Source organism: Alligator mississippiensis, chromosome 9 (assembly GCF_030867095.1).
Source record: "Alligator mississippiensis isolate rAllMis1 chromosome 9, rAllMis1, whole genome shotgun sequence".
Taxonomy (NCBI): Eukaryota; Metazoa; Chordata; order Crocodylia; family Alligatoridae; genus Alligator; species Alligator mississippiensis.
In genome coordinates this window covers 59,006,405-59,059,950 of record NC_081832.1, presented here as the reverse complement: position 1 = coordinate 59,059,950, position 53,546 = coordinate 59,006,405, and the positions used below count along the sequence as shown (strand labels likewise).

The following is a 53,546-nucleotide window of genomic DNA, read 5'->3' as shown; positions in this document are numbered from 1 at the left end:
ATTAATTACAGATCTCATCATAAGCCAGGCGATGTAACTGAACAGCTTTGCAAAAGTTCCTTCTCTCACACGTATTTTGCCTACACATGCACACACCCAATTTTGAACTGAATATAAAGATGACAGGCTAGGATTTTTCTTGGCAACATTCTCTTTCATTGTTTAAAAAGTTTCTTTCCCCCCTTGTTTTTTGTTTTAATTTGAAATGTATTCACAAGAAACTAGCAAACACAGTAGCTAGATGGAGGACAAGGAAACAGAAATAGTAATAGGACCCTGTCACACCTTACATGTAGGATGTGTTAACTGCTCTTAAAATGTAAGCGCTCAAGTGTTCAGACACTAAAACACCTGTTAAATGAGATCATATCATAACAAACTTAAGACTTTTCCTGGGAGGAATATCTCTAGATCATATTAAGTAGTACATTTTATGCCATTGTTTGACCACTCCATGGAGATAATACGAGCAACTTGTGGTCCCCAGACTGGGATCCATAATCAGCTTGTAGCAGAAAGCCCCCTTTTCCTCTTGCCTGCAGTTGCTCTCCCCTCCTTGGATATGTTTTTCCTCTTCTACCTTTTCTTCCTTCCTCTTTCTTTCACTTTAAGATAAGGAATTGTGTTTTAAAATTTGTATGTGTTCATTTTGTATCTCCCCTTGTATTTTGGTATTTTTATCTATTTGTGTGCCATGGCATTACATTTGTAGCCTATATTTTATACTCCTCACCTTTCAACTGTAAATGTGTTTAGTAACAATGTTAACAAGGGCAGGAGTCAAACTGCCGCTTCCCTGTATCAGGCGGCCCCTGAAAGAGCGAGTGAATCAGTGTTTGAATGCATAACACAGTAGCAGACAGCAATTAACACCTAGGGAAACTGCAGATCAACCAATGGAAGAAATCAATAGAAGACAATGTAACAACCAGGAAATCTCTAAACATCACTGTTCAAGGGCTAGAAGCCCTGGTCTGAGTTAATCAACGCCGGGGACCAACTTTTGGAATGAATATCTCCAGATGGACCGCTCCCAGAGCCCTATTCAAAATTCATCAACGGACTCCCAAACCTGCACGTACATGTGGACGACCCCTGGGGCTGACACATGCCATCCAGTAGCCACCGAGGGGGAAGTCCCATGAGGGTCAACAACCCCTGGATTGGGCAAACCTGAAAACTGGGGAGTCACCAAAATCTGCCAAGGACAGATAAAAAGCAGTGAAAAGTGACCCTCAGCGGCGCCCTCTTGATCTCCAACTTGACCAGCACCTGACCTGTCCAGCCAGAAGGACCAGCTGGTGACCCCCTTCTGAAGAATAACACCACGCTGAAAGAAGCCTCGATTGGCCATCGACGGCAAACTCCAGCGCTTGTAGGATAGGTGTACCCAATTCTTGTAGCTTGCTACTGTGTGTGTGCATGTGTGTGTGTGGGGACCAGCCCCAAGGTTTATGATTTAACTTCATTACAGTGTTTCAATCCACCTAATAAACCACAATTTTAAGGATCCTGAGTCGGACATTTGTAGCCAACAAGCTGATTGTATACCCAAGTCCCAGGACTTCATCAGGGCTGGTTCAAGACACTGCCCAGCTTGCAGCTCCATGTTTGAGCCACACTGGAGCTAGTTCAAGACCGGTGCATGGTGTGGGGCTGGAAATAACAATCAGTTGATTGTTGGTCCCGGCCCAGGGACTGTACCAGAATCAGTTCAAAATCCTCATGTCCCATGTGCAGCTCCTAAAAACCATGTTTATGCTGCATGGGAACTGGTTTATGACTAGTGCATGCAGGGGGTTGGGACTAATAATCAACAGTGAGCCAGAGATCCCATTCGAGATTGTAGTAAACATTACTGTGGAACTGCTCAGAACATGTTCTTTTAATTTGGGACGGTAATGCTTACTACGATTTAAATAAAACATGTTAGAAGAGTTCTGGGTGAACAAGGCCTATAGAAGGGCCTTTAGAAGTATAGCAACCTGACAGCTCTTAAAATGCACTGCTTAGGCAAGGATATTATTCATGAATGTTTTTCAACAAACAACCTTATGTACAGTCACAGACTTAGGCAGCAAAAAGAGATTAACTGGACTGCAAGCATCTGCTAATCAAGGGTACCTGGAATGACTTTGACTTTTTCCACGTGGAATTAAAACGGATTGTATGAAAATAAAAACTGATGTTTGAATAGATTTTTTTTTTGCTTAAATTACAATGTGTTAGAAATTGCTTCTCAGTATATGGAGTTGTGATGAGCTAGCTGGCAGTGACCTAGCCCAGGAGTTTTGAAAGGGCAAAAGATGATTGGAGGAGTTGGGATTCCCTTTCCTTACCAATCAGGCCCAGAGATTCACCCCTCATGTCCCCTGATTGGCCCCTTGGGTCACCTGGAGGGGGATAAAAGGGGCAGCATGGCTGACTCAGGAGGAGACCAGTGAGGGACTATGAGGAAGGAGCTTTGAAGAGCTGAGCCAGTGGGGTGGAAGCAGTTGCCCTAGAAGAGCCTGAAGGAGCAGGACCTGCAGGCAGCAGTGGGACCCTCAGCAGCATGGTGTGTGGCCAGCAAAAGAGGCATCCTGCTGGACTCCAGGACCCCCTACAAGAGGCTGTGGCCAGCAGGAGGATCTGAGCAGCGACCTGAGGGGTCCCAGCTTGGCTTCCAGCTCCTCCAATCAGAAACCAGGCAGCTTGACGTGAGGTTGGGGCTCCAGGAAGGTCAAGACTCCTAGCAGCTGGGAGCAGTACTGGCTGTGTAGCAGTGTTCTTGCCTACCACATGGGAGATCTGAGTTCAAGGCTCAGCTTTGGTGACTTGGGATGAGTGAGCTAACAAGGAGAAATTCCTCTTGCAGTAGACAGGAGCCATTGTGTTTTCTCCCCTTTCTCCCCCTCCAGTGACCCAGGCCCTATATTTCTTTGTCCTTTGACATTTTGTACTTTGTGCCTTTTTATATTTCCCCAACCAGTATTGTTTGCTCTGTTGTTTGTGTTTTGTGTTTTATATTTTGTTAACCCTGTCTTTTGCCAATGATTGTAAGTGTCTAACCCTTGTTGAATCCTGCCCCTTGGGGCATTGTGGTGTCCACTATACCCCCCTGATTATGCCTGTTATGTTCCCTCGTTAAAAGGTATATGGTTAAGTCCCCAGTGGTGGTCTGGCTCTGCTCTATAGGGGGAATAGAATCCCCACACCTCCCACAGCGCTTGTGTGCCTGCTCTGATCCCTTCAGTTGGAGAGGGGGTACCTTTTGGAGTACCGCCGGGTTACAGAGTATATTGCAGTGTGGTGCTACACTAGCTAGCATTCTACTCAGCATTGGTTAGGCTGCAGCTGGAGTACTGTGTCCGGTTCTGGGTGCCGCACTCCAAGAGAGATGTAGAGAAGCTGGAAAGAGTGCAAAGGAGGGTCACACGAATAATTAGAGGTCTGGAGAATAGACCATATGAGGAGAGGCTGAAGGACATAGGACTGTTTAGCCTGGACAAGAGAAGACTCGGGGGGACTTGGTGGTAGCCTGTAAGTATACAAGGGTCAAACATCAGGGGCTAGGAGAACATCTATTCGCCCAGTGCCAGTCCCAACTGGCAGCAGCAGCATCCTATGATCCAGCAGGCAGCTTGGGGGCCCGCATCCCTGGGAGGAGTCCAGCAAAGCCCTGCAGCCCTCCCGGGCAGGCCCCCAATCTGCCTGCCAGATGACAGGGGGATGCTGCTGCCAGCTGGGACTGGCGCTGGGTGCAGCCTGTGCCAAGGACTGAGAAGATTGGTGCTGCCGCTGGTCCTACCTGGCAGTGACAGCATGCTGTCACCCGCTACGCAGATCCAGGGGCCTGCATCCCTAAGAGGGCTGGGGGCTGGGCCAGAATCCTCCCAGGAGGCGTGGCCCCTGGATCTGCGCTGGATGACAGGAGGCTGCTGCTGCCGGCTAGGACTGGTGCTGAAGCCAAGAAAGCCCAGCTTTGAAACTCATAATGTTTCAAAACTTTTGAAATGTTTCAAGTTCCCTTGTTTCGTTTTGAAGCTGTTTCAAAGGCATTTGTTTCATTTTGATGTGACGGACTGACTGGTAGTGACTTAGCCCAGGGGTTTTGAAGGGGTAAAAGATGATTGGAGGACTTGGGATTCCCTTTCCTCGCCAATCAGGCCCCAGAGACTCGCCCTCCATGTCCCCTGATTGGCCCTGTGGGTCACCAGGAGGGGGATAAAAAGGGGTAGTGTGGCTGACTCAGGGAGGAGACCAGTGAGGGACCACAAGGAAGGAGCTTCAGGGAGCTGGCAAGAGCTGAGCCAGTGGGGTGGGAGCTGTTGCCCCAAAAGAGCCTGAAGGAGTGGGACCTGCAGGTAGCACTGGGGTCCTCAGCAGTGCAGCATGCAACTGGCAGGAGAGGTTCCCCACTGGGCTCCAGGATCCCCTATGAGAGGCTGTGGCCAGCAGGAGAGGCTCCCCAGCTCCAGCGGGATCTGAGCAGTGACCTGAGAGGTTCCCAGCTCTGCTTCCAGCTCCTCCAATCAGAGGCCAGACAGCTCAATGTGCGGCCGGGGCTCTGGGAAGGTCAAGACCCCTAGCAGCTTGGAGCACTACTACCAGTGGTGGCTGTGTGGCAGTGTTTCTGTCTACCACGTAGGACATTTGGGTTCAAGTCCCAGCTTTGATGACTTGGGGTGAGTGAACTAACAAGGAAAAATTCCTCTTGCAGTGGAAAGGGACCATTGTGTTTTTCCCCTTTCTCCCCCTCCGGGTACCTAGGCCCTATATTCCTTGTAATTTGACATTTTGTATTTTGTGCCTTTTGTATTTCCAGTAATACTAACCAGTATTGTTTGTTCTGCTGTTTGTGTTTTACATTTTGGTGAACCCTGTCTTTTTTGTCAACTGGATGAATATGTCTATGATAGTAAGTGTCTAACCTTTGTTAAATCCTGCCCCTTCGGGGCATTGTAGTGTCCCCTATACCCCCCTGGTTTATACTGGTTATGTTCCCAGTATTGTTCCCTCATTAAAAAGTATATGGTTAAGTCCCCAGTGGTGGTCTGGCTCTGCTCTATAGGGGGAGGAGAGTCCCTACACCTCCCACAGTGCTTGTGCACCTGCTTTGATCCCTTCAATTGGAGAGGGGGTACCTCTTGGAGTACTGCCCGGTTTACATCTATTTTGCTGTTTTGAGGTCAAAATGCATCGAAACAGCTTCAAAACAAAACACCCAATGAAATTTTGCACAGTCCTATGGTCTATCACAGTGCGACTGCTGCTGGGGTCTCCTGGAAACCGGCCCCAGGCACGCTGGCAGGGGCTGCTGGGAAATGGAGTCCAGTTGCTGACCAGACCCACCATTTTGCCCACCCCTGAACTATAACTTCTTTTGTTTAAGTCACCTATTACAAAAAAGCCCAATATAAGCAACCTCCAAATAAAACAAGCCCCAAAAATTGCAACCCGTGACTAAAAAAACGTAAGCAACTTTTTAAAACAAGCCCAATTCCACTTCTTATAAGTGGATGTGGCAACCTTGGCTCAAGTGTGCTACATTTCTGTAGTTGTATGAGTTACCCTGAGGTCTTCAGTACAGATCAGCAAGTTAGGAGTACTTTATTGGAATTGCTACTGATTTTCTAACAGCTCTTTCATACCAGTTCTGTGATTTTCTTAAATTTTACCTCTGACTGCTTTTGGAAAAGTCAGGGATTCAGAATGGTCTGAGGCTCCAGAGAGATTCGGTCACTATAAAGATCCAGCTGCCTTTATTTACATTAGGAAAATAAAATAATAATAGTAATAATGATATTTTACACTCATCGCACTTTGCTAGTCCTAAGTAAGCCCCACAGTACTCAGGGGAAATAAATGACTATTTTATTTATGAAGCACACACAAGTTCATTTGTTTTGCTAAAGGTCATACAAAGAAAAGTAAAAATATAAATGAATAAAAGTGAAAATATAAATCCTGGCTCCTTGTTCTCTGGCTACAAGAAAATATTTCCTCCCCATTTTAATAACAAAATAAAACCTTATAAAAAACCTCTCAAAACATTTTGTTGTTAAAAAAGGATCTGTTTGGACCTAGATTGCTTATATTTATTGGAGGGCTTTGCATGGTGGATTCCCACTAAATGACAAGTCCAGGTATCATCCAACCTTCTGAACAGGTGTTATATCACATCTTGGACTGACACTGTTGCAACGTTTTGCTACTTAGCTCTGCTTTTCTTGCATCAAAAATACTTTTGTAACATCACTACTTCAAGGATCCAAAAAAACCATGCATGTCAAGTATTTGTATCACTGGGATTTATACACGTGGCTTAAGGATACCCTGTAACGGCTATAGAACTAGGAAGTCATTTTTGGAATGGAGAAAGGCAACCTGGGCAGTTGCGGCAACTCAAGTGAGAACTCTCTGAAGCCATCTTGTGTCGAGTCATATGTTTTCACCCATACTGATGAGCATGGTATAAAAGCCTACAGGAATACCACCTCATAAACAGTTTAGATCTGGGAACATGAACTGAGAAGGCAAGAGTTAAAGTGAAAGAAGACTATATGGTTCTGGGCAGAGAGGAGATTTCAATTTGTCTTCTAGACTCGAGTTTTTGTGCAAATGGATTCCAAAGTACTTATCTGATTCTGGCTTTGACCTAGAACTTCCTGTAGCTTGGGGTTCCTTCTCAGAAATATTTTGAGGAAAAAATCTGTCCATTTAGATTGCATTTGGATAGGAGATAGTAAACTCTTTGGCAATAGGGTTCATCATCTTGTTGTTGTTTGTCAAGTACTTAGCCCAGGGGGGTCCTACACTACAAGTGGTGCTAGTGGACACTAAAGCAGTGTTTTCCAACCTTTTCCAGCCCAAGGCAAGCTTACATTAATAAACATTTTCTGCAGCACGCCTGTTAAGGCATTCCCCATCCTCATACCGATTGCAGTTCATTGCCATGGTAAAATTCCACAGCCCACCTGTTCAATTCTGACGGCACACTGGTTGGGAAACACTGCACTAAGGCAATACAGACACATGCAACAACATGGGAAGACATTTCTGTCATTGAAATAATAGAGGCTTTTTCCTGGGGGGTCATTTTTAATTCATAAAACACAAAAAATGATGGACTTCTCGATTATTTTGAAAGATTTCATTCCCCTTGTACTTTACAAATATTGTCAATGCCAAGAGTGTCAAAACGTAGTAAACTATACGGCTACAACCCAGATACCTATTCCTTTCTAACACATTCTAAAAAGCAGAAAAAGTGAGCTCATACCAGATGTGAGCTAAACAATGAGACAGCAGACTGCATTTGGCTGTTCAGATGGGATAATTATTATAGCTAAAGCCTTTTACTTTGTTCCAAAGGATGGGGCAGAGCTTTCAAGGGAAGTAAAAAAGACATGTTGAAACCATACAAAAATATTTCAGGATCATTTAAAATATCCAACAGCTATTGAGGAAGAAGTAAAGCACAGAGCAGAGCTTTGAGTCCTTTCATTTAATTCAAGATGTTACTATCAGGAGCTGGTTATCTTGTGTTCAGATGTGCAGCACGTCAGATGCAGAGAGGATTTCTGACCTACTTAGATGACGTGCAAAGAGATGAAATGGTTCTTAGGAGCTGTGTCTTTCCCTAGCACTTGATGTCTGAATGGAAAATATGTTTATGGTTGAATGCTGAGCCTGTGATTACCTTCTTGTGGCCAATGGGATTTCAGGAAACTCTGCAGGAGAACATATTTGGCAATGCATTTGTATTAAACAAATACATTTGCCTTTCAAAATAGAACAGAAAGAATCCTGAACATTAGATTTGTGAATTTTTAGTTAGGAACTGTTTGTAAGTAACTAAGAGAGATCATGACCTGCCTACATTAAGGCCATTCCTTAAAAAAACAAAAAAACCCCAGTCCCACCAGCACCTGCTCAGTTGATGGGGCTTTGTAGCATTGTAATCAAGTTTAACTGATACACTGCTAAGGACTTCCTCAGCAGCTAACATCCCTCTACACTAGTGTTTCCAACACTGGAAAATTTCCAACACTGCTGGACAAGCAATGCTGGTAAATTTCCCTAGTGTATGCAGCACTCTCGAGTATAGCGGACTTTAATTCGCCTCTTTTTAGTGGGACTAAACCTTTTAATGAGTACACAGAATAATTATGCAACATGGACAAGGTACGTTATTTGGTCCCTAATGAAAAATGTTAACTTGAGTTACCCATGTGCATGTAGCTCAGTGTAAGGTCTATAAATGACTGCTTTGGAAGACAGGTATAAGAGAATGCTTATATCCATGCCCAGAGATACCAGGCCTAAATAGAACCTTAACTAGAGAGAATTTTCCCCTATTTATTCTCTATTTTACTATCTTGTTATAAATACTGACCTTGCAGCTGTTTTCCTACTGCTGAGTCATTTCACTGAGTCACAGATGGATTAGAACTAGTCCAAAATATAAGCATTTGGAACAGAATGGGAAACAGAAAGGGAAATGTGTACATCTGCAAAGATCAACAGTGGCATTTGGGGAGTTTATTTTTATTTTGCTGATATTAATAAGTTGGCAAAGATATTTTCTGCCTGACAGGTCTGCATGGTTAGTGTTAAATCATGATTCAAGTTGTTTTCATTGCATTACCCAAAAGAAGTTTAGAAGTCTCTGTCCAAAAGCCCCTATAAAGTACGTTAAATCTCTATTTCAATTTAAAGGATGCCCTTGAGATAACTAGCTCTGTTCTTAAAGAACTGCAACTTAAGCTATTAAGATAAAAATACATGAAATATATGTGGGGGTATGGGAAGAGGGACTATGGAAACCAAACATACAAATGGATGAACCACGGCAAACAGGAAATGCAGAAGACAATAAGCATTAGGTTTGTGGTGTTTTGTTATTTTTACAATGGGTCTTCTTTCCCCAAGTTACTTTATATATAGTCATCTTCTCTCACTCACCTACATAGGGCACATGTGAGCTGTGTAATAATATAGCAGAAGACCAAACAAGAACTTTAAAAGAAAGCCCTCATCCTCTAGCCACATTTCAATGAGGAGGTTGAAAAATTGCAAAAGGTTTACAAAAGAGCTACAAGAATGATTAAAGGTCTGAAAAACATGCCTTATCATGGCAGAGTAAAGAAACTAGATCTGTTTATCTTATCCAAGGAAATGTTAAAGTATGATTTGATGACTATCTGCAAGTACCTACATGGGAAAGAGGGCTGACAGGTTGCTTTCACTTAGAAAAAGATCTGATGAGATCATAGGGAGGGAGGCTGAATAGAGACAAATTCAGACGAGAAATAAGACTCAAGATTTCAAGAACAAGAATAGTTAGTTAAGGACAGTCCATAATCAGATTAAATACATTATGGACATAATGGATTCGCTATTGTTTGAACCTTTAAATCAAGACCACTACAGTCTTACCAATGCCGCATAAAGGGGACGTTATCACCTGCTTAGACTTGCTTGTGACGCACCTTCTAATGCATGAAAGAGTGCGGTTGGCTTTACTTATCACTTCATCACTTTGAAAACTCATGTTCATTTTGGAGTCAACTATGACTCCGAGATCCCTTTCTGCTGCTGTGATTTTAGAAAGTCACCTCCCAGTCTATAGGTGTGTTGGTGATTCTTTCTTCCTAGATGCAGCACTTTGCACTTATCTTTGTTAAACTGCATCCTGTTCTGTCCTGCCCACATTCCCAACCTGTCCAAGTCTGCCTGAATCCGCTCCCTGCCCTCCAATGTGTTTACTTTGCCCCATAATTTGGTATCATCTGCAAATTTGGACAGAGTGCTTTCCACACCCTCATCTAAGTCACTGAAGAAGATATTGAACAGCACCGGTCCAAGGACCCAACCTTGGGGAACTCCACTGCTCACATTTTTCCAGATTGAAAATAACCCTTCAAATGTGTTTTGGAGACTTCTGAGTCAAGTAGGAATAGTGTCTACTTGTTTCTTCCCTAGCATGAACAGGTGATAATATAAATCAAGTCAGCTGCATATCTCAATGGGGAAACTGGCCCCATAAGGGCCAGGCCATGGCTGAGTAACTATTTCTGCTCAAAGGCATGCACCACTGGAGGTGTGATATTAGAATCAATCTGGATGGTCATTGAAAGATAATCAGCTGCTGACATGGGAAAAGGGCAATTTTTCTTCTGCATTCAAGGCACTTTAAAAATCAGCAGCCACTAATATTAACAAGTTATACTCTCAAAAGAGTTTCCTAAAGCATATGCCTCACTGAGAAACAAAGCTGAAGTTAAAAAGGATAAACACTAGAGCATTTGAAGTGACTGGTAAAAACTTGATGTGTCCTAGAAAGATACAGAATTTTTTAGTACATTGAGACTTCAGTGGCATGGGTAGCATCTGCACACACTAGTAATGGTTGAGTTTTTCTGCTCTTATGGGAAAAGCAGAATCCTCAGAAAATATGAAAAAGCTGCTTAGGATAATAATAGCTACCATCAAATTCTGCCTCCAACCACTGGTCCCTCCTGCGGAACTTGGTATTGAGCTGGGTGAAATGTTTTCAGTGAACAATAAATTTACTAAAAAAATGGGGTTTAGGTTATACCTAAACTATTTGGTGAATAGCTCTGGTCGGGAATTTATTTAGAGGTGGCTATTGCTGTTTCTTCCTCCACCCTGATTCAGTAATTCAGAGCAGTAACCCCAAACATTACAGACAGTGCAGTTCCCTCCTATGTTTGACGGGAGCTTATATTGTCTACCTCCCTGGAAAACGTCTAAGCCTCCTAGCTTGGTGGTCAGGGGACTCACCTGGAAAGTGGAAGACCTAGTTCCAGTTAATATTTTTTAATTATATATAGGCAACTATTGGTCTTCTGGATAATGGTGTACATGTAAGAGGTCTAGTAAGATGCCTGATGAATCCATTTGTGGCTGATGAGCTCAGTTTAAGAGCAATACAGATTGTTAGAAGTTTCACAGATCCATATGTTGTCTGAGCTGGAGCCCAAGTTTACAGCATGCTTCTTTCTCTGGATCAAAACCACTTCATGTTGAGCACACAGTGCCAGATGTTACCTCTAGACCAGATGGGATTCTTCATGCTCTTCCCATCTTTCTATGTTGATGTTAAATGACTTCATATAATTTTTGCATCATAGTACCACCATAAGGGGCAACCCCACTTTCTAGAGATGTCTCATATCTTGCTAAACAAAATATTCCTGGGGACGTGGTCACCTCCCATGCTCTTGATGTGGCTGATTCACTGCAAGCTCCTCTTCTAATGTTTCTAATTACTTAGAGTGGGAAAGTGTCTGCAGGATAGATTGAGTGCATGCATCTCAACTCACCATGATCTGTAGTCTGATGGTTTACGTACCCTCTTGGCCTAGGGACAAACATTACATACAAACCCGTTTAAGCGATCAGAAACTGGTTTAAACCTGTAACAGATGTTCAGCGCACATAAACCAGTTTGAAAATGGCTGAAACCAGTTTGAGATAAACCTGGTTGAATGTAGTATCAGACTTAACTGATGTAGGTCAAACTGGTTTATGCAACTTCTGTCCCAGACCCCTTCCTGGTTTAAGTTAAACCAGACTCCCCCGGCATCCCAGTATGCTCTCTGGGCTGGGCAGGGCTCTCTGCTCTACAGAACTGGCCCCTCCCCTCTGCTCCCTGGCTGGAGCTCAGCAGAGACTGCAGGCACCTGCCTGGCCTCCCCCTGCTCCCCCTTCCGCACCCCGTCTCCTCTGCCTTACCGAGACACCTCTCAGCATTAGTTAGCAAACCACATGCTGGCTATGGTCCATGCTGTGGCAGACAGGACAAAGGCAGAATCAACAAGTAGCTGGTAATGACCCTTTTTGTTTTCATAATGGGGTGATAAACACTATATTATCAATTACCTGCTGGGCTGGTCAGGGTGGGGGAGGGGGCGGGGGGACCTACCTAATCAGAGTGTCCTGCTGGGGCCTTGCCATGTCCCTCCATCATCTCAGCATTATGGAAGGGAGGTCTGCTCTAGTGCCCCTCCCTTCCCCCCTAAAAGGTGCCTATACACATGCTTGCAGGTGGGTGGGTGTGCATGTGTGGGGGTTAATTGCAGCAGTTCTTGGAGAGCTGCTCTAATTAAAACACCACAGCATCGCGTGTCATTCAAAGAGCTTTAGTTAAAGCATCCTAGTGGCTGTTTTGAAACCTGCAGGGGCTTTTACACTTGATGTTGTGGCAACACTAAAGCATTCCAATTAGAATGCTTTGATTAGTTGCTCCAATGTGTTTTAATTAGAAAGCATTGGAGGATGTCTATAGGCACCCCAAAGGCCTGAAAACCTATAAGTGTTATGACCATTGGAGTGTATAAACACTAGGAAACTCCTCTTCCTCCTGCACTACTATGACAGCTGAGATCTGCTGATGGGCCTCTTGTTCACAAGACCTGGATTTGGATGTGCATTGACTGGGCATATTTAGCCAGAAGACTTAGATTATATCCTACCCTATCTGAAAGGCTCAGAGCAGCTATATGTTTAAGTGATGATAGGGTTATATCTTTGCTTTATGTTGTTTGAATTTATTGAAATGAACTAGTTTCATATATTTTTTTAAATGACACACATGTAATACTGACACAAACCAGCTTGAAAGCAACGCACTTTGGGTGCTGTGAGTGGTTATAGGATTGCAAGATTATGCTCATATCCAAAGACATGGTATGAATGAGAACGTGTGTGTTGGCTGTTTCTAAAAACTGCTCTGAGGTATTGGAATGTCCACCTAAGGCTTAGTGGTTGGATGGGTTTGGCTTTGTAAATCTGCCCACATAGCAGACTAAACTATATCATTTGACAGAGTGAGGTTGTTACAAGTCCACTGAGGTTTAAACCATAGTCATATTTTGCACAAGAAAACATCTGTGCCTAATATTCCCACAGGGGATTCTGGTTGGGTCATGTTAGGATTGTAAACAAATTAAGTTTATGTAAAATAAACAGATTTAGATTGGAACGCTATTGTCCCCGTTTCTTTATGCTATAGCTAGCAAAATTATTCCAAACAGACGTACTAATGGAACAAAAGGGAGATGCCTGCTTACAGCCCAGCCCCAAGTGTTCTGGCTCTTCTCTAACTTAATAATGTAAAAAATTGAAAGGAGTTGTACCAAGAGGGACACAGAGAACTGGAGTTACTGAATGAGACACAGCATGAGTATTGTTTGACTAGGCAAAGAACAGTCACGGTACAGGCTTTATGCACCTTAGTTTCTTTTTTCCCCTTATAGGGCTAACCCCATGTCATCATTAATTATAATATCTCTGCCTTTGCCAGGAGAGTTTAACCACTGGGATATTCAGAACTCGGTTTAACTCATTCAGCTTTAAAGGATTAGACATCACATGCAGAACACTATATGGCTTTACCTGGGGGTGTAAACTAAGATGTAAAGATCCAATTTCAAAGCATTACAGCTGGGAAACTGCCAGGTCGGGTACCTTGCAAAAGGCAAAGAAATACTATGTTGTATAGATTGTGCAGATTTCTTTATTAATCGTATTTGAGCGTTAATATTGTGCTTTATAATTACATGCATGTCTTTAAAAGAACTGCTTAGGTTCCTATCCTACAGGCTCTATGTCACGATACAGCCGCCTCTGGGGTGGCCGTGATGTCCCTAGGGTACTGTGACCATGCCGGCTCTGCCCTATGGGCACCTACTAATCTTGTCTGCCATGTCTTGCTGCTATAAATGATGGATTAGGAGGCTGCCCTCATGTTGCTGCTTGGTCACAATTCTGACAGGCTCTTCTAAACCCTGTGGGTAGCTAGACCCCTTTATTGGGCCCCATACTCAGGAGATGCCTTACGATATCCCCAAGCCTTATGGGCTAGATGCATGGCTCCAAAACCATCCCTATACCACGCACCAAACCTCACAGATGTTATCTTCATGTTGAGGCCTCAGCTTAATTCAGTCTCAACAACTACACCCTCTGGCACTGGGGTCTGCTCAACCCATCACTGTGCCCTGTCTGGCAGTGGGGTCCCCACTGTAAAGGGGCCCCCAATGAGGCCACCTCTTCCTTCCCCAATAGCCTCAGCCTGATCTACTGGTCTATAAACAACCAAAATATGAGCCTCTGGGCTACAACATAAGCAGCTCAGGGTGCCCTCTATCCCTATAAAAGAATCAACCCCACCCCCTAGCACTAAGTGCCCTGTAGGCCAGGATACCTGGTGAACTCCTAGAGTCCCTTTAACCCTACCAGAACAGGCAATCAAGCATTGCTAGTTAGCTTCCTTTATAAGACACCCTTCCCTCTTGGCTGCTGCCAGAGAACTAACACTCTAGTCCCAGCCCTGGGGTTTATGTGCCCAGGGCCCTGCCTCTTCTGGCCAGCTGACCAGCCGCAGGTGCAGGCTAATTCCCTCATTAGCCTGCTGCCACAGTAACCTGCACCTGTGCGGTGCCTGCCTGACTGCTAGGGCCCTCTCTCTAGGCAGTTTCTGTCCTTGAAGGAGCAGGCACTTTAGTGCCCTGCAACACACTGACCGACTAGAGGAAGCAAATCAGTACAAAGAAAAATGTGGGAACTGTTGCAAAGGGAGGTGGGAAATTAAGAGTTTTGCCTGCAGCCAAATTCTTTCCTGTCTGATGAATGCTTCTTACTCTAACAAAAACAAATCTTCAATGACTGCATCAAATAGATCACTGCAGATCCAGCTTTTTAGAATTTTAAGTTGATTAATTTGTCTTAACAAGCTATGGAGTATAGTCTCCTCTTGCTTCCATTTTAGTAAATTTACACAAGTAAAGAGCTTCTCAGCAGCCCTGGGAACTTCTGGTGCTTGCAAGAATCGGTATATTTCTACTTCATTTTTGTCCCAACCAACATTTAAAATTTGTTTCAAATTAATTTGAAAAAGGATTTTTTCTGCACTGGCAAGTCAGGTGAGAGGACTGACAGTTATATTGTGTGGTGAAGCCAAGAAAAGCAGACAAAGCAAATGTAATCCCCATGTTGGTATTTTGACTCCTATACTATAAATAGCATACCTTTCATTGTAGTTTTTATTTAATTTGTCACAATTGGTTTAGAGATAGATCTGTCTTGCATTTCTTGTGATCTCAGAGGATTGGATTCTGAGGAACAATCCAAACATAATTACTTTTTCCCCAAGGGTTGTTTATCTTTTCTTCCAAAGAGAAAGCAGGCCAATATATTTCTTAGGCAGTGAACACAGAGATACATTTGTATCTTCAGGTATTTAAAAGCGTCTCACTATGCAGATACAACTGCAGTTCAACAATATATTTATTTGCTAAAAAAATGTCCCTCTTCCCCCACTAACTGCAACTTGAAGTTTCATAGAATAGTGTATACTACGCTGGCAGGTCTTTGGGATGTTTTCCTTTCATAGAAAAAGGGGACCAAAGGAAACCTTCCCCTCGCACTTACAACATGAAGAAAATAGTTATCAACAGTCACAACCTTAATAAGCTGTATCTACAGCTCAGGCTTGATGGCCAAGATAACAGGTTAATTAGTTACTAGCCCTAAATTGATCTTTAGTATTTTGGTTTAAAGGGCAGAGCCAGGGTCTGCATGCATATTTACACTGTGCTCATCTGCATTCAACCTGAGACACTTCCACTAAGATCAGTGGAAGTTCCACATGGAGCTTTAATGTAGAACCACAATGGAGATAGCATAATTCTGCTCTGCAGAATATCTTGTACACTAGACTGTAGTCAGTTTGTGAGCATGTACTTTTTAGAAAACTACATACAAAGCATGCAAGAAATAAGTATGTTTGTATTACATAAGAACATACAGTATTCCATGTAAATATGATCCACAGCTCTTACATCAGACATAACTGGTTGCAGTTGGATGCTTTGCATTTTATCATCCCTGAAGAATTGATATAAAAGCACTTAAGTCACTAGTGAGAGCCAGGAAAAAAAAAGTTAAGACAATGGAAAAGAAGGTGATATTTCTATGCTGACGTGACAGAAGACTGACTTGTAAAATAAGAATGCTTAAGCTTATAGTTTCATTCCCCTCACATTGGTTGTGCGTTAATGATTCCACACTGTAACTGGGTTTCTGTCTTGCAAGTCAAAATGCTCTAGAATCTACAAGGTTAAAAACAAGACCTTAGCAGCAATTGATTTTTGTTCTGAATCTTAATTAGTGCAGTGGGAACAGGAAAATGCAACACAAAACAAACTGATGTGCTATCAACTAACTTCACAGGTGGAAAGTTGCAACATAAGTGATTTAATTGGTAAGCACTAGGGGTGTGTGAAATGCACTGTATTCGATTCAGATTTGGATTCGGCCCAAATCGGGGACAGTGATTCGATCCATTGATTTCAATCGCTGTCCCCGATTTGATTTGGCCGAATCCAAAGATTCAGTGCCGATTCAAAGAATCAGTGATTCAGACATAGATAGCTTTAAATATTTTTTCTACATACCTTGAGGTACCAGGTGCGGCTCGTGAACACTGTGATGCTGGGGGGTCCCCTTGCAGCCCCCGGCTCAGCAGTCAGCCTCAAGAGGACTCCAGCTGCCTCCCTAGACCCAGGAGGCACCAGTCACTGAGCTGGGGGCAGGGGCATGGGCCCACCCCCACACGCTCCCCGGTGGATCTGGAAGTGGACCAGAAGTGCTTCTGGTCCACTTCTGGGTCTGCTGCCGAGCGTGCTTGGGAGTCCCCCGTGCTCCTGTGGGACACTATCTGCCCTAGCATCTCAGCATTCATGAGCTGCCTGTTACCTTGAGGTATGTAGAGAAAACATTTAAAGCTGTGTCTATGTTCAAATCACCAAATCTTTCTGAATCTGTCCCAATTCGGAGGGTTCCAATTTGATTTGGAGAGATTGAAGGGTCTCCTGATTTGATCTGAATTCAAAGATTCGGCCACCTAATCAGGCTGGATCTCCGCCAAATCGAGTAAGGGACCGAAGCTTTGCACAGCCCTAGTAAGCACACCATAGCCAACTCCTCTGGTTCAATGGACATTAGCTCTCAAAGTTGTTATTTCCCCACTGTAATTAGGGCTTCTATTTATAAAACAGGAGGGCCATAAGAAACTTTATTAACATCTGTTTATATTTGCCAGTTGGGAACAGCTGTGTAACTCCAGATTGATAAAACTTTTTGCACTATAGCGCTATAACTGCAACTATATTTATATAAATTACATATTTAACAAACTATGGTTATAAGCTTCTCTCTGTGGTACTTAGCCCCTCCAGCTGTAGTACTTGCAGCACAGTCAATTCTTAATGTGAATCAGTTGAACCCAGTAGCTTTCTGGTAGAAGTTACACAACTTCTAAAAGCTATGTAGGAAGTGTCACCAGTGCCAAAATTCAATGCTTCTATCCCTGGATAGTTCTTAACCAAATCTTGCATCTCTCCCCTTAGAAACCTAGAAATCATGGTTCCAACAGTATAAATATCCTGTATTTAATCCAAGATGATCACAACTAGATATTGGCTCTTACACCTGACATTTAATATTGCAGATTAAGAGATGGAATTAATTTATGAAGTATACAAATATTTATCCTCAAAAATCAAACCGCCACAGTGACAAGTGTTGATGCCAGGACAATCTAAATGCTTGGAATGGAATTCATGTCTATTAAAATTAGAACGCAGTGCAAACAAAGATGGTCAAATTTTCACAATACATTGCATTTTCAGTGGAGACTGGCAAAGAAGGAATATGTATAAAAGACTATACTGATGATTAAAATAGAAATTTCAGGGTCTGTAGACTAAGCTTTTCTTAACCTTTTCAGTACACCCATTAATGGACAGCATTAAAACTTTATATTCAATTTAACCAGTCTGTACATCACAGCAGATCAGTTTTTACATTCTGCATTCACAAAATAGGTATGACAAATGACTAAGAATGATTCTATTTTCCACTTTGTGCCATTTGCAGGAAAAGACCCATCAGTGATGATAATCTAGGCACCACTTGTTATATATTCAGAAATTGGTGTTGAAACAGTGACACCTGCTGACCAGCTCAATTAGGTACAGTTAATTTTCCTGACCAGACAGTCTCTTCCTTCATGTTGTACTGGTATAAGGGACTTAAAGCAGCTGTCCACTACTTATGCTTCAGTAGCATCGAGTCTATACTAAATATACTTAAAAAAGAAAGAAAAGCACCCCACATTACATTAATAAGCTTGAAAGCACTTGCTTTAAATACCATTCACTGACTTCTTCCTTGTTAAAAAGTGCCATTTCTGCGACATTTCACAGAAATGTGGAAATAACCAAAATTCTAGATACTTGCTCCCCAAGTATCATGTATTGACAGCCAGTCCTGCATGTTGCAATACTTTTCACATGATTACTGTCCAAGAAAGGAAGCCATAGGATCATCTGGTCTTTGTCGTTTCATTCTATAAGCCTCCATTTCCTCCTCTGTTGGTTCGCGGGCTTCGTACATGCTGTTATATGGCCTCTTCCTCTCATCTAACTGCATGAGTTCTTTAACATGGAGGAGACGAGCCTCTTCTGCATTTAATGCCTGAAGTGAAAGCAAAAATAAGATGAGGAACACGTCAGATCCCACTCCTGTAAAAAGCCAACATCAGGCAGAAAGGTACATCACATACTCCAAAACCATACAACAAAGCTAGTGTTTATTCTTCTCTTACACATTTCAGGTTTATAACTTCTAATGCAAAAATAAGCTAGCATTTAAACCACATTTTAATTAGCTGTCAGTTTATTCACAGTGTATATACACAGTATAACCACAGGACAACAATTCTCAACCAGGGTGCCATGGCTGTGCCACACAATTTTAGCAATTTTAGACATGCAATCACAAGATAAACCCAGAGATTTCAAATGGAAAACCATAATGTTAATAACGTTTTGACCTGTTGTGGTCTTTCTGAGTTTGTTACAACAGAAATACTGCTGTATTAAATTTCCATGGTAAAAAAAAAAAAAAAAAACACATGTGAAAACTCAAAGCTCTAGCATTTTCCAAGAAGTGTTTCCAGTCTAGAAAGGTTGAAAACCACTGCTATAGGCTGTTAAAGTACAATCATTTTCAACTGGATGTGTGTGCAGGTTGGAACTTTAAAAGGCAGCTAAAGGATTTAGCAGCATAAGTTACTGTTTGAAGTCACTGAATGATATCTTCCCAAGTTACTTAAGCACTTTTTAAAACTGAGCCCAGAGCTAATTAAAAAAAAATGCCCCAGCAAGCTATTCCTTTCTTTGGTGCACTGCTGCTGTGTGCTATTAAATTATGGCTGTTGTTTAACCAAAAAGGCTGTAAACAGACAGAATACTGCACCATCCCCCCTGCAACAAACAGTGATTTACTTTAAGCTTGGCATGTCCCTGCACTGAGCACAGCACATACTCAGAAGAGGCACTGTGTGTCATTCTGACTCAGTTCACCCTACATTTGTATAGATTGGGCGGCTTCAGCAGGGCTTTTTGGTGCTTTTATCTAATAGCTGACTGAAACAGCTATTAGATAAAAGTGCCAAAAAGCCCCGCTGAAGTGCCCAATCTATACAGATGCTGCGGAACTGAGTCAAACTAATGTGCTTCCTCTTCCAGTAAAGTACTGTTTTTCCCCACCCCTATATCTGTCAGCACCCGAAGTGGCCGAAGCACAGCACGCAACTTTTAAAGCTCCAATCCACAGCTCAGTGGTGATGTGTTCAGTGATGTCATTGAGACTCTGTATAAATGCAGTAAATCCACCTGTGTATTATCACTTGCAGGATAGGGTCAAGATTTATCCTCTCGTAGAATATGTCAAGTAATTGATACAACTAGCAGAAAGACTGTGATGAGTTCTTATTGCTCACAGTCATTCAATGTCAAAGCACTGAAAACCACTTCAACTCAAAGTCAGCAGCAAAGGAAAATAATGCATAGTATTACAAGACCCATGATGAAAAGACATGAATATCAAATGGCAGATCTCAACTGAACCTAATTTTTCAGTTACAGAAACAAAGAGTAACTGTTCAAGAATAAAACTTACCTTTTTCAGTTTTTCTTGTTTCTTCCTCTCTTCACCTTCACTATCTGAATTTGAGCTCTTCTTATGCTTCTTCTTTTTCTTCTTCTTCTCTTCTTTCTGTTTTTCTTGATGCATCTGAAGTATAAAAATAGTAGAGGCTTAAGCCTGAAATTCTAGTGGTTACTGTCATATAGGTGCATCTCCAATATATGCTGCCTCAAGGGTCTATCAACTATCTTAGAGCTTAGCTCATGAGTACTGAATGCTAACAGTAATCCAGCACAAAACCTCCTAATCAGGCTCAGAAAAATGGCGCATATGCTCTTTTTTGTAGTACAGTTACTACATGTACTTCCCTCATTTTTTAAAGTGCTAGAAAGATGACAAAGAGCTCATTTTATTAGATATTTTCCCCCTTTCAAGGGATAGCAACTTACCTCCACCAGTGTTTTGGGTTTTGCCATGTATTCTTCCTCCATGAATTCTTCATCTGGCAAGTCTGCCTCAGCATTCTGCATGATAAAGATAAAAGGAAGAGTGTAATCTCACAATGTGTGTTCCAAATTACAAACATGACATTTTAGCCTCATGTTATTTTATTAACTCAGTTTGTTATAGAAGTATGCGACATTCTGCTGTTTACACGTGAAGCAATACTCACAGCAATCTCTTTCCCAGCTTCTCCTGTACAATAGGAATACTTGACAAATGAATGGCAGCATTTATAGCCCCACTTGCCTTCCTTCCAGTATGAACCCCAAATACACTGCAAGGAAAAAAACCAATACGAAAGCAATTACTGAGCTGTCAGAGTTATTACAATGTTACTGGTAGCATTTCTAGATAGCACTAATTTACCCAAAGAGCAGAAATGGGAAAGTTTTGAAAAACGCTTCTGATATATTACATTACAAGAATAGGAAACACAATGCCCAGTGCCCATTACGAGTCAAATTATGGAAGCACAACTGCCATTTGGATTTTTGAATCTTTCTGCCATAACCTTCCCTTGACTCATACATGTAACTTCCTTTAGAGCTATTCAAGCTGGAAAAGAGGGTGGGAGGTAAAAGTGATATAGTTATTGTTTTGGTTATTATACAACTGTCCTAGTGGCATCTAATCATATTTCCCCTAATTAAGCTGGAAATTAGCTTCGCTTACCGTATGGTTGTTGATCATTACATCCTCTTCATATTTAGAGCGAGCAATAGCTTTCTCTTGTCCTTTGATAACTGTTCCATGTCTAGAATACTCCACATAGTCTTCTGTCTGAGCTAACAGCAATTCAGCTGGTGGGGCATCCAGATGTTCTTGTCCTCCGTACTATGACAAAAACAATAGTTTTAAAAACTTGCTGCAAACATAAAACGATATTTGCAGATAAATTTGCATTTCAAACCCATCATCTCAACACATTTCCCTGTGGTGTTACAAAACATTTTGAACAAAGCAGATTGCTTCAATTTTTATGCTTTTTTCTAATTTGCTAAATAAAGATAATGTTTTCTGTTCAAAACATAATATCATAACGATATTCCTCATTATAATCAAAGACTTTCTATGCCAGTAGAAGTGCAATCCCAGTACAGAAAAATAAGGATATGTTAATTATTCTTGACAAGAATAAAGTTGGAATCTACTTGGATGATATGTTTTTATTGAGTTGTTTAATTAAATGTGATGGCCATAAAAGGTCACATTAACTGCTCAAAACCAAAAGCCTGAAAATTCAGATTTTGAGAAGTACTACTCCTCCTCTTGCATGAGCCAGAAAAAATATATTTGCAATATTTACACAAAACAATGCAGGTTTCAGTTTTCCAAAAATATCTATTTTTAATAGAGGTGCGCCAATATACTGGTCCATATCATCTTGGCACTGATAAAAGGAAAATTGACACTATCGGTAATTGGTTGCAGAATGCACATGGCCAGGAATGTACCCCGGCAGCTTGAAGAGCAGCATCCAGCCATTAAGTCCGGGGGGGGAAGGAAGGAAGAAAGGAGAGGGGCAGATTGAGGCCCCTGTGGTGAGCCAAACCAGGTAGTTTCTGACAGTTTAGGGATAAGTCCCTGATGACAAGGAGAGAAAGACTTACAAACTACGGCTGTTTGAAGCTTCAGTCACTGATCCAATTTGGAGGAGATTCGGCCCAATTAGGTGGTCAAATCTCCTAATCGAATCAGGAGACCCATTAAATCGCTCTGAATTGAATCAGAAGTCTCCAAATTGATTCGGAGAGAATCAACGATTTGGCCATAGACACAGCTTTATATGGTTTTTCTACATACCTCCAGTTACCAGGCATGGCTCGTGAACGCTGAGATGGTGGGGCAGATGGAGCATCCCACAGGAGCGTTTTGTGGGAGGGGGTCCCCTGTGCACTCAGCAACGGACCTGGAAGTGGACCAGAAGTACTTCCGGTCCATTTCCAGGTCTGTTGTGGAGTGCGTGGGGGACCTCCCGCCCCCCAGCTCAATGACTGGTGCCTCCTGGGTCGGAGGGGGGGGGGGGTGTCCCCCCGTGCACTCAGCAGCAGGCCCAGAAGTGGATTGGAAATGGACCCATGGGACGCTGTGTCCGCCCCACCATCTCAGAGTTCACGAACCGTGCCTGGTACCTTGAGGTATGTAGAAACACACATATAAAGCTGTGTCGATGGCCGAATTGCTGATTCTCCAAATCAGAATCAGATCTTCAGTTTCAGCCGGATCCAATCCGGACAGTGATCTGGATCAGCAAATCGAATCACTGTCCCCTCCGAATCGGGCCAAATCCGAATCGAATACTTCCTGCTTTACACGCCTCTATTACAAACCCTTGAACTATAGTTAGTGACTACAGAAAGTAACTTACCAGGATCCAGCAGGTAAAGACTACATAATTTTAGATTTTACTAGAAGATTGGATTTTTTGAACAGTAGTAAGAGAAAAAGGGAAACGCCCAAGCTTGTCCAAACGTCTACAGAATTCTTGTTCAACAGTGTTATTTATTTTACCTTCTCTAGAATGCCTTCTTTTTGCTGTGCCTTGAAATCTTCTTTTTTCACTTTGAAGGATTTGTATAGAAGTTCTAGCTTTGTAGGGTCTGCTTGAAGATGAACTTCAGAGCCTTTGTCATAAGCCTCCCAAGCAAACACTGTACACGTAAAAGATATCAATTAAATAATCATTTTAAATCTAATGGACACTCTTCAGACTGACACCTTTATTTGGGTTTTTAAAAAATCATTACGTGACCAAGTTTCCAATTTATCTACAGGAAATTCACTTCTTTGGAAAAGAAGAGTACTGTTAAAATGTTTAGAGAATGATTTTAATGACAAAATGAAACACTTACATTGAGTCTGTGCCATTGAAATGGTATCTCCGGTGTAACGAACAAAGTTGTCACCTGCATAACCAACCCTATATCAAAAGAATGCTTATGTAACTTTTTAAAAAACAAAACAAAACACACAACTGGTTTCATTCTTTTTCTTTACATATTTTAACCATGAAGCTCTCTTGCTTGATAGGACACACCGCCTCCACTGTTCACAGAATGCTACCTACCATATTTCAACATAGCTTTTCTTTTATGAGGATGTTTTGTGGCACTGTAAAGTCAGACAACTAATTACTGTATTTACTCAAATAAGATAACCTCCCACCCCCACAATTGAGTCCATATATGGAAAATTCATAAATTTGCTATAATTTTCCAGGTATGGAATTTAATTATCAGAAGGATGTCTTCTGATACACCCTCCCCTCACTGCTACAATAGGTAAAGTAGTGGCTAGGGGGGGTGCTAGGCACCCCACTTGGCCTCTGTCCCTTCCCCCAACTTCTCACTGAAGCCTTCCTGTACCCCCCCCACAACCAGTTACCCAATTGCTGCCAATCCCCCCCCCCGCAATCCCTTTGGTCTCTGCCTCTTCCCTCCTGCTTACTGTCAGATGTTGCTCAGGCTGTATTCCCCCCCCTGGAGCACAGCACCTGGAAGTGTAGCCCTTGCCGCCCTTACCAAGCCATGCAGTAGTAGCGGCACTACTGTAGGGGACAGAGTTTCCATGTGCTCCGTGCCTGAGAAGGAATCCAATCCAAGCTGGATTGGAACTGTGCCCAACAGGAAGAGGGATGAGAGGGCAGGGCAGGCGGGGAAGGGAGAGGAAGAAGCTGCAGGGGGCAAGTGGCTGCTGCAGCTCTAACTGGCACCAATCTGGGCTCAGGGCCAGTCAGAGCTGCAGCAGCCCCGCTCTCCACTTTGTTCATCTTAGAGTCGTGAAGGGCTTTCCTCCCTCCCCCCCTCCATGCTGATTGCAGGGGGAGGGGGGGGAGGAACATTGTCTTAGACTCATGTAAATATGGTATTTTGGTGTTTCTAACACATTTGTTCTCCAGTGTCCTAAATACCTGCTAGAAGGGCCAAGTTTCAGATTAGGATTTCTAGAAAAAAAATATCCCAATTTGATGAGTTTCTCTGCTGTGATAAATTTCAGGTCAAGAATGAAAAACAACTGCAAACAAGCTACTACTGAAATACGTTTACATAAAGATCACTTAAATCTACAGATATAATTTCTAGGACATCAGAGAACCCTTGTCAATTATAATTTGCTTTTCTGCCTACTTTACAGTTCTTACACACAAAATGCAAAGTCTGTTCTGGTGTCCCAAAGGACAAAGACCAAAATTTACCTAAATCAAGTACCAGCGGTAATGATTCTTATTAGTCTTTTGCTGTATCAACTTATATGTGAGGGGGGAAAATTAGCTGACAACTGAAAAAAAAAAAGTTGTATTAATAAGTTCTTCCCATCCATAATTGTCTAATGCCTCATTAGTAGCAAGATACATAAGTCTACGACGTGATACAAAGTTAATAAGGGCATTTTTAGTTTATCTTCTTTTGTTAGAAAGGGCCCAACTCCTGTTTCTGACTTACTCATCTGGATTTTTGCCGGTGTTAGCATATGGGTTCTCCCTCATCGCTCTCGTTTTAGGATCGTAGTAGGCAGAGTTTGGATCCAGATTCCTCAAGTACTTAAAAAAAACAAAACAACCCCCCAAACAATTAGAAAATGTGCAGAATTCCAACAGACTGCGAAGTATTAAAAGCATCTAGGGAGAAGATAAAGTAAAGCACTAGGTACTACGTGTCTACAGCTGCTAGTAACTCCAGTCTTTAAAAAAAGGGGATAACCAAGATCATAGCTTTCCCCTCTTACACCCCCAAATTAAGGAAGAGCCTGGCAGAGCTAGGATGGCATACACATTGTGACTGGCTTCTGTGCTGCAGAAGATGTGCCAAAATCTATTTTTTAAAAGCTGGATTGATTTGTAGCCTTTTCTGTTTGTTTATGGTATAAAAACATCCTGAAACAACGGCATTCCTTCTATTCTTTCCTCAGAAACGGAATTTTCTTGCTTCATGCTTGAGCTCTAACATCAACTCTAGTCATTTGCTCCTGCTTACTTTTGCAATATCTTCCCGGATACGTAAGTTTCGGACTGTAATACGCCTTTTGGAGTCAAAGTTCTGTCCGGGCATGTCAATATCATCTGCGTATTTATCTTCATCCTCATCTTCACTGTTATGATCTCGTTCCTGAAAAGTGAAAGCAGAAATCAACTGAGTAAAAGATGGGTATTAAATCTAGAAATTAGTATTAACAAAGGACTTGATGTTCTACAAATGATTTTATGAAAAAATATTCTCTCTAGTTAAAAATCAGCATTGTAATTTTTTTGGTTGTTTGTAATCCATTCTGAAGTTACTTTCCAAGATTCAGAAGTGATTATGTTAGAGGATTTCCATTTCCTGTTATAAGATCAAGAGTTAAACACAACTGTGATAATATTTAAAAGAAGTTGTGTTAGATGTGCTGGCTAAAATAGCATTAGGATTTTCTTTCACAAGTCAAGTTATTCTTGTGCCTGGCAACTTCAGTATTACAATAAGATTTTAAAAGGAGTACTCTGTGCATACAAGCTGCAAGGGAAGCAAGTCCTGCCCACTTAAATCTTTGGGTGGCATGGATCCAACCACTTTCTAGACCAGGGATAGGCAATGTTTTTTGGCTGGAGTGCCAAAAAACACCACAATGCCTACCTCAGAAGGTGCCAGAGGGCCGGCACGGCAGAAAAACAAAATGAAGGCAAGGGGTACATGGCAGGATGCCCTGCTTGTGTCCTTTGCCCTGCCCCCCTCAAAGCCCCTGCCCCCAGCCCTGCTGCCCCATGACCCCCACCCAAAGCCCCTGCCCCACAGCCCGGGCTCTGTGGCTGCCAGCAGCTACCCCGGCTCTGGGTAGCTGGAGCCTGGGCTGCTCCCAGCAGGGCTCACAGCATCCCAGCTGCCTGCTGGGAGCAGCCTGGGATCCCAGCTACAAACAGTTACACCGGGCTCAGCACCTCCATGCTAGGAGAGGGGGAGAGACCAGGGCTGCACTCCCTCAGGCCCCACCCCCACCGCTCGCTCCGAGGTGCGCCTGCGCGTGCCAGTGCAGAGCTGAAGCTGGAACCCAGCACAGCTGTTTAGAGCCTTCTGGCTGCAGCTGGCCCCGGCTCTGGGGAGCTGCTGCCAGCCGGGATCCTGGGCTGCTTCCAGCAGGCAGCTGGGACGCTGCAAGCCCTGCTGGGAGCAGCCTGGGCTCTGTTGATGGCAGCAGCTACCTGGAGCTGGGGCTGGCCACGGCATGCCAAGCAAAATGGCCTCGCGTGCCACGCTCGGCACGTGCGCCAAGGGTTGCCGACCCCTGTTCTAGACCCTCCTACTCCAGCTAATGGTCTGTTTCTCCCTGTGGTGCAATGCATTTAGTAAGTGTCTTACTGTCTGTGAATTTGGTTCCTCTTCTCCCCACTGGTGTCTTGGGGAATTCTGCAGCAAACAAAGAACACATCACCAGAGAATACACAATACTGGGGAGGGAGAAGAAGGCAGAGGGAATTGTTGGAAAAAGCAATCAAGGAAGGCTTTATGCATAAGAAAGACTTGTTGGAGGTAAAGTGCAATAACCATGGAACAAAATCCATTACAGACCACTATGACAACATCCTTTAAGTTTACAAGCCTTCCACAGCATAGAAAAAAATCTTGAAGTATTTAATTTTTTTCCCCAGTCAAATCTACAAAAATCTTGAACTGGTGGACAATTGCATGAAGGCTTTTAGGCCATGGAATACCACTATATTTTTAAAATAAACTCTATTACTTTCAATTTAGATTAACCTCTCACCAGAACTCCACTCATGTTATTTATTTATTTATTTTTATGTTCTGAAATTGATGACAACTTAACAGGAATTAGCAGCAGCTTAGTCTTTTTCATTCAAGCACCAGACCTTGTGCTTTAACTAGGAGAAAGCTGGCTGAAGTATTTTAAAGGAACCAATGGACTTCAAAGTTGAGAATTTCTGGAACAGTGAAGTGGGAAGATCCATGGCTACCGGAGGAATCAGGATTCCTAGAAGAGGCCTAACCTGTCTCACTCAAAATGTCCTCCCAGCATCATTAATATGCTTCCTTCTACCACTTCCCCTATACCAGAAATCAACATGGGATGACCTCGGGAGATCTTGCACTGGGATAAACAAGAGACCATGTTTACTCTGCCATTTAGCGACAAAAACCACGGTACCATTTCTAGAACAAGAGGATAAAATTGCTTCAATTCTGTGCGTTTGTTGTGGTGGAGAAGAAACATGCTATATCCTAAAATCTAAACCTCACTTAGTGATCTATTTTTTTTAACATGGGAAGTTACAGTTACCTTGCTTACAGTTTGAATATTAAATGCATTTAAAGACATATCAATGCCTTAATTCTAATGCAAGGGGCTAATGAAAAGTAAGAACAAGAAAAGCCAAAGCCAAGACCTGTAAGAAAAAGGACATCCTGATAAGATGAAATAAACATTGGCACTAACAACTGAACTAGATGCAAAAAGTGGGTTCCAAAGACAGAATATAGTTCATTCATGTGTATGCTAAGCATGGGCTAATCAATTCATGAGCAGATTTTACAGGAAAAAAGTAAAATACTTATTCATCCTCAAGATATTTTGTATTTCATTCTCTGAATAACGTTAACTAAACATAGAAATGTCTCCCTAATCCACAGCTATGTTCTGCTTGCCCTGACAAGAGTATAGGTTGTCAGGACTGAAGTAGGGTAATTTTGCCTGTGATATAAAGGTAAGGCCATTTTAAACTTGATATGAACTATTTTAAAATACTTCACAATACAAATACAAGTGCATTTTTCTTTTAGCATAGTTATATCACTCAAAGAGCTGAAATATAGGACAATGCAAGATGCCTACTGCAAAAATATGCACAATGTGGAAAAAAATTACTATCAGTAAGCAAGAATCTCTGTTCTGGCCCAGCAGTAGCACTTGGGAATGGGGTTATCAGCAGTGCATGCTGAAAAACTGCACAGCTGAGGTTTCAAGCCACATAAAAAAGAAATATTTGTTAAAACAATCTTCATTATTTGTTTGAGCTAACAGCATCTGATAGCCAAGATGGCTTGTTTCACTGAGAGGAGAAAGAAGCATCATTCTCTTCAAGGACAATACATTAGGCTTTTGTTTACTTACCACCTGTTCTAGTTTCCCTGATGCCAACTCTTCCTGCAGCTTCTGGGCTTTCAGTGTCCGTTTGGCCTAAATAAGATAGCATGGCAATACTTTGAGTACTTTTTAATGGATCATCTTTCGCAAAGCATTCAAAGCACGTCCGGGCATCTTTACAATTTTAAATGCATGACTTATTATGAAAATTTTCTTTTCTTGCTAACAACTAGCAATTGGCAGCAAATAACCTCCTGTTTTGATAGTTATTAAGCAATCAGTGCCCCAGTTTGGCTCCAGCCAGTTTATCCAAATCCTTACTGTTGGCTACCCCCTTCCCCCTCCCTCCCCCCATTTGCTTAGCCACTGAGGAAGGGAAATGGGATAATCCTCAACTGTTGGCTCCTAGATAACAAGTCTCCTTGGACAACCTGCATACATTTTAGGAACAAATGTAGCTACAATGAAAACCCACAAAAGGTATAAGTTCAAATATCAGTTGTGAGCAATTGCTTTCTGAGGTGAAAAGAGGACCAAAACAATGTGCCTACTGATGTGATGACATTCAAGTCTAGATCAGGGGTTCTCAATCTTTATAGATTCAAGGCACCCCTCAAAAATGTCAGCTCTTAGTTTTCATTTTAACTTTTACTACAGAAAAAAAAAAAGAGTCATTCTTTTGTTGCAAAGAACTCAAAGACTCAACAGGTCAGAGTGCTTTAAACTCTGCAGATTCCTATTTAAAATCTCTGAGTTTATCTTGCAAATCAGGTTTGCACACCTAAGAGAGCCAACACTGGCACTGGTAAAGATTTGACAGTGACTCACCTAGTGAGTGAATCAATGTTCCCTAATGTGCATAAAGCAAGCTTAAACCATTTTTGAAAGAAAGCAATATATATAGATTTTGAGAATGGTGAGTAAAGTGAAACAAAGGTGGCTGCGTCTAAAAAGAAGTATTCATAAGCAGCTGCTAATTGTGCCCAGAAAATTAATTCCAAAACGGAGCATGTCAACACAAGATGTTTTAACTGTAGAGCTGACTAATTAGCTCTGCAGTAAATGTCTTAGCATCTATAGGTACATCCCTATTATGCACTGGAAACTAAAACTCTGCAGCAGGGTTTACTGTATTAGTTTTTACAAGTACTACCCTGCTGTGAAGTTTTTTCATGAGCATCAGTGCATGTGTAGACACTGACTGGTACATAAGGATGCTTCAGTGTGGGGACTGCCTACCAGCTAGCCCCATGCTGAAGCACTCTTTCCCCACCAAGCCCTACCACAGCAAACTGAGCCTGGTCGGAGAAGCCAGGGCTACTCCAACTGGGCTCTATGAACTGTGCGTGAATAAACTCCAGAACTGACTGCCCTGGAGTTAAATGCTCTTGGGCATAAGTTTAAATGGTACACCTGGGAACAAAAAATGTGCACCACTTGCACGTACAGAACTGGATTTTTAATTGTGCAAGTAGCAGCGTGATTTAATGACATTACAGAATAGATGATTAACAAAATAATTAGGAAGTAGAGTGAACAGGACATGAGACTAAGATGGGTAGACTAAGTAGCTTCTCCACTAAAAGGCCTTTAAATGAGACTACCAAATCTACTTCATGCTTCTGTATGGCACATGCATATACACAGTTAAGAAAGGCCACCTCTTCAAAAACAGTAATTACAAGACTAAGTAGCTTCTCCACTAAAATCAAACTTCTGTCACCCACAGTCCATCTCCATTTTAACTACTTTCAAAATGATACTCAGAAGTACTTGTAAACAACTCTGATCTGAGGCTCATTTACAGAGTGAACTAGAACACAATTCCCTGTTTTGAGTTTTCACTTCAGCAGGAGAAATTTGTGGAACCACCAGATATACACATATTCTACATCATGCAGTAGTGCTACAGAGTTCAGAAGGTTTAGTCAAAAGGGCTGTTTGGGGCTTAAAAACAACCACCCCGTCCAAATAAAATTTCTGCATACCAAGTCAACTTTAGAATATTCTTCTACAATCTTCATATGCTCTTCTGGGTTATAACCATTCCAACGATCTCTCTTCCCATCATAATCAAACATCAGTTGAGGCTGTATATGTTCATCTGGAGCAATGTTCATGCTTGTGTATTTTGCTCCTACTTTCCTGGGTCTCTGAAGGGAAATAAGCAACACCTTTGCACGCTGATGGTTTTGTAAGATGAAAGTTTAGTAAATTAGATTGTGTCTAATTTCCTGTAATCCTTTCACTGCTACCTCACAGTATTATAGCATACTGACAATGGAGGGCTAAAGAAAGAGCAAAAAAAAACTCAAAAAAGGGAAATGGGATTGTAGTCTACAAAACTGGGAAGGAGACTCAGATGCAAGGTACTTTTTACTTAAAGCCCCCTGCCCCCCCCCAAAAAAAACCCCAAACAAACCCCAAAACAAAACAACACAACACAGATTCATAGTTGTAGGGTTGGAAGGGACCTAAGTAGAACTTCAAGTCCGACCCCATGCTGTGGGCAGGAGAGAATACTGGGCTCATATGACCCCAGCTAGGTAACAATCAAGCCTCCTCTTAAAGTCTTCGCATCTGCACATACTCCAACAAATAAGATTTCAAGCTGATGTCACATGAATGGATATTAATGAGTAGTTTTAAAATATTATTATTGATTTTAATAGAACCAGAGCTAAAAAAAAAGCAATACAGCAGAACATGAACTAAAATTAAAAAAGTTACCAAAAAGAACTAAACAAATGACATAGAGGTGGCAGATGAGAGTTGTTTGAGTAAAGTGATCATTTTCTTATCTGTATCTGTTTTCACACACAAGGCTTGAGCTACAAATGTCCTCAGATATACCACACATTGAAATGTCTGTTAGTCTTTTAATGGTCTTCAAACAGCATGTTGAAGAGCTGAATTTCACAAATTCGAGTGAAAGTAAAGCATCAGTTTAATTTTAGTTAAAACTTAAGTTTTAGTTTGACAAATCTAAATCGATACCCTTTCAGTAGATATTTTCCATCATAACAGAACTGAGAGGAATGCTTTCCAGAAAAACTCAGACACCAAGTTACCTCTAGGCAGTCTTTCTTGTTGTGTGTCATTGCACCACAGTTCTCACAGGCCCCTTTGCGATATCTTGTTGCTAAAGCATTCTAAACATGAAAAAGCAAACATTATGTGAATGTAAAGTAGCATGACTGACCCACGATGCCAGTACTTAGCTTTGCCTAATCAAGAAAACAAGCCTAATTAAGTAAATGAAGCACAAGTACATACACCTGTATATACAAGATGAGCTAAAGCATTTACAGCAATTTCCAAATACCACAAACTATTTTGTAGAAGTTTTCCTCCTTCTTCCCTACTTAATCATGAATGTAGAGAAACCATAAAGAAAGATGCAATAGAACATAGGTTCCCAAACTGTGGTATGCATACCCCTGGAGGTACGCAAGACACATCTGGGAGGTATACAGAAGACATTAAGTAGTGGTGGATTTAATTTTCATTATAATAATAATTAATATTTAAGGGCTTAAAATATAAAATGTATACTGCCAGGGGTATGTAGGCAGCTGGTAAATCTGGAAGGGGGGTATGTAATAAGAAAATATTTAGGAACCTCTGCACTAGAAGTGACAGACAAAATTCCATTGAATCCAATGATGTCAGAGTAAGTTCCCAAAATTTTCTTCAGAATACAAACTGAATCCACATTGTTTTGTAGTTATTTAAAGTAATTACCAATAAAAAGGCTAATGGTTTCATTTAAGTTCCTAGAAGGAAGACAGCTATACCACCAAAAACTTACATCCTTGACAGGTTTTTGTAGCGAGACAGAGGATCAAATGGCAATAAATGCTAAGCTATACTGACTGTCTAGAGCAGGCTTGTCCAACATGCAGCCCACAGGCCGCCATTAAACCCACCAAGCCATTTTATTTGGTCCAAGGCGGTGGCGGCCATGCCGCTGTGGAGTGCAGAGCCGCAGTAGCAGAGCCATGGTGAGGCAGGCAGGGCTGGCCCACGGGCCCCAGCTAGCAGCGAGGGGAGGGGAGCAGACTGCCCCACGTGGGAAGCTAAGCAGCGGCCGCTGACACTGCCAGCCTGCGCTTGCCTCCTCACCCGCCCACTTCAAGCCAGCCCCGCTGCCCTGCCATACAGCAAGGCGGTGCCTGCTCCCCCAGCCAGTCTCCCCCTGGGCACTGTGGCTCTCCGGGCCCGGCTGCCCGTGCGCGAGGCCCCGAGGGGGTCGCTTCTCATGTGCTGCTGGGGACGGGAGGAGCCCGGCTGGGTCTGCACTGGCCAGAAGCGGCGGCAGAGCCGTGTGCCACTCGGGATCGGACAGGCCTACACCGGTCAGTCCCGAGCGGCACACGGCTCTGGCGCCGCTTCTGCTGGCCGGTGCGGACCTGGCCAGCCCCCTCCCGTCCCCAGCAGCACATGGGAAGCCGGCTTCAGCTGCATGCTGCTTTTCCTGGCTGGTGCTGACCCGGTTCTGCCCAGGCGGGTCCTGCAGCACCATGTCAACCCAGGCATAGCACTGGCAGGCTGGGCAGGCCCCAAGTCAACCCCAGCCTGGCCTCGTGGCTCCTGCAGCACCAGGTCAACCCGGTTGTAGCCAAGCAGCTCCTGCAGCACCAGGTCAACCCCTGCAACTTCACTGGTGTCAAAGGTCATGTGACATCACTTCCTGATATGATACCACTTCCTGTGATGTCTTTGAATATGGCTTGCCGGCCCACTGGGTGATAAAAAGTTCATGATCCGGACCCACATTCAAAAAGGTTGGACACTCCTGGTCTAGAGAGAGACCCAGAGGTTGAGCTGAAACCTAGCTGGTGCAATAGTTAGTGAAGCAAACTTTACCCAATACTAAAGTTACCCGAAGAGTGACTGGCTACGGTGAAACATGGCTTAAAAGAAACCACCACAATTCTGTCAAGAACACATTCTGCCCTTGGTCACAGGCGTTCCACAAGCCTCACCTTTGCTACACACCAAAAAGGTTTTTACTTACCTCTTGAACCCCTCGTTTATACCAGTCTCCAGATGTGCTAAACTGCTTCTGCTTCTCTGGCTGAGGTCTCTGGTGCTTTAGCGTAGGTCGTTTTGAAGGATCTATGTACCATGGCACTGAGGAGATGTACTGAGGAATATGAGGATTGATATCTCTGAGAAAGATTTTAAAAGAAAATGTTTAGACGTACAAATAATATAAACATGAACAGGAATCTTTTTTTTAAAAGAGCATTTTTTGTATTTAGTATAAATATTTTTGTAACAGGTGGTGTAGATATTGGTCTTCTCAATACACTGAACTGGTCTATACTTACCAAATTAAACAAACCATAATTCTCTTTACTTCGATCCATTTACTTGGGCTGAAATCCAGCCTCCAACCGAGTAACTTGACTTGGTATTATGAACAACATAGGATCTTAGGGAAAGAGTTATACTCCCCCCCTTCAGCAGTGAAAAAACTGAGCATCTCCATCTGGTGAAGGAGATGGAAGTAGAGGAAAGTGAAAGAACAATCTACATTATAACAAATCTTCTATCCGACCCCCCATCCACCACTAAAATGCCACATGGCTCCATTTATTACTGGCATCTCCACTTGCCATATACCAAATAAATGTTAATTCTGTGTAAAAGGAGTCTCTACCCTTGCTGAAGAGGAAGAGGATTTGGGTCTTAAAGAATAACTCACAAAGTTGATAAGTTACACTAAGCCACTGTTAGTGTAATTTTGCATGTTTCTTGAGATTTTCTTTGGCTATCAGCAGGGAGTAGAAATGTAAATATTGTTTTAAAAATTATCTTTTTAACCTCTTCTAATTATAATGGTTAAACAGTTAACCAATAACAGAGCTGCTGCTGGGAGCCACTCCTGGGGCCTTTTGGGTGGGTAATGCAGTGGCAAGCCCAGCCAGATAACACAGCCCAAATGAAGCTCCTAGGTTGGGAGGGAGGGAACAGCACCTGTGAATGAGCAGCTCACTGCTTAGTTGATAAGTCATTAAGCTGCCTGCTGTTTTCCTTTTTAACCTCCTAGGCTAGGGTACTACTCTCCGCCTCACACCTTCCCCTCCTCCTCCCTCCCCTGCAGCCTTCCAGGTCCTGCTGGGTCACTGCGTGGCTTCCTCGCCTCCCTTTCCCTGCCAGATGGGCGCACTAAACAACCAGTAAGCTAACCAGTTGTCACCGGGCTTACCAGTTAATTATTTACCTTTTAACATCCCTAGCAGAAATATTACAATTACATCCCATCGGTAACATTGAAGCCTTAAGTAAAACTTACTTTCCTTCCTCGTCTACTTCGGCTGGTGCATTACCCAGCTTTCTCTGTTCTTCTAGCTCCTTCTTCTTCCTCCAGTCCTCTCTTGTCATCTTCTTTGGCTCTTCCAAGCCCACATCATTCGAACCTCCCGGAGGAGTAGAGGCTATTACAGCCCCAGATGCCATGGTCTTTTCCCTTGCGAACACGTACAGACGTACTGAAAAGGACAATTTCCGGCATTATGAAAACTGAACAAAATCCATTTCAACCCGTTGTTTTACATCACTGCCCTTTACCTTTATCATTTACCTTTATTCACCGCGCTTAGCGCCTTCCAGCTTCCTAGTTACAATTCCCAAGAGAGAATTTTACCCCATGGCCTGGCTGGTCTGGACTGGGGGGAGAGGCTCCCTCTGTAGTGAGGCCTGGCCCCATTTTGGGGATTTCTTGGGGCCCGGCCTGCCCCACTCCTCCATGGGGGCACGATTCCACAAATGCCAACTCCCATGAGAAAAAAAAAATCACGATTTCCAAATGAAATGAACTCGGACTCGTGATCTCCTGATGGAGAGATCAACTCCCGGGACTTTTCCTTCTGACGCGTACAGACAGCGCCGAGGCGGTAGGTCGGGGGGGGGGGGGAGCGGAGGGGACTACGGCGCGGGGGAGAGCGGGGCCGGCACTGGCGTGACCGGGGCCCCAGGGCTGGGACGAGTCACGCAACGCAGCGACGCAACCTACCTGCCGGGCCGTGTTTACCCAACTAGGACTCGGCCTCTCCCACCGTGCACCGCGCGACGGCTCTAGCTCCGCCTTTTAAAGGCGTACGACCCCTGCGAAGGGATGGAGCCTCAGCCTCCTCCCGCAGCACTCGGGGCAGGCCGATGTCTCTGACGAGGTGTCGGCGGCAGGACCCAGCGGGGTGGCGTAACTGCGCATGCGCACACACAACTTCCGGTTGATGGCCGCTTTCGTGCTGGCGGCGACACGCCCCTCCCCTGGCGGAGCGGCCTGGCAGCCAATCGGGAGTCCGAGCGTTGGGGCCCGAGCGAAGCAGCCAATGGGAGGCAAGGTTGATGTTTAAAAGCGTTCCCGCTGATTGTATTGTGTAGAGATTAGTGAGTGTGTGGGGTAGGTTGTTTGTGATCTTGGGTGGGCTTCAACCGCCGCTGCATTGCCCTGGGGTCGGGTCGGGTCGGGTCGGGTCGGGTCGGGTCGGGTCGGGTCGGGTCGGGTCGGGTCGCCCGCGGGGCCGCGCCCAAGCTCGGGCGGACGCGCTGCCCCAGTGCAGGGCACGACGCCCGGTCATGCCTCAGGCTCCGCGGGCTGGGAGCGCGGCGCCTGTCCCGGGGCGACACTCGAGAGAGCTGCAGTGCCGGCGGGGAGGGAAGCGGGTAGCTCAGCGGTCAGGCAGAAGCCCCTAAGGCGGGTGGCAGCCTGCACTGCTCCAGCGCGAGGCTGGAAGCTTTGTCAACCTTTCCACAGCCGAGACCCCCAGCCCTAGTGTGCTGCCAGGCGAGAGGTTCACTGCTGACTAAATCGGACTGCTAAAGTTTAGGGGTGCATTGATAGAGTTTTTGGGGGCTGAAATTTAAGGGGGTATAGTGGTTGATACCAGTCTGATTTCTGATACAGCTGTCTCCAGGTGGTAAGTCCAGTGTGGTGGAAGGAGAGGAGCGTGCAAGGGGCAGATCAGAGCCCTTTGATGAGGGAGGAAGCAGGTGGGGGCAGGGGTGGGGGAGGTGCAGGATGAAGCCACGGCTTGTGGGGTGGGGGTGGCTCCTGCTGCTGCTTGCACTTCTTGAGGGGTGTGCCCCTAGATCTGCACAGTATGGGGCAGGCCACTGCTGTGGTATAGATGGCAGCTGGTATGGGGCAGGTGGCAGCTGGCACTGCATGGGACTCTTCTCAGTAGGGCCCTGGGCTTGGAGCAGGCTCCGGCAGTGCTGGGAAGAAGCTGAAGTCACCCCAAACTTTGCTGTGGCTCTGCTCCCAGCCCTGTGCCACCACCTGGCAGAGCCCTGGCTGAATGCCTCAGTTCCACCCAAGTGCTGGGAAAAGCCATGGTTGGGCTGGGTGGCAGCCCAGGACTGGGAGCAGAGCCATGGCAGGAGCTGCCCCCACCTCTGAGCTGTGCCTCTGTCCCATGTCCCCTTCCCTGCCCTGGCTGGGCCACACCTGCCCCCTCCCTTGCTGAAGGGGGCATTGATCTGTGTGGGCCCCCCCACCCCCAACACCCCTTCCTTCCCACTTCCCTTTCTGACTTGGCAGCTGGAGGCAGCTCTCCACACTGCCAGCTCTGCTCCGTGCTGTGGCTGCATGCAGCATGGGCATATATCAGCCCCATAAGGCTGATATCCAGTAGACAATTTTCTTCATGTTGGTACCAATCCAATATTGGACCAATGTATTGGTGCATCTCTACTAAAATTGAGTCAATTGCTTGTGACTTCCTAACTGAAAGCAGAAGGGACTTTAGCAGTTCAGTGCGTGTAACTAAGCAGCCTAGCTCAGTGGCTGTCAGCTGGGGTTATGCACACCCCTAGGAGTACTTAAAATATTCTAGACCTAGTGTGACTGAAAAATGCCACGTGCACACACAGAGCTGCAGCACAGCACATAGGTGGCCAAGAGAACAGCCAGTTCTGGCTGGTAAATATGTTGTGAGGGAATGGGCTGGGAGAAGGGGCAGATCGAGGCCCCAGTGGTGGGGGTGGGAGAGGAGCTGGGGTGGGATGCTAGACTGAGCTACATGGGAGCAGCTCCCATCTCTGCATGCACCCCAAGAGTGCATGGGGCAGGGGGACATGTGCCCCTGGATCTGTGTAGGTAGGGTGGGATGCTGCTACGGGCTGGGGTCAGGGTTGTGCTGGGCTGTTCTTGGCAGGGGCTGGGCTAGACTGTTCTGGTCAGGTGGTGGCAGTGCTGGGAGGGGCTGCAGCCACCCCAAAACTTGCCATAGCCCCCTTCTGCTGCTGCTGCCACCACCCACCCCCAGCACAGCCTGGTGCCAGTCCCACCCCATGTGCAGATCTGGGGACACGTGCCCTCCCAGGGGTGCACATAGTGGTGGGACCTGGGGTGAAGCATGGGATGGAGCTGCAGCTTCCCCAGGGGGAGGGTGTGGCAGCTCCTGCTACTGCGTGCACCTTGGGAGGGCATGGGGGTGTGTCCCTGGAGCTGCGCAATGTGGGACAGGATGCTGCTGTTGGGCTGTTCCTGGCAGGGCCTATGTTGGGCCATGCTCAGGGCAGGTGCCATCAAGTTGCAATGTATTTATATATAAACCTTTTTGAGTAGTACTCTTAAACAATATGGAGGTAAGAAGACCCAAGTCAACTTTCCAGAAAGATGGTATAACTGTGTAGATGCAATTTTCTTTTTTTTTTTTTTTTTTTGTCATGAGAGTATCTTCCAATGTACTTCTATATTAGCACTTTCATCATGCAGGTCTCAATTGTTGCATTTCTTGAACTGGGAGGAGGTATTATTATATTCTCATGTAGCTTTCTCTTATTTTTAAGTTGTTTCCATGATCTGAACATGGCAACCCTTATATTCATAGACCAGGAGAATGGAGAAGCTGGTGCTACTTCTAAGGATCGACTAAGATTGCCTTCAACTTGTGAGTGTGCACTTTTGCCTTTAAAAATTGAACATTTTAAAATAAACCAGGAATGTGCCTGGCTTGCTATTTCTGGCATGGGAGGTGTGGGAATTCTGAGTAATATAAGCAAACATGTAGACTCTTGTTGGAACCTGTTTTCATTGTTCTTCTGAGACCCTTTTCTCCTTCAAAGGCTTCCAGGGGGCTTTATCTTTTTACAGGCAGCCTTACTCTATTTGTGGGAGTGGAGTGACAAGGAAATAATTCTCCAAGGTTAAAACTTTATCCCTATGTAGAAGTCTTTTTTAACTGTAACTAGTTCCTCCTTCCTAGGCAGAAAGTACTGAAATGGCTCATAGTGGTATTTGCGAAGCATGTAAAGAATCTTAAAACTTTTCTCTGCAGCAGGAAAAGTTCTGTCTGAAAGGTCACAGGTGCAGACTCCCCATGTTAGAAAAACAATTAATGCAACTCCAGTCGCATCTAAGTCTCTCAGAAAGGCTCTAGGAGATGTGAACAGGACTCTGCAATCCACAAAAAAGAAGGAAACTTTAAAAACACAAAAGCAGCTTGTGACTAAGGTAAGTGCATGAGTCCTTAGCAGGAAGTAGATCCTTAAGTATGCTTAAGTCTCTGGTCCAAGGGATTAGGACAAGAGAGAAACATGTTTAGATATTGCTGCCCCCCCCATGTAGATGCAGGGGACAACATCCTTGCTGGCAGCCAGGTTGGGAAGAGTGACCCAAGAAGTCTGAGATCATGATCCACATGATATTTCTGACCTATGTAAAATGAGGTTGTCTTGTCCTATGACTCCACATATATTACTGGGGTCATATTACTGAACATAATCTTACAGCAAACTAGCAACCAAATTGACCACTGCCCTTGCCTTTTGATATATATTGGAGTTCCATAGCTGTGTGCATGAGCACAAACCCCTTGTCCAGTTTGCCTTTTAAAGTCATTACTTAAGAACCTAGCTAGTATCCCTTCAACTAATATATATTTTATTTTTATTTATTTATTTACAGAGTACTACTGAAAAGACCACTGAAGTGGGAAGTTGCAATGCAGTACCTGAAGAAACCTACCCAGAAATTGAAAACTTGTTTACCTACAACCCTCTAGGTAGGAACTCAGTAACACTAAGCTATCTGTCATTAATCTTAAATTGCCTAAAGTATATGCCTTGACTTTAAAGTAAAACAAGGTTAGCCTCAAAATCCAAGCCTTCAAATTATGTCCAATCTCTCTAAGGGCAGTGACCTGGATACCCTATGACCAGGTAGATGATGGACACTGCAGCTTTCACTTAAATACGTTATTTTCTCACATAACCCACACCTCTCTCTATCCCCCTCCCCCCCAAAACCAAACAAAAACCTAGCTGGGGAAGATAAAGGTGCACAGTATGTGAGGGGAAAGCCTCCCCATGGGTCTGGGAGGGGTGGGCTGAGGGGAAGGTTGAGACTTGGCCCCAGCAGTGTCAGTCTTAATTGTTGTGGGGGTTAGACCCAATATGCTCAGTCTGGGACTACAAGCTGGTACTGGGACAATGTACTGCGTCATACCTGGCATGCAACTGTGCCTCCCAGCCTTGGAAACCCCATACCTCAGATACCAGTGGTATGGTAAGATCTCTTTCCTTGTCCCTCTCTTGAAGATATGTTAGTGAGTTCATGAAACAAACACACTTTCAAAATGGTGTTTGGGGTCACTTACTGCCATCATGGCTATATCAAAGCTACTAGAACAGGGGTTGGCAACTCTTAGTACATGTGCCACAGCATACCACATGAGGCTGTTTTGCTCAGCTTGCCACATCTAGCCTGGGCTCTGAGCAGTGTTGCCAGCAATGAAGCCTAGGCTGTTTGCAGTAGGTGGCAGGGAAGCTGCAAGCTCTGCTGTGAGCAGCTTTGGTTCTGTCGGGCAGCAGCTGCCTGGAGCCCAGGCTGGATGTGGCAGGCAGCTGTGAACCTGTAAACAACAACAAGGTGCCATGGAGGTGGCTCTCCTGTGCCAGAGTGCCACTAGGTTAGGCCAGACCAACCCACACTACCAGCCCCAGCTCTTGCTCCCACTTCGTAGCCAAGCCACTGCCATGCAGTAGCACAAACCTTGGTTGCGGCTCTTGTCTCTGCAGCCTGGGGGGTCCTGGTGGGGTCTGTACTGCCCCTGTATGTTCAGCCAGTGCCAGCCTGCGGTGGAGAAGGGGCCATCCTACCTGTGCTCCTCCCCCTTCCCAGCTGTGCTGCCAGAGGTATGCCTGCAGCTGCTGCTAACAGTGACTGGGGCTGGAGCTCTAGACCCTGGTGCAGCTGCTTGGGAGCAGCCTGGGCCTGGTTCCCTGGGCCTGCCCAGAGCCCAGGCTGCTTGCAGCAGTCAGCCCAAAAACATTGCGACCCCTATACAACAACCACAGCTTCCTAGATCCTAGTGAATATTAACTACAGTCCACTAACTTTGGGCAAAGGCACACAAATACTGCACAACAGTGTATACATTAAGGTCTATTGATTTTAATATAGTCCCTAGTAGCCTCTTACGAGTCAGCCTTCCAAAAATTTCCAAATCTAATGGACAAACTTAATGTGCCCAGCTATAATGTATGACTTAAAAGTAACTATACTATGTGACTGAAACTAACTTTCCTAAGCAGACTTTGAGAGTTTTGAAGTTCCTGAAGAACATAGACTAAGTGACATGTCCTTGACTGGTGTACCTCTTATGATATTTGAAGAAAAGTCCGCTGACAGACTTGTAAACTTGGTCCCATCACCTATGAAGCTGTCTCCAATTTCATGGGAGTGTGGTAAGTGAGGACTTGTCTAGGTTTTGGTGTCCACAGTTTCTTTGTGAAAAGAGGGATGTGCACAGAGCCCTGACTCAAATGACTGGGATACTATATTACTAGAGTGGGCTCTTTTTTTCTTGACTCAACTGTTCCCGAGATGTGGCCAAGCCAATAAAGTGACTCCTGAAGATGATATGTAGCATCTTACTAAATCTATAGGTACTAAGCAGTAGTAGAGATTTTATTTATTTTTTTTTTTTAAGCTCCACGGCAGCAACAACTTAATTTCATGCTGTGAATGTCTGTCTTCATGCTAGAACTTTGCTACAGACTAAAAATAGGGTGTGTGCAGTCATGGGCAGATCTAGGATTTTGATAAGGTGTAGATGGTGTGGAGCATCGCCTCATAACATAACTCCTCTTTTTGTATTCCTGCCCCCCCCAGTTAAAGAGAAACCAGAAGTGTTACTAATTTGCTTGGGGTCTAGGACTGCTTATTCATTTTGATATCAGAGTAAAAACACAGCCTTATTGGAATGTTAGCTAATTTGTTAGGTAATATATGAAACTTAAATGCAAGAAAATAGTCAAAAGATTTGTTTAACTAGTCCTGTAGTCATAGTTAAATGTACATCAGTTACTCAGACTTGTAGAACAAAATCTAGTCATCCTGAGTATCTTAACAGTGCCTCTAATACGTGACGGTCTGTTGGTTCTACATCTGAATTTAATGTTTTTGACCATAGCTAAAAACAGCCTTCAGGGGTGAAAGAGCCATCCCTGGTACTGTCTGTTACCAGGGATGGCTAACAAATGGTAAAACTGCAGATGGAAGGCTTGAATAGTGGAACAACAACACTATTAAAAAGGTTCTCTTTTGTATGGAGGCTAATGATTCTCTCTCAAATGGATGGATTGTTAACACCTATGGACCGAAGAGACAGGACTAGCAATAAAACTACAAATGGCCATACACAGTTGCAGACTGGGGGCAGGGTAGAGAAAGTGGTGCAGTTGCACATCCCTCAACCCTCTGCCTGGCATTTTGGGTTGTTTGGTTTTTGTTTTCTTCTGCATAAAACAGGAATCGAAGGGGATGGCGGGGACCCCCCTGATTTGTAGCTTTTTTGCTAGTTCAAGAGAATTCTAAACCATCAGGCAAATAACTGAGATTTGAAACTTTTCAATTGCCAGCTCTATTTTTAAACTATCTCCAATATGTGAAACAAGTGTGTGTTACTTGTGTGGGGTGTTTCTTCCAAATGATTGCTAGGTTTTGAGACTTGCCTGCTCCATTTTCTACTTACTTTTTTTTAATTTTTTTTTTTTTTAACTCTTTCAGACTTGCTACAGTCAACTGCCAGCTTCCTTTCTACCCTGGATGAAATCATTGACTTGCCGCCTCCGTGCCAGAAATTCTGAAGTAGATTCTGCTTCTTTTATTTATTGAGCTTTACCAAGCTTGTTCATGTCTTTTTTTTTTTTTTTCCTCTCTCTAGGGTTGTTAACCCTCTAACTTTCTAAATAAAGAATTAGGTAAATAATACTTGTGTCTAAAATGGCTTTCCATACGTTACTTGGTAAGACGGTACTGTAGTTGACATTGCTCTGGAATTTATAGGCATGTTTGAGCACTGCAGATCCCAGAGAGCTTCTAGGATCAGAAGCGTCTGTAATGTAGTAAGCCAAATGTGACTACCCAAGTTGAAGGATCACAAAACTTAAGTAAACCTGAGACTAGGTCTCTATCCAAATCTTATTTGTACTACCAGCTTGTAACTTGCTACTACTAAATTGCATAGACCAACATTATATTTTTGGGCCTTCCAGATATTGGGAAGAAATAGTTGGCTTATCTAGGTGCACTGCTGAGATGGTGAATATTCTTGTCCCAGTAGAAATGTCCTGAATAGGAGTAGGCCATGATCCATCCAGTAAAGTGTCTTATCTGGTATTGATAATATCTCATAACTGAGGAACTATCAAGGAAGCCTAGAAGATGCATGGGGTAACCTGCTTCTCTCAATCTGTAAGACTCTAATATCTTTAAATAAGCATGGAAGCATCATGCTGGCTGAAAGCGAGTCTCAGTTGTGGCTTTTTTTGGTTTGGGGGTGGTGTTTTTTTGCGGGGGAGGGAGGGGTGAGGTGGTCCGTGCATACACTTTTCTTAAATCTTTTTTTTTAATTTACCCAGTTCTGGGTTGCGCTTCTTTACCTCTCTTTCCCCTCCCTGCCCTTCCACTCCCTCTCAAGGCAACTAGAAACTTGCTTTTAGTATATCTATGCACAGTAACATTCATATGTTCCCCACAGAAAGGGGAGAGGAACAATTAAATTCCCATCTTGAGAGTTCAATAATCTATTCTCATCACTTTTTTTTTTTCCTTCTCCTTATCTCACTTATCACCACAGGCACAAACTTGGGACAAATAAGGATATTCTATATAGGATGTCACCAGAGTAGTGGCTGGCTCTTGCATCTTAATTGCCTGTTAAGGGCTTCTACACAGAAGAAATTAGGGTGGAAGGTGGAACTGATAAAGGTCACCTAGTCAAACATCTTACTTGAGTTGGGATATCTTTTGTCTAAAGCTCACCAAAGTGTATGCTGGTTTAAACTGCGCTATTCCACAGGTTCTACAGTCTCTATGCAACTCACTCCAATAGTTGACCACCCTCATACTTTCAAGTTCTTGCTAGTATTCATTGTAGATTTCCTTTGGCACACCTGTACATGAAGCTTCAAGCGCAGTAGGCTAATTCTACTGCACATTAGCATGGTGGATAAAATCCATGTTAATGCACAATAGTAGAATAGGGTTACTGCACAATAGCATTACCTAAAATGTGTCTCCTGGTCCTACTATACAGCTTTTTGACACATGTAAATGCCACAGCACCAGGTGCTTTGAAAAGCACCTGGTGCTGTGATGCACACAGCTGTATAAGTAGTGAAATGAACCTTGGAGATGCTTTAGTTCAAAAGCGCACTGCTACCACTTTGTGCCCTGACACATCTCGCTGCTTATAGAACATGTGGAGCAGATTCTGTAGGACAAAGCTATGAGTATAAATGCCCTAAGCGTGCAATAACTACTGCACATTAATGTAGATGTAGACATAGCCCCTCTTTAGTTTTTGAATTGCAAACTTTGTATCTTGCTTTGGGGGGCTAGACAAGATTTCCCCCCCTCCCCCGCCAACTTTTTTAACTACCCTTTATTTTATTTGCAGGCTTAACAACTTCCTATTTCCTTCTCTTTCTATCTCCACCCCTCCCTGTGACACGCACACATTTTGGTCTCTTCATGCTAAGTACTATTAAGTCTTTCCTTGTGACTCCATGTTTTCTAGACCTGACTTTGTTCTCTTGGATTTGTCTCTTCAAGAAATGTGGGCAGTGTCCATAATTTTAGGTGAAGCATTATTGGTACTGAATTGTTGTACTTCAAGTGAAGTGACTTCCATTCTCCTGTTGCAGTATCTCTGCATAGTGTTGTTGCTTTGTCTTTTTCCCTGTAGTACTACAGTCTAGCCAGTTATCACCTAACTTGTATTTGTGCACGTGACTGTGTTCCATCCTAAGGACAGTACTCGGCATTTTCAGGTAACTTCTTCTGTTTTACTAAGTTCTCTTTGGATCCTAATCCTCCAAAGTGCTTCCCCTGCCACCCCCAAATTAATGTAACATGTCAGCTTATTTCTATGATCATGACATGATTTTGTCAAGAGCAAGTCATAATTAACAGAGCCAATGTTGGCTGTCCTTATAACCTTTTAACTTTGTTATGTACTCTTAAGTTCTGGAGCATATCAATAAATCTTTCTGGGTATTGTGACTACACTTAACTGGCTTTGTGCTTTTTGTTCCATTTGTTGGTGAAAGGTTCTTTTTTTTATGAAATGCTTTCAGCAGTAGGAAAAGTTCTTCTGTTGTTCTACGTGAAATTAATAGAGCTCTTTGCCCCCTATCCCACATCTGAGAAATACCAGCGGCCTTGAGCTGGTGTGAAAAAATAAATGATTAAGTCAGATTTTGTGACATACCTGTGATAACACCTTATGATACAAGGTTAGGAGAAAAAAAACCGACTGGGACTAAATTAGCAAGAACTTATACAGTGAATTTCTCTTACCTGTACTTCTCTTGGGGAGTTAACTTGATGAAGTGAACTTCAGCCCATGAAAGCCTGTGCTGTGTGTATGAGAGAGAAAACACACCTACTTTGGTTAGTCTGTAAGGTGCAAATCTACTCCGCTTTCTGCTTGATTTCAGACTACAGGTAACTATGTATGTCTGAGCTAACTTTTGCCAAGTGGAGTAAAGTCTCCAGTTTTCACATCTGTTTGCCCTATGAACATTTCCCAAAACCCACTTCTGTTTGAAGAGGTGAAGCTGATTTAGGAGGATTGGTTTCTTCACATCAGGACTTGACTGAGTGAGCTTGTTATCTAAGTCACGGGTGTTAAGAAGCTGTGTAACTCTCACTAAGTTATGCAGTTTGTGAGCCTAGAAGCATACCAGGAAGCAGGTTCTGTACATTTATGCCCTTCAGTTGCAAGTAGTTATTTGGGGGTGGGGGTGATTTTAATAGTATAATGGATCCATCCCCTACTTCTGTGTGGCCTATACACCTGAGCCAGCAGCAAATTCTTGCAGTTCACTGGTATAGGTAGCTAGTGGCTACTTTCTGCCCCTGAAACAAGGGAACAGCAGGAAGGCAATTAACATGGAGGAATGCCCTAATCTCAATGTTTCCTAGGGATGTCTCCTTACAACCATAGAAAATTAGGGTTCATAGATGTCATAGACATTAGGGCTGGAAGGGCTCTCACAAGCTCATAGGGTCCAGCCCCCTGCCCAAGGAGTAGGAAGCTAGCCCAGCGAGATAAGTATCTAAGCATTTCTTAAAGGTATCTAGAAGGGTTGGAAGGGACTTCACGGGGTCATCTAGTCCAACTCCCTGCTCAAAGCAGGACTGTCCCCAACTCAATCATTCCAGCCAGGGCTTTGTCAAGCTAGGCCTTAACCTCCAAGGATGGGGATTCCACCACCTCTCTAGGCACCATCCATTGTATATTAAAACATAGCACTGAATAATATAGCCTGCAATGGGAGCATGAATACCCAGGACAGGTAAGTAGACAGACTTTTTTTTAAATGCAATTAACTTCATACTGGAGATGCTCCTCTTTATACATGATCTTATGAAAGGACTCTCAGCACTGTAAATAACTAAATAAGAATTTCAAAGCAATGTAGAAACTTACTGAGTAGTAAGTCTACCATGTGTACCCAGTTATCAAAAAGAGGGAAGACACCTTGCATCAAATAGTTACAGTGAAGAACAGCCAAGAATCCCTTGAAAGAGCTTCTAGGTTTCAATTTGTTTATAAGTTATAGTTACTGCTTCATGTTGTAAGCAATAATTTAAGGTAGCAAGATGCATTTTAGGTTGGAATTTTTACAAGGGGTATGGAGGAGCTTGGAATCAAATTCTTATAGATGGTACAGGATGCAAGTGCATCTGACTTCCAGCATATACTGGTGTGTGTTTGTTTGTGTTTTTATATAGTATAAAAGTCTCTACTTCATGAAATATCAGTCTATTATATTTAAAGAGTAGCTCCACTCTGAAAAGTGGCTCTGTGCCAATAGCGCTGGGGGAAGTCCATGTTTAAACTTCCTCCATTTAGAGGCTGCATGTTCTAATTGTATCTCTGCTCATTTACTTCTTATGCATCATTGCCACCACTTAAGTGCCGTTACTCTTCAGATTGTATCCTCAGTTAATAACACTGGACAGTTGAAGTCCTTTACCCATCTTGGTGATTTGTCAGGGGGATGCGGGGGTGGGAGCAACAACATATTTTCTTCTACAAGGATACAAAGAAGTTAGGAGACTTGCTTAAAACTGTGCAACCCAGCTAGATTTCAGTGGGTTTATTCAAGTGTGACAGGTTATAGTTCGACCTGGAGAACCTTTATTGCTTTGGTGATATAAGGGAGGAAGAAAGAAACAGCTTGACCTTAAGATCCCATCAGTCTTTTCTTGTAAACTGAATAAATGCCACAGCATCACTAAGATTATTTAGAAAACAGTCTCTTAAATTGTATACCATATAAATGGGATGATTTTTAAAAAAGACTTAAAAATATGTAATGTAATTTAAATGGGGTTTGGGCTCAATAAAGAGAAATGCCCGCCCCCCCGAGCCATCAGATTTGCCAATTACAGAGAGTGCAGTTTATATATTATACCATAGGTTAAAATATGTCCAGACAAAATCAGAAGTATTATAAGTTTAACATATAATAAGACCAGCTATAATGCTATTATTGCTCTGTAATGCTAAGAAATGTTGATTACTGATAGCTTGTTTTCCTAAAACTCAGGCTAGCAGAGTTTAAGACTGGAAGTGGAGGCCAAACCATGAAGATTAGCCTTGAACTTGGGTGAGGCAGCAGACAGAGCTCAAATGTCTCATTCCTATCCCATGTTGAATATATCCTCATGTTTTGTTTAATTTCTTTAGAGTCCCATTGCCACCCACCTGGGAACCCCCAGTCATGTTCACAGCTGTGCCCTCTGAGCACCAATTGTTTTTTTTTTTTTCTGGAACATTACACTTGGCTGTAAAATGCTCTGCGGTGCCAGTCCTATTTTCTGTTTCACTAACCTTTAGGCTAGGAATGGACCTTCAAGAAGCCAGAGCCTGAATTGATTCAACCTTTACAGGTTAGTCTAACCTGCCTAGGTTGAACCAGTTTGTAACAGAACAGACATGCAGGCACTTGCCTGCAGTTGCTCAGGCCAAGAGCTGGGGGCACTAGAGCATGCCCTTGGCTGCAGGGAAGAGGGGGGGGGGGTCCATCCCTCCATCCCTTCTGGTCTCTTCTGCCCTGCAGCTGGGGTGTGCCAACCCCAGGGGCCATTGCTGCAGCTGCAGCCTCCTCCCTTCTGCTCCCTGGCAGACGTGCTGACCTCAGCTGCCGTGGGGGAAGGAGGGAGGAATTAATCCCCTCCTTGCCCACATTGTCTTAATAGGGCTGTGGTGCCTGGTGTCTCTCCATGTCCTGTCTCTGCTCTGGCTAGAGAGCAGAGGGGCAGGGCCAGTCCAGCTTTGGAGCAGAGAGCCCTGCCCAGCCCAGATTGCATGCTGGGATGCTGGGGGTGTCTGGTTTAGCTTAAACCAGGAATGGGTTTGGGACAGACATTGCATAAACCACTTTGAGCCAAATCAGTTAAGTCTGATGCTACATTCAACCAAGTTTATTTCAAACTGGTTTCAGCCATTTTGAAATGGGTTTATGTGCACTGAATGTCTGCTCTGTTACAGGTTTACACCAGTTTCTGATGTTCACTTAAACCAGTTTGTGTAATGTCTGTCCTTAGCCTTAGAAAAACTGCAGATAGAGATCTCTATCTGGTTTTAAACAACAACTGTCCTTTGTTTTGTTTGTTTTGGCTAGTTTGATAATTCATAATATAGGTATGACAAAGGTACTTTATACAGGAATATGCCAACCTGGTTATCCTTAATTGACTTTAAATATCTGTTGGTATTAACTTGTTGGAATTTAATTAATTTTGTTTTTTTTGTCTTCAGGCAATACAAAGAGCCAGTAACTAACTCTAACAAACTACCATATGATTCCCTTCATTGTATGCTAACACAAATTAACTTGCAGATTAGGTATTCAATTTTAAATAGGGGTGGGATATATTGGCAAAAGGGGACTTGGAAAATAGAGGGACAGAAATGTTTCTTCAAACTACTGACTTTCTGCATTAAAGCCCCGAATGATGACCCTTTCCAAATACTTGGAATAAAGATGCAACACTGTCTGCAGACAGTAAAAAAAACTGAAGTGTTAAGGCAGTTGATGTACTGCATTGCAAAACCTACTATGGTGTAGACTGCTTTTTATTCAGAGCAAGGATTGAGACTTCGCAGATGAAGGTTTTGTATTAATCCAGTAACCTTTACACTTTTTTGCCATTTTTTCTGACAATGACCTTTGTCAGTAGGAGGGGGTTAACTTATCTTACCCCCCCCCCAGCGCCTTGCTCTAGAAACTTGAATTGCAGCTCAGGGAGCCAATCTTCCAGTGGTCTGTTTTTGTTTTTTACACCACTGTAATAAGATGAAGGGCTGTAACATGACTAAAGACGCTGAACTGTTCCCATACTGGGTTTTTACCTGTTAAAATAGAAAACAAGTTTTGAGATTTCCCCTCTTCCCCCACTTCTCTAGGTAGCCTGTTTTTAATGCTGAACCATCCTTACAGTAAGACAGTTCCTCCTTTCATCAGTAAAGCATCACAAACCTGATAGATGGATAGAGCTACTAAACTTTTCTGCCTGGTTGATTAGCCTTAGCTGACTGTATTTGTTATTGAATTCAGAAACTGGTTATGTAGTACCACTGAGTGGCCAATTCTATGCAGGTGTCAGATTTTAAAATAATGCATCCTGATACAAGTAGGTGATTTATAAATTAGTATTTTCTGTTTATATTAAAAATAAGGTTAAGTGTTACTGCTTAGTGTTTGCCATGAGAAAACTAGCAGTTTTCCTAGATTGATTGATTGAAATTTAGAATTGCTAGGCACCCAGAATCCTAGCTGACTTCAGTGTGAGGTCTGGGTTCACAGCACTTCTAAATACGAGCTCCACTTGCATACAGGCACTCCAGATGGGTCACACGCATGCTTTGTACAATTTAGATTACATATGCTTTGAGCAGGGCTCGCTACAGGTTTAAATAAAAGCAATTCAATTTATGTTTGTTTAATGTCAGGACTGAAATAACTTAGACGGTCCTTCTACTGCTCAAGGTCGTTGATCTTTGCAAATCACCCAAAACATACTGCTTCTGGAAACAGTGGGCTATGTACCTAGAGAACATAGCAAACAAAATAGTTGGTTAGGATCATTTGTCATTGAGACTGCGTGGGGCAAAAATGTAGCAGTTCAGAATGCGAGTCACAAGGCTGGTGCTATATTGCTCTTTCTGAAAGACTAACGCAGTCAGAGGTGTCCCAAGGGATGTGTGGGGCTGGGTGTGTGTGTGTGTGTGTGTGTGTGGGGTGGGGGGGGGTGAGGGGGGGGGAGGGTTGTGAGTGGCCGGAGCTGGCAGCGCTTGCTGGTGGCAGAGCCAGCAGCGGTCAGCAGTGGCAGCCACGGCATGGCTTTGAGTGGCTGTGCAGACAGTGCCATACAAGTGCCAGGCCCAGGGCAGTCGCCTTGATTCGCTCCCACTAGGGACAGCCCTGAACGTAGTAGTTGCGGGGGAGAGCAGCAGGGGGGAACAAATTCATCCTGTGCATTTGGTGATCCATCCCATCTTTTTAGGATGCCATCTCTGAAATAGCCCAATAATTGCAGTCCAAATACCAATTTTAGGAAAGGAACTTACATTTCAGAGGATGCATCTATATGTGCAATTAATTTGAAGCAGTAAACTCCAGGGCAGTTTGAGTCAGAATAAATTGCTGCCAGGTGCAGCATCTACACATGTGCCTAGGGCAGCAGCAATTTGAGCCACAGCAGAGCAGTTTATGCCAGGACTGCTCATGCCCCAGGCTCCGGATGGTGGCATTGGGCAGCAGAGGGGCTGGCTAGAGCACAAAAATGCTAGAACTTCAGAACCATGTGGCTAGGTGGTAGGCAGGAATCTGGTCCCCTGCTGGCTGGGCTGACTGGGTGCAATTTATACCTGTGGTCAGCATTTACATGTGTGTTTAATTGCAATGTATTACCCTCCTGTAAAATATTACTATCCCCAACAATACTTCTGCCAGCCTAATTTAGTTTACTGTGACCTAATAACATCACACATGTAGACAATGACACTTTACTCTGTCGCTAGTTAGTATACTCCCCAGTTAAGCACATGTGTAGGCATGGCCAGAGATTCCTTTCTCAAATTATTATTTTATTTTATTTCATTATTTTATAAATGCTGCTGCCCTTATAGAAGCCAGACAGAATTTGGCTAGTGTAAGGACCAAGAAAAAAGCAATGAAAGATTTCAGACTTATAACTACAAGTAATTAAATGATGAAATGGGACTTTCATCTCTAATATTTCTCTGTCTAAGCAGGAACAGTCATATAATTTAGGTACTGGTTTTAAATTGACAGTCATTTGCACACCTATTTCAAAATTGGGCTGCTGCTTTATAGCTATATACATAATTAATGATTAGTACTTCAAAAGCTTCATTAGCTTTTATAATTTTAGTCTTGACTTTTTGGGGTCAAAATCCAGGATACATCAATGCCAACATCCCAACTCATGAGCTGAGAGGTAACGTCCTACAGCAAATGAATAAGGAAGTAAATTTAAGTTTAGCTGATGTCTCATTGACTGATTTATAATTGGTCTGATTCTCAACACAGTGCCATGTAATTTTCTATTTTAGACTATTGTTTCCTATAAGATGTCCTACTGCTGCAGGACCTTTTGGTTTTTATTTGAGGTTGAGAGCAGGTCAAATAATTTTTTTTCCCAAAAAATTCTGAAGAAAAAATTAACCAAAAATGCTCATTCTGTTTTAATTACTTTTCTCCCATGCATTTACTTAATTTTTCAGCTTGGCTGGTGAAATTGGAAATCAGCCCAAGGTCACAGAGCTAGTCAGCAATTAGATTTACCATAGTAATGGATTAAACTGGGTGCAGTGGCTTGGTGAAACTGTTATCTTAGTTGTTGTAATCTGGGCTCTAGAATCAAAGTTTTCACTAAAAAGGAGTTAAAATTCGAGAATTTATTCTGCAAAACTAATCCATAGATTGAGAATGTAGTGTTGCCATCCCTGCAGTGCCAAGTCTGCAGTGAGCTTGAATGATGAGAGGCTTGCGCTGCCCATGTATTTCAATTGGGCTGTAATGCAGTTCCAAATGAACATGTACATGCCAGTCTTCTGATTTTGCTGTTAAAAGCACACAGTAAACCATGGTGATCCCATTATGAAGCTGTATGTGATGATACTTTACTGGAGTTTGTGTATAAAGGGCATCCTTTCCAGCTAACACAACTTGATCCTTGATCACAGCTCAGGATCTCCTTGGTTGCTAATCTTTGATTCTGATTCCTTAACCACTTTATTTTTTCATTGGAAACATGGTATTATCCTTACTTAAAACACAGGAGCTGTAATTTTTATATTTAAAACGTAAGTCTCATATGATGAAAATCCTGTTGGTTGAATGTGTTCTTTTTTTTTCTCTGAAAGAGGCCTTAAGATGCACAATATTGGTTAGTGAATTTGGGAAGCCTCTGACTGCTTGATTATGCTATAAAAAGCATGTGTCATATACCAGTCTAGTTAACTAATGTGAAGTGTTGTCTTGTGAAAATCACTTCAGATAATTACCTGGATTTCTGCTTTAAAAACCGATAGCTTCATGTAAAGAAATAATCTCTCACAATAAAATTACCTCATTGTATGTCAGAGAGCTCATTCTGCTTGTAATAATCTGAGAGTGGGAGGAAAAGCACCATGGTAACAGCATGTATTAGGACTTCTGAGTCCCCAGTCTGACAGCTGCGGTATGATCATGTTTGCCTTTGGTATAGCATGCACTGTACAGATGTCTGTAATGGGTTTCATTGCTTCATTATTGGGAGGGGGAGCATGAGAAATGTTAGTGCTTAGAAATGCAGAGTGCCTTTGCCCTCTGGCAGTAAGGAATGGTATAGCAGCCAAGGGCGCTTTTAGCTCTGTGTTGAAAGACGGCACAAATTGGAAGCCAGGAGGCAACAGTTACCTCCTATGGTTAGCGAAGCCATGAATCTTGCAAGCTTTTGGTGTTGCTGTAATATTGTAGGCAATACTGTAATGCCCCCATGGCTGCCCTGCCCAGCCCCATCCTCTGCCTGGCCCAGCCTCCTGGCACTTCAAAAAGGAAAAAAAGTCCCTTACTCACCAGCTGCAGGAGCAGTGATTGGAGCCTCTAAGCACTCATGGCAGAGCCCCCTGCACAGTGCAGGGCAGCGGGGATTGCGGCTCAGCAGGGCACCACACTCTGTCTGGGAGCTGGGGCTGAGCAGTGCTGGGTTCTGGGTGACTGCTGGAGCCGCCTCAGCTCCCAGACAGTGCTCAGCGCCCTGCTGAGCTGCTCTGCATCTGCGCTATGCAACAGCTGTCATGCAGGTGCCAGGTGGGGTGAGGGTGATCCCCTCTGCCCCACGCTGCACAGGGGGGGCTCTGCCATGAGCCCTCGGAGACCCCCAGTGGCTGCTGTCAGAGCTGGTGAGTGAA

General features: G+C 43.4%; 2 protein-coding genes across 6 annotated transcripts; one reads left to right on the top strand and one right to left on the bottom strand.

Annotated features, from left to right (window-relative positions):
* Positions 1-15,783: 15,783 nt before the first annotated feature.
* Positions 15,784-35,776, bottom strand: SLU7 (SLU7 homolog, splicing factor). 2 transcript variants are annotated; one of them, XM_014597651.3, is made up of 16 exons: positions 35,609-35,776; positions 34,889-35,084; positions 33,605-33,758; positions 31,656-31,736; positions 30,573-30,737; positions 28,612-28,677; positions 26,841-26,888; positions 25,485-25,616; positions 24,954-25,051; positions 23,364-23,431; positions 23,023-23,162; positions 21,184-21,345; positions 20,681-20,785; positions 20,457-20,531; positions 20,041-20,154; positions 15,784-18,552 (listed from the first exon to the last, which is right to left on the bottom strand). In XM_014597651.3, the coding sequence occupies exons 2-16, from the start codon at positions 35,050-35,052 to the stop codon at positions 18,373-18,375; spliced, it is 1,752 nt and encodes a 583-aa protein (XP_014453137.1). In that variant the 5' UTR covers positions 35,053-35,084; positions 35,609-35,776; the 3' UTR covers positions 15,784-18,372. The 2 variants fall into 2 exon arrangements, with proteins under 2 accessions (XP_014453137.1, XP_006277845.1); XM_006277783.4 differs by lacking the exon at positions 35,609-35,776 and adding an exon at positions 35,177-35,199.
* Positions 35,777-35,852: 76 nt separating this feature from the next.
* Positions 35,853-45,117, top strand: PTTG1 (PTTG1 regulator of sister chromatid separation, securin). Of its 4 annotated transcripts, none has more exons than XM_019478529.2 (6): positions 35,853-35,934; positions 38,392-38,492; positions 38,880-39,055; positions 39,509-39,605; positions 41,137-41,289; positions 42,614-45,117. In XM_019478529.2, the coding sequence occupies exons 2-6, from the start codon at positions 38,411-38,413 to the stop codon at positions 42,691-42,693; spliced, it is 588 nt and encodes a 195-aa protein (XP_019334074.1). In that variant the 5' UTR covers positions 35,853-35,934; positions 38,392-38,410; the 3' UTR covers positions 42,694-45,117. The 4 variants fall into 4 exon arrangements, with proteins under 4 accessions (XP_019334074.1, XP_019334072.1, XP_006277846.1 ...); XM_019478527.2 differs by having other exon boundaries at positions 35,856-35,939; XM_006277784.4 differs by having other exon boundaries at positions 35,897-35,998.
* The last annotated feature ends 8,429 nt before the right edge of the window (positions 45,118-53,546 follow it).

Bases quoted from the DNA above. Each gene is read 5' to 3' on its own strand.
- SLU7 (XM_014597651.3), bottom strand. From the start codon at position 35,052: ATGGCATCTGGGGCTGTAATAGCCTCTACTCCTCCGGGAGGTTCGAAT. The intron at 33,759-34,888 runs GTAAGTTTTACT...AATCTTTCTCAG, and splicing joins GAAGTAGACGAGGAAGGAAA to AGATATCAATCCTCATATTC. The intron at 30,738-31,655 runs GTAACTTGGTGT...ATTTCCCTTCAG, and splicing joins ACAAGAAAGACTGCCTAGAG to AGACCCAGGAAAGTAGGAGC.
- PTTG1 (XM_019478529.2), top strand. From the start codon at position 38,411: ATGGCAACCCTTATATTCATAGACCAGGAGAATGGAGAAGCTGGTGCT. The intron at 39,606-41,136 runs GTAGGAACTCAG...TTTCCTAAGCAG, and splicing joins GTTTACCTACAACCCTCTAG to ACTTTGAGAGTTTTGAAGTT. The intron at 41,290-42,613 runs GTAAGTGAGGAC...TAACTCTTTCAG, and splicing joins TCCAATTTCATGGGAGTGTG to ACTTGCTACAGTCAACTGCC.